A 72,089-nucleotide genomic window follows, 5' to 3' on the forward strand; every position below is an offset into this window, starting at 1 on the left:
GAGAGCAGAAATAAACAATATAGGAACAACAAAACAGTAGAATGGAAAAACAAAACTGAGAGCTGGTTCTTTAAAATAATTAATAAAATGGATCAAGCCCTAGCAAGCCGTATCAACGAGAAAAGAGAAAAGACCTAAATAAATAAAATCACAAATGAGAGAAGAGAGATCACAATCAACACCAGAAAAATAAGACAATTATAAGGTAATACTATGAAAGATTATACGCAAACAAACTGGGAGACCTGAAAGAAATGGACAAATCCCTAGAAATGAGCAAATGAGCAGAACTGAAATAGGAAGAAATAGAAAGTGTGAATAGACCCATAACTAGCAAAGGAACTGAATCAGCAAGGTACCTGGGTGCCTCAGTGGTTGAGCATGTGCTTTGGCTCAGGTCATGATTCCGGGGTCCTGGGGGATCAAGTCCCACATCAGGCTCCCCACATGGAGCCTCATTTTCCCTCTGCCTATAACTCTGCCTCTCTGTGTCTCACATGAATACATAAATAAAATCTTTAAAAAAAGAGAACAAATACAAAGATGTGAAAGGACCTAAATAAAATCACAAATGAGAAAAGAGAAATAACAACCAACACTAGAGAAATACAAACGATTATAAGAGAACATTATGAAAAATTATATGCCAGGAACCTAGAACCTGGAAGAAATAGATCAATTCCTGGAAATATATAACATAGCAAAAATGAAAAAGGAAGAAATAAGAAACTTGAACAGACAGATAACCAGCAAAGAAATTGAATCTGCAATCAAGAATCTCCCAACAGGAGATGCTTAGATCAATAGAACAGAATGGAAAGCCGAAACAAGATACAAACCTGTAACTCTATGATCCATTAATCGACAACAAGGCAGCAAGGAATATCCAATGGCACAAAGACAGTCTCTTCAACAAACCCTAATCCTGACCCCAGGATAAGAACAAATGGTGTTGGGAAAACCAGGCAGCCAAATGCAGAAGAATGAAACTGGACCACTTTCTTACTCCATATATATAAAAAATAAATTCAAAATGGATGAAAGACCTAACTGTGAGACCTGAAACTATACAAAGAAGAAAAGATAGGCAGCAAAGTCTTTGACATGGGCCATTGGATGTTCTTTCTAGATATGCCTCTGAGGTGAGGGAAACAAAAGCAAAAATCCTATTGGGACTTTAAGAAATTGAAAAGCTTCCGAAAAGTGAAGGAAACAACCAAAGCTAAAAGGCAACATACAAAATGAAAGGAGATATTGGTAAACAACACATCCACTAAAGAGTTAGTATGCAAAACACATAAAGCAAATATAAATCTCAAGATCCTAAAAACAAATTATGCAACTGGAGATGGGCAGAAAAATGAATGGACTTTCTCTCTGAAAGACTGCCAGATGGTGACCAGACACAAGGAAAGACACTAAGCATCACCCATCATCAAGGAAATGCAAATCAAAACCACAATGATAGTTCACCTGACAGCCGTCATAATGGCTAATATTAACAACACAAGAAAAAACAGGTTTTAGTGAGGCTATGGAGAAGGGGTCGCTCACTTACACTCCTGGTGGGCATGCGAACAGAAGTAGCCACTGTGGAAAACAGTGTGGAGGGTCCTCTAGTAGTTAAAAATAGGTGATCCCTGGGTGGTGCAGTGGTTTGGTGCCTGTCTTTGGCCCAGGGCATGATCCTGGAGACCGGGGATCGAATCCCACATTGGGCTCCCGGTGCATGGAGCCTGCTTCTCCCTCTGCCTGTGTCTCTACCTCTCTCTCTGTGACTATCATAAAAAAATTTTTTTAAAAAGTTAAAAATAGAGCTAACCTAAGATTCCAAATTTGCAGAGCTAGGTATTTACCCTGAGGACACAAAAGTACTTTAGTAGATTCGAGGGGGACACGCAGCCCAGTGTTTCTAGCAGCGTTATCAACAACAGCCAAACTGTGGATACAGCCCTACGTCCATCGGCAGATGAACGGGCAGAGACAGTGTGGTAAATATACACACTGCGACATCACTCGGTCATCACAAGGGATGAAATGAAGCCATTTACAATGATGTGGAAGGAGTGGAAAGGATTTATGCTAAATGAACTCAGAGAAAGACAGATACCAAATACAATACAATTGCATTCACAGGTGAATTTTAAGAAACCAAACAAACTGGCAAAGGGGCTCAGGGGGGATGAGAGAAGCAAGCCAAGATACCCACTCTTAACCACAGAGAATAAACTAATAAATACCAGAGGAAGGTGGGGGGATGGGGAAACAGGGGATGGGGACAGTGGAGGGCACCTGTGACCAGTACCAGACGTTGTATCCAAGTGTTGAATCACTAAGTGGTAAACCTGAAACTATATCACACCGTGTTCACAAACAGGAATTCAATAAAACTTAAAAATAATAATTGGTAGTATTGATGAAACATGTGCGCACTAGAGAAAAAATCAGAAAGGCAACTAAAAATCCAAATAAAGAGTATTTAGAGCCACAAATCCCCTCCTTAGCTCAGCTTGGAAGAAGTCTGTAATGTCTATTCTGACCCCATCAGAAGCCTGGATTTTGAGTCTCTGGGGAGGCCACTAATTTGGTGGAGTCAGGCTATCTTTGAACCCAAAACCTAAATAGAGTGCATAAAACTTAATGGCCCAAGATACTAGGAGTCCCAGTGCAGGCACATGCCAGGACCCAAACTCTAACCATACACAGACATAACCCTAACCCTACACTTAATCCTAATGTTTAAACTAAACTTTAAACAAGACCCATCACTAATCGACAACCAAACACAAACCCCAAGACCAAAACACATTCAGTGAACCTTCCTGCCAACCCTCACCCTAACTCCTAAACCTATTCGAAACCCTTATCCCTGACCCCTGTCTTAAATCTAACCCTAACCTCTAACCCTAACCTTAACTTAATGTACTCAAATCCTATTCCTAACCTTAACCTGTACCCTAACCCTAACCCTCTAATACTAATCCTATCTCATACCCCAAATGGTACTCTAACTTGTACCCTAAAACTAACTCCTAAACCACTCCCTAAACCTATCTCTTACCCTTTTAAAAAACCGTAACCTGACCCTGACCTGACCCTAATCCCTAACTAAACACTAACCCTAACCCTAGCCCTAACCCCTATCCTAAACCTAATCCTCGCCCTAACCCTAAACGTAGCCATAACTTTTACCCGAACCCCTAACACTTACCCCTAACCCTAACTCACACCCTAACCCCTAACCCTAAATGCAAACCTAAGCCCAACCCTAACTGTAACCATAACCCTAACCCCACCTCCAAGCCTCCTGTCCTAATCCCTAAAGCCTAAACCCTAAGCCTAACTCTAAATCCTGTCACTAACCCTAACCCCATTCCCTAATCCCTAACCCCCATCTTAACTCCTAACCACTGACCCTTAACCTTATCCCTCACCCTAACCTGTAATCCGTAACCATAAGGTTAATCACAAACACCTAACATCTAACCTAAGCCTAACCACCAACTGCCTCCTCTCCCGACCCTACCATTCATTCTACCCATTCACTTACCCTGTGGTTCTGAGTAGTCCCTTCTGATGTGGACGTGACCCCCAACAGCGCCTCCAGAGTCCTCCAGGGGGTCCTGAGGAAGCAGGGCTCCTGTGAGTATGGACGTGGCCCCAATTGTTCCTGAGTCATAGTCAGAGGGTCCTGAGGACGCTGGGTCTCCTGTCACTGTGGACTATGCCTCACATCATCTGGAAGCCTCACAGCAGGTCTTCAGGTGGCCCGGGGCTCCTGTCAGCCTGGACATGGCCACACGTCCCCCAGAAAACTCACCACACGTCCTGAGGAGCTGTGGGCTCCTGTCAGCATAGACGCAGCCCCATATTTCCCGAAGCCAAAGTGCATGTCCTGAGGAGGACGGGGGTCCTGTCAGTGTTGAGGTGGCCCAACATTTTCCTCAAGCCTCACCAGAAGACCTGAGGAGGCTGGGGGCTCCTGTCAGCATAGATGTGGCCCCAAATCTTCTCAAACCTTCACAGTGGGTCCTGAGGAGGCTGGAGACTCTTGTCAGTGTGGATGCGGCACCCACATTTTTCTTAGGCCTCACCAGAGGCCCTGACAAGCCTGGGGTCTTCTGTCCGCATGGATGCATCCCATATTTCCCCAAGTCAACACCAGGGGTCCTAAGGATTCAGCATCCTGTTGTGTCGATGTGACACAACGTCCTCCCGAAGCATCACCGAGGGTTCTGAGGAGGCCGGGGCTTCTGCCACCATTAATGTGGCCCGCAGCTTCCAGAAGCCTCAACTTATGTCCTGAGGTGGCCCAGGGGCTCCTGTCAGCGTGGATGCGGGCCCACATCTTCCTGAAGCTGCGGCTCATCAGCGTGGACGTGTCCCCACGTCCTCCTCAGGCCTCCCCAGCACAGGCTGGCTCCTGTTAGTGCAGGCAGAGGAGGCCTACTGCACATTCATGCCCGCTGGGTGGGGCCTGGGCTCGGGCGCCCCCTGCAGGACGCTCAGGCGCTGCAGGAGGCTGTGCAGAAGGCAGCGGGCGCTCCAGGGGCCGCACCTGCCTCCTTTCAGGCTCCTGCTGTGGCCTGTTAGCTTTGGAAACGTCTCACTGAAACGGAGCCCAACACCTGGCTTCCCCAGAAATACTTAAGGACAAGGAATTGGAGCCCACAGGACGCAAAATGAAATGTGGACCAGAGTTTTACCACGTCCCGCAAAACCCACTCAACCCTCTTCCACTGTGGGCGGGATTGCGGGCTGGTGCAGCCACCCTGGAAACAGTGTGGAGGCTCTGCAGGGCGACTCTATTTGTAACATCCTGTGAACAGCAGGTGAACGGCCCGATTTCACTCCGAAGATACAGATGCAGTGAGACTTGGGACACCTGCACCCCAATGTATACAGCAGCCGGGTCCACAGTAGCCACACTGTGGGAGGAGCCTCGGTGCTCTGTGGCAGATGATGGATAAAAAGGATGGGAGATAGATGATGGTCATAGAGAGAGGAATGGAACTCAGCTATCAAAGAGAAGGAAACATTGCCATTTGCAATGACGTGGATAGAACTAGAGGGATCATGTTAAATGAAATAAGTCAGTCAGGAAAGAGAATGACCGTGTGGTGTCATTCATAGGTGGAATTAAAAAGCAAAGCATATAACAACTGTGAAGGGAAGGAAAAACAAATAAGATGAAAACAGTTGCAGGAAATACAGACTCTTTTTTTTAATTTTTATTTATTTATGATAGTCACAGAGAGAAAGAGAGAGGCAGAGACATAGGCAGAGGGAGAAGCAGGCTCCATGCACCAGGAGCCCGATGTGGGATTCGATCCCGGGTTTCCAGGATCGCGCCCTGGGCCAAAGGCAGGCGCCAAACCGCAGCACCACCCAGGGATCCCCGAAATACAGACTCTTAATGATAGGAAACAAACTGATGGTCGTTGGAGGCAGGGAGGTTAACAGGGGACCTGCATGAAGGAGGTCACGTGATGTCACGAGCATTGCTGTTATCTCCAACTGGTGAATCCCTGATTCTTCCTCTGAAAGTATAATACACTATCCATTAATTAATTGGGTTTAAATTAAATTAAGTTAAAAAAATCCATTGTATCAGAGCACATTTCCTTCTGGACTCTCTGTTTTGCTCCTTCAGTTTATGCCCGAACCACCCCCCATGGGACTGGTTTGCCTAAGTAGGCTCCACGCACCGTCCATGGCCCAGCCCAGGGCTAGAACTCAAGACCCCTGAGATCAGTACCGAAGGTGAGGTCAGGAGTCAGATGCTTAACCAACGGAGCCAGCTGGGGGCCCGAGAACCACACTGCTTTATCCTTTGTGTCTGTGACATCGTTTGAAATAGGAAAGTGCTGCGTCCCACTCTCTCCTGCTCCTCCAGTACTGATTTGCTGTCCGGGGTCATTTGTGGGGGCAGATTGATGTTATGGTTTTTTTTCTTTTTTTCTTTTTTTTTTTTTTTGCTATTTCTAAGATATGCCACCATGATTTTGATAGGAATGACTTTGAAACTGAGGGTGGCTTCAGAAACTGTGGACATTTTCACAAGATGAGGCTCCCACCCCTCAAACCCAGGACGGCCTCCCAGAACAGAGCCATGTATGGCTCAGTGAACAAGTCTTGTGCTCCTATGGTTCAGTCTCATTATTTATTCTCCTTGATGCTCCTGAGAAGGGAGTCACGTCCTTCCTTTCCTTCCTGAGTGCTCATTGTCGGGACAGAGCAAGGCTAATCTGCTCTGTAGGGTCAGTTTGTGTCCCGTGACTTTACTGAACTCACTCCTTAGTTCTAACAGGTTTTGGTGGAGGCTCCCAGGTTTCCTGTTTCCAGTATCGCGTCTTCAGCATATAGGGACAGTGTGACGTCCCCCTTCCAGGTGTGGAACCTTTGCTGGTTACAGCTTAATGTCCTAGAAAGCCCGACAATAGAATCAAAACTGAGCCCAGGCCAAGGGCAGGAAGCCCCTATTAGAATGAGAACAGAGCTCAATGCCCTTGAAGGCCCCATATAAAAATGTACACAGAACTTGAGGAATTGCTATAGCCCTTCTGGAGGTCCCCGAGACAAGCCCTTAAACCTAAGCAAAAACTCACCTCGGGGTCGAAGTCCCTGCTCCGCACTGTCAGGTATACTTGGACACAAGCTCGAGCTTGTAAATAAACCCTCGTGTGTTTGCTTCGGTGTGGGCTTCTCCATGGTTTTTCGGATTCACAATCTTGGGCACAACAGTCTGAGATAAAAAAACAAAACCAAAAGCATTTCGGACGCGGGCAAAGTGAAAGCAGGGTTCTGAGAGATGCGCTTGGGGCTCTTCTGTGGAGGGCTTGCAGACTGGGGGGTGGGATGCTTAGCCCCAGAACCAGAGGACCCAGTGTCCCCTCCCAAATCACTCCAAACAGCTCCAATCTCAGGGAGCACCACTGCGTCACCTGCTGGAGGCCAGAGGCGCTGAAGACCACCCCAACCCTGACCCCGCAGGTGCATCTCCCAGGCAGATGTGCACCTGACAATCAGCACCATGGGCCATCCCCAGACCCCACACAGACCATTCGCTGCCACCAAGTTGTCAGACCCAAAAGGCTGCAGAGATTCAGCGCTGCCTGGAAAGAAGGGTCTAGCTTCCTTTGTATTTTGTGCTTTATTTTCATTTATTTTTTTTTATTCTATTTTATTAATTGCCTTATTTTATTTTTTATGTATGTACCTTATATATTTCTTATTTTTACTTTCATGGAACATTAATTGTGTTTGTTATTTTGGGATTTAGAATCTTTTTACAAGGAGGCCAAAATAATCTAGTGGTTTTTTTGGGGGAGGGCAGTTGTTATTGAGTTTCTTGGTTTTTCTTTTTTTCCTACTTTCTTTTCTGGAAAATATAATGAGATCGAGAAATTCACCTCCATAAAATAACATGAGGTAGTATTCACAGCCATAAAGTCCATCAAAACAAATATATGATGTCTAAATACAGTTTAAAACAATGATTATAAAGATAGCAGCTGGGCTGGAAAAAGAGCACAGAAGAAAACTAGAGAATCCCTTACTGTAGAAATAAAGGAACTAAAATTTAGTCAGGCGAATGTTAAAAATAGTATAACTGAGATGCAGTCCCAAGTGGAAGCCTTAAAAACAAAGAAAGTTATGGACCACAGAGGCAGATTTAGGGAACTCAGCCACTTATTAAAACAATAACATTCATATCATAGGAGACTCAGAAGATGAAGGGAGAGAAAAGGTGGGCCTTACTCATCCAATAGAAACCACAAATACCCACCATTGCTTCAATGTGGATGTAACTGGAAGGTATTATGCTGAGTGAAGTAAGTCAATCAGAGAAGGACAAACATTGTATGTTCTCATTCACTTGGAGAATATAAATAATAGTGAAAGGGAATATAGGGGAAGGGAGAAGAAATGTGTGGGAAATATCAGAAAGGGAGACAGAACATAAAGACTCCTAACTCTAGGAAGCTAACTAGGGGTGATGGAAGGGGAGGAGATCAGGATCTGTATGAATGGGTGACGGGCACTGAGGGGGGCACTTGACGGGATGAGCACTGAGTGTTATTCTGTATGTTGTCAAATTGAACACCAATAAAAAGTGAATATATTATTTTAAAAAAAAAGAAAGAGGGAAAGAAAGAAATAGTGGCACCTTGGTGGCTCAGTCAGTTAAGCTTCTGCCTTAAGTCAGATCATGATCCAGGTCCCAAGGAAGGCTCCCTGTTTAGCAGGGAACCTGCTTCTCCCTCTCCCTCTGCCCCTCTCACTCATGGTTTTTCTCTCCTCTCTCTCTCAAATAAATAAAAAAATCTTTGAAAAAGAAACTAAAAAAAACAAAGCCACAAGAAGAGAAATCTCCCATGTAGAAGAATTTCAAACAATTTGTGCAGACATTCCACCCTCAAGTTGATGAGCATAGCTTCCCACTCTTACGTGTGGAATACACATAGTAACTTCCTTCTACAAAATATATTATGAAAAACTTAAAATAATAATAATAAGAAGAAGAAGAAGAAGGAGGAGGAGGAGGAGGAGGAGGAGGAGGAGGAGGAGAAGAATCACTTAACTATGGAGAAAGATGACAAACACTACCTCAGCAAGATAATCAGATCGATACCAAGACTGATAAATCATGTTGAAAGTATCTATCCTTTATATGATATAATGAAAATGGCAGTATATCTCTGTATATAATCCACAAAAACAGTTCAATCATGAGATAAACGAAAGACATGTCTCAACTGAGGGAAATTTTCAAAATACTCTCCTTCTCAAAGTATTCCAGTGCAACAACAAGGAAAGGCTGAAAGACTGTCACAATCCAGAGGAGCCTAAGAAAACAGGAGGACAAATGGAATGTGATATGAGGGATGGTAACTTAGCAAAAACTAAGGAAATCTGAATAAAGTATGGTCATTGGTTAATGCAACTATTTTAATATTGATTCATTAGCTAATATTTGTACCATACTGATATAAGATATCAATAATTGGAGAAATTGAGTGCAAGTGCATGCGAATGCTCTGTACTATCTTCTCAATTTCCCTATAAATCTTTCTTTTTTTTCCTAATAAATAAGATTTATTTTGAAAATTGACTTAAATGAAACAGGCTCTCAGTGTGAAGACATTTTAAGAATAGTTAAATTAACTTTTGCCTTATTCTTAAAGACTTCCTTCGATGGGAACAAAGTAATAATTTTATATCAGAAGGAAAGAAAAACACTTATGAACACGTATAATGTCTCCTCAACCTGAAAAGCAGGAACGGATAATAAATAGCAAAAATCAGATAAAAAATACTTCTATTATAATAGACACCATATTGCAAGGGCATTTAAAATTAGCAATGCATAACATTTATTTCCTTGACATTTGTCTTCCAAAGAGTTCAAAGTGTTTCAGTGTCAGTTGAAACAGGGGAAGAATCTCAGGGAAGAATCCTTCACAGAATAATAGGACCACTGGTAATAATATATCTCAGTTCTTTCCAAATCCATAAAGATGCAATTCCTGAGGAGTGACTGAGCTGTGAAGAAAAAGATGAGAAACCCTCATCCCTCTGAATTACTTGTGTCAGAATATTTTAACCATAGTACTACGGATAGTAGTAAATTATCCTTATTAACAGGAAATACGTCTCAGATTGGAATCTGAGCAATCAGAAGGGCAGAGAAAAAACACTTTGAATCGCTCTTCTTCTTATAAAGAGAAAGGACAGCTTTTTTATGTACGAAGTCAGTTGTCAAGATAGCCTTAGGGAATAAGAGTCTGCAGCATGGAATCCCGCTGCACAGCTGGGACGCCCACGCCCCAGGTCTTCCTGATCCCAAATCCCTGGGCCTGTCCCCCACACAGGCTGCCAGGCTGAGGTCATTTGCAATTGCTCTCTTAGGAGCTCCGGGGAAGGGGGAAGGAGCTAGATAGGATGGGAAGGGATGCAAGGAGGCCAAGAAAATGAAGGCCTTTCCACTTTAAGTTCAGCGTTCGAACACGTCCAGCCATCCCAGGCCCCTGTGAAGAAGAGATGAAATTTACATTACTTCAGTTACAGGAAAAAAACAAAAGTTTACAGCTTAATGCCCTGGAAAGCCCCACAATAGAATAAGAACAGAGCCCACGCCAAGGGCTGGAAGCACCTATTAGAATGAGAACAGAGCTCAATGCCCTTGAAGGCCCCATATCAAAATGTAAACACAACTTGAGGAATTGCTCCAGCCCTTTTGGAGGTCCCCAAGACAAGCCCTTAAAAGCAAAACACCACCTTGGGGTCCAAGTCCCTGCTCTGCTGTGTCGGGTGTACTTGGATGCAAGCTCGAGTTTGGAAATCAACCCTTGTCTGCATCAGTGTCAGCTCCATAGTGGTTTCTTGGATTCACAATCTTGGGCACAACACCCCCATGTCCCCTCCCACCTGGGCTGAACCACTATCCCCTCCCATCCAGGCTGACACTCAGTCACCTCCCCGCCCACAACAGCTGGGCACAGGCCCTCACACAGGTGTCACGGGCACGGTGGACACTTTCATCATGCCTGGCTTCCCAGAGGAAGGAAAGAGGTTTTGGCAGGACACACTCCCATGGTGGCCCCAGGGCTCCCTGCCCAGCACAGCAGCTCGTGACAGGTGGGGTCTGTGTCCCTGACGCCTGCTCCTCCTCCCCGGGTTTCCCACAGGAAATGAAGGAGGAGGCCCTGGTCTCCTCCAGGGACATCTTGGAGGTAGACTTGGATGTCACCAGGATATTCGGCAGCCACACCATATTTTGGGATGGCTAGGGGGTCGGGTGAGGCTGCTGGGCCAGGGGTCTTCGGGACACCAAGGGAGGCCCGGGGCCTTCTGGGAAGGGAAAACGGGGCTACTGAGGCCGGGGGAGAAATAGCAGCCAACAACACACTGCTCCACGGTAGGATGCTGGGGCTGACACCCGTGCCCACACTCCCGGTGCCTCGGGGATGAGGAGGCCACTAGGATGGGGCCTCCAGGGGTAGCCATGGGAGATGAAGACCAAAGAGGAGAGGGACGGCTCCCTGAGAAGCAGGGGATGGGGTGGGGGATGTGGGGGGCAGGAACCGGACCAGGGGGCCAGGCTGCATAGCCGCGGCTGGAGCAGGACCACATCGATCCCATGAGGGTCGGACGGGTCAGAGTGACACCCACTCTCGGTGCTTTATATTATTCTAAATTTAATGCATTTAATTTGAGACAATTTGCAATTTGAAAGCATATATAATAAAATGACCCCCAGATAATGTCCCCGGTCCAGCCAGGGCCCTGCAATGACCACACGGAGCCCCAGGGGCAGGTGTCACTGCAAACCCCAGACTAGTCGCCTTTAACTGTAGATGTCTCCTTAGGATCATAGAGGAAGGAGATTTCCTGTGTCCACAGGCCCCCCACGACATCCCCCACATTCCCCACTCTCACACCATCCTCCTACATCATCATCCCCAATGGTATCCCACCTACACATCCCCCTCACACCCACACAGCCCCACACAATCCGCACTCACACTATACCCCAACACCATCACCCCTACACAATCCCCCACACTCCACCACCATCATACCCCTGTCCCCACACCATCCACCACCACACCATTGGCCCCCAGCAATGACCCGATGCAGGTTCCCCCTGTGGGACATGCTCAGCCTCCCCGGGGTTCTCTGGATACCCTAATCCCATCAGAAGCCCGGGTGTCCCATAGAGTACTCAGGGGTTGCAGGGAGGAGGGAAGACAGGAAGCCCCCGACAGGGTGGGTGCAGTTGAGTGAGGCAGAGGACCCACTGTGCCCTGATTCTGCCCACTGTCCCTCATTTAGGGTGGCAAACACTGCACAGGACACCAGCCCTTAACCCATGGGGATCTGGGCTGGCCTGGCCCTGGGCTCTGTGAGGGCTGGGGGTGATTTGAGCCCCCACCACAGGCCCAACACAAAGACTAATGGGATCCAGCACACACAGCCCTGGCTAGCCCTGGATTCTGGCCCCAGGCTGAGCCAGCCCTCTCACAGCTGGATGGTGGGCCCCACCTGAACCCACACCAGGAGGCTGGCTCCTACAGGTGCTGGGGACCCAGGGAGCCTGAGGCCGGGGTCCAGCTGCCCTGCGGAGACCCAGCGCAGAAGCCCATGAGCTGCAGGTCCAGGTCAGGTCAGCTCTGCTGTCCTCAGAACCGTCTCTCAGACTGAAACCTCAGGACACACGCCCCCACCCAGAGTCCACACATGCTTCCAGGTGGGGGACTCCGGCATCCATCCCCAACCCATGTCATTCTTGCCCTTCCCTAAGGGACAGAAAGTTCTCCATCCCCAGGGGAAGGCGTGCACCCTTGGCTCTGAGCCCGTTTACTGTAGAAAGTCAATAAAGTGTTGTGGTGTGAAAATGCACAGCCAGCCCGCTTCTGTGTCTCCCAGAACACTGTTTATGGGGCATGGAGAGACCCCCAGAGAGGAGGAGGGGGTACCACCTAGGCCCCATAAGCCCCTGCAGGGGCGCCGCCAGGAACACCCGGCTGACGTCCCCACGTGCCTTCCACAGGTGGCCAGATGCCGGGGTCAGGACCCAACAGACTTTACTGGGACTCAGGCTATGCCCCGCGGGCCAGGAGGGCCTGGGACAGAGTGACACTAGGAAGCCTCAGGTCACCAGGGTCTATGCAAAGCGACCCAGAGGTCTGTGCTCCCTCTTTCCAGGAGGCCGTGGCTGGCTGGGTACGGGGCACTTCCTCCCTTCCCCGCATCCCTGTGCCTGTGTGGCTGGGGCAGAGAGGGCCTGCCGGGCGGTCAGCATGGTCCTAGAAGGGATGTTAGGACAGTAGGCCTTTGAGTTGTGCCCAAGATTGTGAATCCAAGAAACCACTGAGGAGCCAACACCAATGCAAACTCCCAAGGGTTCCTTACAATCTGGAGCTTGTGTCCTAGTGCACCCGACACAGCAGAGCAGGGATTTGGACCCTGAGACTAAGAGGTGTAGCAGGTTTATAGGGGCCAGTGGCCCATGGGATACACAGAAAGTTGCACAGTCGTGTCGGTCCACATGCAGGTGGCCGATTGAATTACACCTTACCCTATAGGATCCACTTGACCTGGCCTATTTCTTTGGTCAGAATCGGCGTGCAGTTTTGGCGGGCACAAAGCAGGGTTACATTGTTATGAGCAGATTTACGATTACGGTGTGCCCAGTGGCTTGACTGGGTTGGGGCAACGCCTTAAGACATAAGCAGGTCATGTGGGGGTCATAGGGGAGGTGGCGGTTGTAGCACAAAATGGAATCAGTCCTGCTCTGCTTGTCCAGGGGTAGGCGATTTTTGATAAATTTCCTGGGCCCCACACTTGCAGATCATGCACCTGGGCCATCCTCACCAGGTGGACTCACTGTGCACACCTTGTGGTGCTGGATCTCTCACACCAGTGTGTAGAGGGCACCCTCCTCGCCCTAGTGAGTAGGGGCTGGGTGAGCATGGGGCTTGGCCTGAAGGCCAGGCAGCAGAGGACCGAGGAACACCAGCCCCATCACCACCTCTACTCCCACACACAGGCTGCCGCATGGCTCCCCGTAATGGGCACCCGGCACCTCTGGAGATCCACCTAGGGTGGCCCCGAGGTCCGGCTCCCTGCTGGAGAGGCATTGGGGAGAAGAGAAGCAGGCGGTGCTCGGGGAGACCCACTGCCGGACATTGGATTGTGGCCGAGTCAGACCTTCCACCTCAGCTGACCCTCTGGCTGAAATTCACCTCAGGAGCGAGCGCTGGGTCAGCCAGGAGAGCCCAGCTAGCCACCCAGCATCAGCACCAGAAATGAAGTTGTACCAACCATTTCGGCATTTGGGTGACACAGCCGGAAGATCTGATAGCTGCATGTGACAGCTTCATGTGATAGACACACACACACCCCACAACCAACAAAAGTCAGAATCCCCCCAATGTTGTCAAACAGCAGCTGGATGGTTACATACACGACGCCGTGGTCCCCAATAGGATACCTGGAAGATGCTATAAACCATGACTGCAGAGGTGCTGGAGGCACGGAGATGTGCCTGCTGTGTTCCAAAAAGGAGCGCAGAGGGGCAGAAAGCATCCTACAGAGGGGGGGGCCCTCCTAGGAAAGGACAACAGGACCCTGTGAAGCCCACGGATGGTGAAATCATTCCTCTTCTCTTTCAGCTTCTGCTTTTCCTACTAAATGCCATTTACCACAATCATAATAGCAAAAATTTATTTTATGTTTTCATATTTCTTTTTATTGGAGTCCAATTTGTATGAATTCTTGCTTCAGCAAGGGTGTCATTCAGGACAGAGAGAGAGAGAAAGATTTTCCCAGACAGGCAAAGTATAAAGGAGTTCATGACCACTAAACCAGTACAGTAAGGAATTTTCAGAGGGAGCATTCTAGTGAGGGAAAAAAGAGACCAAAAGCAACAAAGACTAGAAAGGACCAGAGAACGTCACCAGAAACACCAACTCTTCTGGTAACACAAAGGCACAAAGTTCATATTTTGAATAAGCACTCTGAATGCTGATACTAAATGCTCCAATCAAAAGATATAGGGTATCAGAGTGCCTTAAAAAACAGGATCCGGGATGCCTGGGTGGCTCAGGGTTTGAGCCTCTGCCTTTGAATCAGGATGTTATCCTAGAGTCTGGGATCGAGTCCCATATCGGGCTCCTGGTGGGAAGCCTGCTTCTCTCTGGGCCTAATTTTCTGCCTCTCTCTCTCTCTCTCTCTCTCTCATGCTCTCAAAAATAAAATCGTTATTAAAAAAACAAGGTCCATAGGTATGCTGCCTACTAGATGCTCACCTTAGACCTATAGACACCAGCAGATTGAAAGTCAGGGATGGAAAATCATCTATCACGCTAATGGTTATGAAAAGAAAGCTGGAGGACCAATGCTTATATTAGAAAAACTAGATTTGAAACCAAACCCTGGGGGACACCTGGTGGCTCAGTTGTTGAGCATCTGCCTTTGGCTCAGGGTGTGTTCCTGGGATCCCAGGATCGAGTCCCACATCGGCATCCCTTTGGGGAGCCTTTCTCTCCCTTTGCCTATGTTTCTGCCTCTGCTTCTCTGTGTATCTCTCATGAATAAATAAATTAAATATTCAATCTCAAAAAAGAAAGAACAAATACTATAAGAAGTGATGAAGAAGGGCATTATTTCATAGTTAAAAAGACTCTCTATCAGGATCAAACAACTAAATATTTATGCTGCCAACATGGGAGTACCTAAATATGGAAAACAATTACCAACAAATGTACAGGAACTCACTGATAATAATACAATGACGGGATTTTAACACCCAACCACTTATGGCAATGGACCGATTGTCTATGCAGGAAATCAACAGGGGAACAATAGCCTTGACACACTGGACCACAGGGACCCAACAGATATAGTCTGAACATTTCTTCCTAAAGCAGAATACACATTACTTTCTTTTTTTTTTTAAAGATTTTATTTATTTATTCATGATAGTCACACAGAGAGAGAGAGAGGCAGAGACATAGGCAGAGGGAGAAGCAGGCTCCAAGCAGGAAGCCTGATGTGGGATTTGATCCCGGGTCTCCAGGATTGCGCCCTGGGCCAAAGGCAGGCGCCAAACTGCTGCACCACCCAGTGATCCCAGAATACACATTCCTTTCAAGTGCACATGGGACATTCTCCAGAACAGATCATATCATAGGCCACAAATCAGCCCTCAACAGGTACAACAGGTTCAAGGAGTTTGATATCACACCCTGTATATTTTTTTTAATTTTTAATTATTTATGATAGTCACACAGGGAGAGATAGAGGCAGAGACATAGGCAGAGGGAGAAGCAGGCTCCATACACCAGGAGCCTGACGTGGGATTTGATCCTGGGTCTCCAGGATCGCGCCCTGGGCCAAAGGCAGGTGCCAAACCGCTGCGCCACCCAGGGATCCCCACCCTGTATATTTTTAACCACGATGCTATGAAACTTGAAGTCGGCAGTAAGAAAAAATTTGGACAGACCAAAAATACGTGGAGATTATGAACATCCTACTAGAGAATGAATGGAGCAACCAGGAAATTAAAGAGGAAATTTAAAACAAATGAAAATGAAAACATGTTTCCAAACCTCTGGGATGTAGCAAAGGCAGTCCAAAGAGGGAAGTACATAGCAATACAGGCTTACCTCAGGAAACAAGAAGTCTGGGATCCCTGGATGGTGCAGCGGTTTGGCGCCTGCCTTTGGCCCAGGGCGCGATCCTGGAGACCCGGGAACAAATCCCACATCGGGCTCTTGGTGCATGTAGCCTCCTTCTCCCTCTGCCGATGTCTCTGCCTCTCTCTCTCTCTGAGACTATCATAAATAAATAAAAATTAAATAAAATGTTTAAAAAAAAAGGAAACAAGAAGTCTCTAATACACAACCTAACCCTACACCTAAAGGAGCTGGAAAAGGCATAGCAAACAAAGCCTAAATCCTACAGAAGAAGGGAAAAAATTAAGATGAGAGCAGAAATAAACAATACAGAAATAAAAAAACAGTAGAATGGAATAACGAAACTAAGAACCGGTTCTTCAAAATAATTAATAAAATGGATCAAGCCCTATCCAGACTTATGAATGAGAAAAGACCTAAATAAATAAAATCACAAATGAGAGAAGAGTGATCACAATCAACACCAGAGAAATAAAACAATTATAAGGGTAATACTATGAAAGAATATAGGTTAACAAACTGGGAGACCTGGAAGAAATGGACAAATCCCTAGAAATGTGCAAATGAGCAAAACTGAAATAGGAGAAATAGAAAATGTGAACATACCCATAACTAGCAAAGGAATTGAATCAGCAAGGCACTTGGGTGCCTCAGTTGTTGAACATGTGCTTTGGCTCAGGTCATGATCTTGGGGTCCTGGGGAATCAAGTCCCACATCAGGCTCCCCGCATGGAGCCTCATGTTCCCTGTGCCTATACCTCTGCATCTCTGTGTCTTGCATGAATACATAAATAAAATCTTTAAAAAAGAAAAAAGATAAAAAGATTAGAAAGGACACAAATAAAATCAGAAATGAGAAAAGAGAAATAAAAACCAACACTAGAGAAATACAAAAGATTATAAGAGAATATGATGAAAAATTATATGCCAGCAACCTAGAACCTGGAAGAAATAGATCAATTCCTGGAAATATATAACATAGCAAAAATCAAAAATGAAGAAATAAGAAATTTGAACAGACAGTTGACCAGCAAAGAAATTGAATCAGCAATCAGGGTTCTACCAATAGGAGATGCTTAGATCAATAGAACAGAATGGAAAGCCAAAACAAGATACAAACATGTATCTATGACCCATAATGGACAACAAGGCAGGAAGGAATATCCAATGGCAGAAAGTCTCTTCAACAAACCCTAACCCTGACTGCAGGATAAGAACAAATGGTGTTGGGAAAACCAGGCAGCCACATGCAGAAGAATGAAACTGGACCACTTTCTTACTCCATATATATAAAAAATAAATTCAAAATGGATGAAAGACCTAAATGGGAGACCAAAAAACATATAAAGAAGAAAAGATAGGCAGCAATGACTTTGACATTGGCCATTGGATCTTCTTTCTAGATATGCCTCTGAGGTGAGGGAAACAAAAGCAAATATCCTATTGTGACTTCATCAAATTGAAAAGCTTCTGCAAAGTGAAGGAAAGAACCAAAGCTAAAAGGCAACATACAGGAGCAGGGGCAAGATGGCGGAAGAGTAGGGTCCCCAAGTCACCTGTACCCTCCAAATTACCTAGATAACCTTCAAATCATTCTGAAAATCTTCGAATTCTGCCTGAGATTTAAAGACAGACCAGCTGGAATGCTACAGTGAGAAAAGTTCGCGCTTCTATCAAGGTAGGATGACGGGGGAAAAAGAAATAAAGAAACAAAAGGCATCCAAGTGGAGGGGCACCACGAGGAGCTGGGCTAAGGCCAGGCGGTGTGCCCCCTGGTCAGGAGAGCTTTGTCCCAGAGAAGCAGGATCAGCACCAATCTTCCTGGGCAGAATGGCGCCCACAGGGATTCAGAGCAGGACCCCAGGAGGGCGGGGATACCCTCGTGCTCCCTGGGACACTAAGAGACACCTGCACTCCCAGGAGAGTGCACCAAGCTCCCTAAGTGCTGCAGGGCACGTGCACTGACTTGGGAGCAGCTCAGAGGGTTTCGGGCAGGGCTCTGCGTGGAGCGGGTTGCATACCCCGGGAGCAGCTTGGTGGCAGTGCCTCAAGCAGAGGAAGTGGCTCCGTGCAGAGGGGGCTGTGTGGCTCAGGAAGCAACTCGGAGGTGCTCAGGCGGTGGCTCCCTGAGGGGGCTGCCCGACCAGGAGCAGCTCAGAGGGGCTGGGCGGCAGCTGTGGGGAGAGGCGGCTGCACAGACAGGAGCGTGAATCCAACAGCGCAGGCCCCAGAGCACAAGGCGCCAGGACACAGCCCAGGATTTGGCCTCCCCTGGGACAGGCAGAGGCCCGGATGGCCCAGGACAACAAGGATTCTCCTGCCCAGAGCTGAGCAGATCAGCGGTCCCGGCCCAGACTCCAGGCCCTGCAGATGGACTGCTCTGGAGTTACTGTGGGTGCTGAATACAGGTATCCAGAGCTGGCCGCTGCCACTGGGGTTGTTCCTCCTGAGGCCTCACGGGGTAAACTACGCCCACTGAGCCCTGCACCAGGCAGTGGACAGAGGAGCTCCCCCAAGTGCTAACATCTGAAAATCAGCACAACAGGCCCTGCCCCAGAAGTCCAGCTAGACGGACAAGTTCCAGGGGAAGTCAAGGGACTTAAAGTATACAGAATCAGAAGATACTCCCCCACGTTTTTTTTTTATTTCTGATTGCTTCGCCCTCCCTTTTCCCCCTTCTTTCCTTTTCTTTCTCTTTTTATTCTCTTTTTTCTTCTATCTTCCTTTATTCTTTTTTCTTTTTCTCTTTTCTTTCCTTCTTTCTCTCCTCTCTTTTTCTCCTTTACCCAATAAAATTTGTTTTTGGCCACTGCACTGAGCAAAATGACTAGAAGGAGAAGCTCACCTCAAAAGAAAGAATCAGAAACAGTCCTCTCTCCCACAGAGTTACAAAATCTGGATTAGAATTCAATGTCAGAAAGCCAATTCAGAAGCACTATTATACAGCTACTGGTGGCTCTAGAAAAAAGCATAAAGGATCAAGAGACTTCATGACTGCAGAATTTAAATCCAATCAGGCAGAAAGTAAAAATAAATTGAATGAGATGCAATCCAAACTAGAAGTCCTAACGATGAGGGTTAACAAGGTAGAAGGACGAGGGAATGACATAGAAGACAAGTTGATGGCAAAGAGGGAAACTGAGGAAAAAAGAGACGGACAATTAAAAGACCAGAAAGACAGATTAAGGGAAATAAACGACAGTCTGACGAAGAAAACCTACGTGTAATTGGGGTTCCCGAGGGCACCAAAATGGACAGAGGGCCAGGATAAGTATTTAAACAAATCCTAGCTGAAAAATTTCCTAATCTGGGAAGGGAAACAGGCATTCAGATCCAGGAAATAGAGAGATTCCCCCCTAAAATCAATAAAAACCGTCCAACACCTTGACATTTAATAGTGAAGCTTCCAAATTCCAAAGATAAAGAGAAGATCCTTAAAGCAGCAAGAGACAAGAAATCCCTGACCTTTATGGGGAGGAGCATTAGGGTAACAGCAGATGTCTCCACAGCGACCTGGCAGCCCAGAAAGGGCTGGCAGGATATATTCAGGGTCCTCAATGAGAAGAACATGCAACCAAGAATACTTTATCCAGCAAGCTCTCATTCAAAATGGAAGGAGAGATAAAGAGTTTCCAAGACAGGCAGGAACTGAAAGAATATGTGACCTCCAAACCAGCTCTGCAAGAAATTTTAAGGGGGACTCTTAAAATTGCCCTTTAAGAAGAAGTTCAGTGGAACAATCCACAAAAACAAGGACTGAATAGATATCATGATGACACTAAACTCATATCTATCGATAGTAACTCTGAACATGAACAGGCTTAATGACCGCGTCAAAAGGCCCAGGGTTTCAGACTGGATAAAAAAGCAGGACCCATCTATTTGCTGTCTACGAGAGACTCATTTTAGACAGAAGGACACCTACAATCTGAAAATTAAATGTTGGAGAACCATTTACCATTCAAATGGTCCTCAAAAGAAAGCAGGGGTAGCCATCCTTATATCAGATAAACTAAAATTTACCCCGAGGACTGTAGTGAGAGATGAAGAGGAACACTAAATCATACTTAAGGGATCTATCCAACAAGAGGACTTAACAATCCTCAATATATGCCCCGAATATGGGAGCTGGCAAATACTTAAACCAATTAATAACCAAAGTAAAGAAATACTTAGATAATAATTATCTTATACTTGGTGACTTCAATCTAGTTCTTTCTACCCTCGATAGGTCTTCTAAGCACATCTCCAAAGAAACGAGAGCTTTAAATGATACACTGGACCAGATGGATTTCACAGAAATCTACAGAACTTTACATCCAAACTCAACTGAATGCACATTCTTCTCAAGTGCACATGGAGCTTTCTCCAGAATAGACCACATACTGGGTCACAAGTAGGGTCTGAACCGATACCAAACGATTGGGATCGTCCCCTGCATATTCTCAGACCATAATGCCTTGGAATTAGAACTAAATCATAACAAGAAGTTTGGAAGGAGCTGAAACACGTGGAGGTGAAGGATCATCCTGCTAAAAGATGAAAGGGCCAACCAGGAAATTAAGGAAATATTAAAAGATTCATGGAAACTAATGAGAATGAACATACAACCATTAAAATATTTGGCTTGCAGCAAAAGCAGTCCTAAGGGGGAAATACATCACAATATAAGCATCTATTCCAAAATGCGAAACTACTCAAATACAAAAGCTAACCTTACACATAAAGAGGCTAGAGCAAAAAAAAAGCAGATAGATCCTACACCCAACAGAAGAATAGAGTTAATTAACATTCAAGCAGAACTCAAGGAAATCGAGAGCAGAAGAAATGTGGAACAGATCAACGGAAGGAGGAGTTGGTTCATTGAATGAATTAATAAGATAGATAGACCATTAGCCAACCTTATTAAAAAGAAGAGAGAGAATATTCAAATTAATAAAATCATGAATGAGAAAGGAGAGGTCACTACCAACACCAAGGAAATAAAAAGGATTTTAAAAACATATTATGACCAGCCATACACCAATAAATTAGGCAATCTAGAAGAAATGGACGCATTCCTGGAAAGACAGAAACTGCCAGAACTGGAACAGGAAGAAATACAAAACCTGAACAGGCCAAAAACCAGGTAGGAAATTGAAGCAGTCTTTCAAAACCTCCCAGGACACAAACGTCCAGGGCCAGATGGCTTCCCAGGGGAATTCTATCAAACGTTTAAAGAAGAAACCATACCTATCCTACTAAAGATGTTTGGAAAGTTAGAAAGAGATAGAGTACTTCCAAATTCATTCCATGAGGCCAGCATCACCTTAATTCCAAAACCAGACAAAGACCCCACCAAAAAGGAGAATTACAGACCAATAGCCATGATGAACATGGATGCAAAAATTCTCAAAAGATACTAGCCAATAGGATCCAAAAGTACATTAAGAAAATTATTCACCATGACCAAGTAGGATTTATCCTCGGAACACAGGCTGGTTCAACACTCTTCAAACAATCAATGTGATTCATCATATCAGCAAGAGACAAACCAAGAACCATATGATCCTCTCATTAGATGCAGAGAAAGCATTTGACAAAATAGAGCATCCATTCCTGATCAAAACACTTCAGAGCATAGGGAGAGAAGGAACATTTCTCGTCATCTTAAAAGCAATCTAGGAAAAGCCCACAGCAAATATCATTCTCAGTGGGGCCGCACTGGAGGCCTTTCCCCAAAGATCAGGAACAAGACAGGGATGTCCACTCTCCCACTGCTATTCAACATAGTACTGGAAGTCCCAGCCTCAGCAGACAGCAAAAAGACATTAAAGGCATTCAAATTGGCAAAGAAGTAGTCAAACACTCCCTCTTTTCAGATGACATAATACTTTACCTAGAAAACCCAAAAGCCTCCACCCCAAGATTGCTAGAACACATACAGCAATTTGGTAGCTTGCAGGATACAAAATCAATGCCCAGAAATCAATGGCATTTCTATACACTGACAATGAGACTGAAGAAAGAGAAATTAAGGAGTCAATTTCATTTACAATTGCACCAAAAAGCTTAAGATACCTAGGAATAAACCTAACCAAGGAGGTAAAGGATATACCCTAAAAACAATAGAACACTTCTGAAAGAAATTGAGGAAGACACAAAGAGATGGAAAAATATTCCATGCTCATGGATTGGCAGAATTATCATTGTGAAAATGTCAATGGTACCCAGGCAATGAACACGTTTAATGCAAGCCCTATCAAAATACCATGGACTTTCTTCAGAGAGTTAGAGCAAATTATTTAAGATTTGTGTGGAATCAGAAAAGACCCCGAATAGCCAGGGGAATATAAAAAAGACAACCTTATATGGGGACATCACAATGCCAGATTTCAGGGTGTACTACAAAGCTGTGGTCATCAAGACAGTGTGGTACTGGCACAAAAACAGACAAATAGATCAATGGAACAGAATAGAGAACCCAGAAGTGGACCTTGAACTTTATGGTCAACTAATATTCGATAAAGGAGGAAAGACTATCCATTGGAAGAAAGACAGTCTCTTCAATAAATGGGGCTGGGAAAATGGACATCCACATGCACAAGAATGAAACTAGACCACTCTCTTTCACCATACACAAAGATAAACTCAAAATGGATGAAAGATCTAAATGTGAGACAAGATTCCATCAAAATCATAGAGGAGAACACAGGCAACACCCTTTTTGAACTTGGCCACAGTAACTTCTTGCAAGATACATACACGAAGGCAAAAGAAACAAAAGCAAAAATGAACTGTTGTGATTTCATCAAGATAAGAGGCTTTTGCACAGCAAAGGATACAGTCAACAAAACTAAAAGACAACCTACAGAATGGGAGAAGATATTTGCAAATGATGTATCAGATAAAGGGGTAGTTTCAAAGACCTATAAAGAACTTCTTAAAATCAACACTAAAGAGACAAAGAATCCAATCATGAAATGGGCAAAAGACATGAAGAGAAATCTCACAGAGGGAGACACTGACATGGCCAATATGCACATGAGAAAATGCTCTGCATCACTTGCCTCAGGGAAATAGAAATCAAAACTAAAATGAGATACCACCTCACACCAGTGAGAATGGGGAAAATTAACAAGGCCGGAAACCACAAATGTTGGAGAGGATGCGGAGAAAAGGGAACCCTCTTACACTGTTGGTGGGAATGTGAACTGGTGCAGCCACTCCGGAAAACTGTGTGGAGGTTCCTCAAAGAGTTAAAAATAGACCTGCCCTATGACCCAGAAATTGCACTCTTCCCTATTTACCCAAAATATTCAGATGCAATGAAACGCCAGGACACCTGCACCCCGATGTTTTTACCAGGAATGTCCACAATAGCGACACTGTGGACGGAGCCATGGTGTCCATTGAAAGATGAATGAATAAAGAAGATGTGGTTTATGTATACAATGGAACATTCCTCAGCCATTAGAAACGACAAATACCCACCATTTGCTTCAACGTGGATGGAACTGGAGGGTATTATGCTGAGTGAAGTAAGTCAATTGGAGAAGGACAAATGTATGTTGTCATTCAATGCGTTAATATAAATAATAGTGATAAGGAATATAAGGGAATGGAGAAGAAATGTGTGGGAAATATGAGAAATGGAGAAAGAACATAAAGACTCCTAACTCTGAGAAAGTAACTAGGGATGCTGGGAGGGGAGGAGGGCAGGGGGTGCGGGTGAATGGGTGACGGGCACTGAGGGGGGCACTTGCCGGGATGAGCATGGGTGTTATTCTGTTTGTTGGTAAACTGAACACCAATAAAAAATAAATTTACTAAAAAAAAAAGTTCAAACAACTAAACATTTATGCTGCCAACATAGGAGTACCTAAATATAGAAACCAATTAACAACAAACATACAGGAAATCACTGATAATAATACAATGACAGGGGATTTTAACACCCACTTATGGCAATGGACTGATCGTCTATGCAGAAAATCAACAGGGGAACAATAGCCTTGACACACTGGACGAAAGGGACTCAACAGATATAGTCTGAACATTTCTTCCTAAAGAAGAATACACATTCCTTTCAAGTGCACATGGGACATTCTCCAGAAAAGATCATATCATGGGCCACAAATCAGCCCTCAACAGGTACAACAGGTACAAGAAGGTTGATATCACCCCTTGTACATTTTCGGACCACAACGCTATGAAACTCGAAGTCGACAGTAAGAAAAAAAATTGGACAAACCAAAAATACGTGGAGATTATGAACATCCTACAGAGAATGAATGGAGCAACCAGGAAATTAAAGAGGAAATTTAAAACAAATGAAAATGAAAACATGTTTCTCCAAACCTCTGGGATGTAGCAAAGGCAGTCCTAAGAGGGAAGTACATAGCAATACAGCCCTAAAGAAACAAGAAGTCTCCAATACACAACCTAACCCTACACCTAAAGGAGCTGGTAAAGGAATAGGAAACAAAGCCTAAATCCTACAGAAGAAGGGAAAAAATAAAGATGAGAGAAGAAATAAACAATGCAGAAAAAACAAAACAGTAGAATGGAATAACGAAACTAAGAGCTGGTTCTTCAAAAATTAATTAATAAAATGGATCAAGCCCTAGCCAGCCTTATCAACGAGAAAAGAGAAAACCTAAATAAATAAAATCACAAATGAGAGAAGAGAGATCACAATCAACACCAGAAAAATAAGATGATTATAAGGGAATACTATGAAATATTATACACTAACAAACTGGGAGACCTGGAAGAAATGGACAAATCCCTAGAAATGTGCAAACGAGCAAAACTGAAATAGGAAGAAATAGAAAATATGAACAGACCCATAACTAACAAAGAAATTGAATCAGTAAGGCACCTGGGTGCCTCAGTGGTTGAGCATCTGCTTTGGCTCAGGTCATGTTCCCGGGGTCCTGGGGGATCACGTCCGACATCAGGCTCCCTGCATGAAGCCTCATTTTCCCTCTGCCTATAACTCTGCCTCTCTGTGTCTCTCATGAATACATAAATAAAGGTGAAGCCACTGTGGAAAACAGTCTGGAGGGTCCTCAAGAAATTAAAAATAGGGGATCCCTGGGTGGCACAGTGGTTTGGTGCCTGCCTTTGGCCCAGGGCGTGATCCCTGAGACCCGGGATCGAATCCCACTTCGGGCTCCCAGTGCATGTAGCCTGCTTCTTTCTCTCCCTGTGTCTCTGCCTCTGTCTCTGTGACTATCATAAAAAAAATTTAAAAAAGACTTTAAAAATAGAGCTACTCTACGATTCCAAAATTGCACAGCTAGGTATTTACCCCGAGGATACAAAAGTAGTTTAGTAGATTTTAAGAGGAACATGCAGCCCAGTGTTGGTAGCAGCATTATCAACAACAGCGAAAGTGTGTATAGAGCCGAGATGTCCATCGACAGATGAATGGGCAGAGACGATGTGTTAAATATACACACTGCAACATCACTGGGTCATCAGAAGGGATGAAATGAAGCCATTTACAATGACGTGGGAGAAGTGGAAGGGACTTATGCTAAATGAACTCAGTCAGTCAGAGAATACAGATTCCAAATACCATACAATTGCATTCACATGTGAATTTTAAGAAACCAAACAAACTGGCAAATGGGCAAAGGGTGGGATGAGAGATGCAAACCAAGAAACACACTCTTAACCACAGAGAATAAACTAATAAATACCAGAGGAAGGTGGGGGGTGGGAAATCAGGGGATGGGGATAGTGGAGGGCACCTGTGACCAGTACCAGGCGTTGTATTCAAGGGTTGAATCACTATGTGGTAAACCTGAAACTATATCATACTGTGTTTACAAAGAGGAATTTAAGTAAAACTTTAAAATAATAATTGGTAGTATAGAGAAAACAAGTGCACACAAGAGATAAAATCAGAAAGGCAACTGAAAATCCAAACAAAGTGTTTTTAGAGCCACAAATCCCCTCCTTCGCTCAGCTCACGAGAATCCTGCCATGCCTATTCTCACCCCAGAGAAGACTGGATTTTGATTCTCTGGGGAGGCCACTGACTTGGTGGAATCAGGCTATCTTTGAAACCAAAACCTAAATAGAGTGCATAAAACTAAACTGCCCAAGATGCTAGGAGTCCCAGTGCAGGCACATGCCAAGACAGAAACTCTAACCATACACAGACATAACCCTTACCCTACACTTAAGCCTAATGTTAACCTAACACTTAAACAAGAACTATCACTAATCAAAAACCAAACACAAACCCCAAGACCAAACCACATTCACTGAACCTACCTGCCAAGCCACACCCTAACTCCTAAACCTATTCTGAGGTTTCCTTAACCCTGACCCTTACCTTAAATCTAATCGTAACCCTAACCTCTAACCCTAACCTTAACTTAATGTACTCAAATCCTATTCCTAACCTTAATTTGTACCCTAACCCTAACCCTCTAATACTAACCCTATCTCATACCCCAAACTGTACACTACCCATACCCTAAAACTAATCCCTAACCCACTGCCTAACCCTATCTCTTACCCTTTTCCAAAACCATACCCTGACCCTACCCTGACCCTATCCCTAACCCCTAACCAAACACTAACCCTAACACTAGCACTAAACCCTATCCTAAGCCTAACCCTAAACCTAGGCCTAGCTTTAACTCTAACCCTTAACGCTAACCCCTAACCCTAACTCACACCCTAACCCCTAACCCTAACTGCAAACCTAATCACAACCCTAACACTAACCATAACCCTAACCCCAACTCCTAACATCCTGCCCTAATCCCTAAGCCTAAACCCTAACCCTAACTCTAAATCCTGTCCCTAACACTAACCCTAACCCCTTTCCCTAATCCCTAACCCCCAGCCTAACTCCTAACCACTGACCCTTACCCTTATCCCTCACGCTATCCTCTAATCTGTAACCATAAGCATAATCACTAAACCCTAACATCTAACCTAACTTAACCACCAACTGCCTCCCCTCCCCTGACCCTACCATTCATTCTACCCATTCACTTACCCTGTGGTTCTGAGTAGTCCCTTCTGATGTGGACGTGGCCCCCAACAGCACCTCCAGAGTCCTCCAGGGGGTCCTGAGGAAGCCAGGATCCTGTGAGTGTGGATGTGGCCCCACGTGTTCTTGGGTCATAGTCAGCAGGTCCTGAGGACACGGGTCTCCTGTCACTGTGGACTATGCCTCACATCCTCTGGAAGCCTCACAGCAGGTCCTCAGGAGGCCAAGGGCTCCTGTCAGCCTGGACATGGCCCCATGGCCCCCAGAAAACTCACTGCCGGTCCTGAGGGGGCTGTGGGCTCCTGTCAGCATAGACGCAGGCCCATATGTCCTGAAGCCAAAGTGCTGATCCTAAAGAGGCTGGAGACTCCTGTCAGTTTGGATTCGGCACCCACATTTTTCTTACGCCTCACCACAGGCCCTGACAAGGATGGGGTCTTCTGTCTGCATGGAAGCATCCCCATATTTCCCGAAGTCTACACCGGGGGTCCTGAGGACGTCAGCGTCCTGTTGTTTGGGCGTGGCCCCCAGTCCTCCCATAGCCTCACTGTGGATTCTGAGGAAGCCAGGGCTCCTGACACCATGGATGCGGCCCCCACCTTCCAGAAGACTCAAATTATGTCCTGAGTGGCCCGGGAGCTCCTGCCAGAGTGGACGCAGCACCACAGCTTCCTGAAGCCTCCCTGCAGGTCCTGAAGTGGCCCAGGTGTTCCTGTCAGGGTGGATGCGGGCCCACATCTATCCTGGGAATCTGAGCAATCAGATGGGCAGAGAAAAAAACACTTTGACTCTCTCTTTGTCTTATAAAGAGAAAGGACAGCTTTTCTATGTACAAAGTCAGTTGTCAAGATAGCCTTAGGGAATAAGAGTTGCAGCATCAAATCCCGCTGCACAGCTGGGACGCCCGAGCCCCAGGTCTTCCTGATCCCAAATCCCTGGGCCTGTCCCCCAACACAAGCTGCCAGGCTGAGATCATTAACAATTGCTCTCTTAGGAGCTCTGGGGAAGGGGGAAGGAGCTAGATAGGATGGGAAGGAACACAAGGAGGCCGAGAAAATGAAGGCCTTTCCACTTTAAGTTCAGCCTTCGAACACGTCCAGCCATCCCAGGCCCCTGTGAAGAAGAGCTGAAATTTACATTACTTCAGTTACAGGAAAATAACAAAAGTTTACAGCTTAATACCCTGGAAAGCCCCACAATAGAATAAAAACTGAGCCCAGGCCAAGTGCAGGAAGCCCCTATTAGAATGAGAATAGATCTCAATGCCTTTGAAGGCCCCATATCAAAATGTAAACAGATGGGATCCCTGGGTGGCGCAGCGGTTTGGCGCCTGCCTTTGGCCCAGGGCGCGATCCTGGAGACCCGGGATCGAATCCCACGTCTGGCTCCCGGTGCATGGAGCCTGCTTCTCCATCTGCCTGTGTCTCTGGCTCTGTCTCTCCTTCTCTCTCTCAAGAATAAATAAATAAAATCTTAAAAAAAAAACAAAACAAAACAAAATGTAAACAGAACTTTAGGGGGATCCCTGGGTGGCACAGCGGTTTGGCGCCTGCCTTTGGCCCAGGGCGCGATCCTGGAGACCCAGGATCGAATCCCACATCGGTATCCAGGTGCATGGAGCCTGCTTCTCCCTCTGCCTGTGTCTCTGCCTCTCTCTCTCTCTGTGACTATCATAAAAAAAATAAAATCTTTAAAAAAAAAAGTAGTTTAAAAAAAAAAAGAACTTGAGGAATTGCTCCAGCCCTTCGGGAGTACCCAGAGACCAACTCTTAAAACTAAGCTAAAACCCACCTCAGGGTCCAAGTCCCTGCTCTGCTCTGTCGGGTATACTTGGACACAAGCTCAAGCTTGTAAATAAACTCTCATGTGTTTGCCTTGGTGTCAGCTTCTCGGTGGTTTCTCGGATTAGCAATCTTGGGCATAACAGTCTGAGATAAAAAAACAAAACCAAAAGAAGCTCGGACACAGGTAGAGTGAACTCAGGGTTCTGAGAGAAGCCGCGGAGACCTGGGGGCTTGGCAGCTCTTCTGTGGAGGCCCCAGCAGACTGGGGTGGGGGATGCTCTGCCCCAGAGCCAGAGGACCCAGAGACCCCACCCGCATCCCGCCTATCAGGGCCAGGTCTCAGGAACAGGGCAGCGCAGCCCGCTGAGCCCAGAGGCGCTGACGCCCACCCCGCCTCTGACCCCCGCAGGTGCATCTCCCAGGCAGATGTGCACCTGACAATCAGCGCCATGGCCCATCCCCAGACCCCACACAGAGCATTCGTTGCCACCAAGTTGTTGGACCACAGTGGCTGCAGAGCTTAAGCTCTGCCTGGAAAGTAGGGTCTAGATTCCTTTGTACTTTGTGCTCTTTTTTCATTTATTTTCTTTGATTCTTTTTTATTAATTGCCTTATTTTAATTTCTATGTATGTACCTTATATATTTCTTATTTTTGCTTTCATAGTACTTTAATTGTGATTCTTTTTTTAAATTTTTTTCAATTTATTTATGATAGTCACAAACAGAGAGAAAGAGAGAGAGAGAGAGAGGCAGAGACACAGGCAGAGGGAGAAGCAGGCTCCATGCACTGGGACCCCGACGTGGGATTTGATCCAGAGTCTACAGGATCATGCCCTGGGCCAAAGGCAGGCACTAAACCGCTGCATCACCCAGGGATCACTTTAATTGTTTCTATTTTGGGATTTAGAATCTTTTAACAAGCAGGCCAAAATAATCTGGGTTTTATTTTGTTTTGTTTTGTTTTGTTTTTTGGGGGGGAGGGCAGTTGTTATTGTTTTTCTTGTTTTTTCTTTTTCTTCCTTCTTTCTTTTCTGGAAAATATAATGAGATGGAAAAAATCACCTCCATAAAATAACATGAGGTCTACTCACAGCCAGGAAGTTCATCAATACACATATATGATGTCTAAATACAGTTTAAAACAATGATTATAAAGACAACAGCTGGGCTAGAAAAAGAGCACAGAAGAAAACTAGAGAAACCTTTACTGTAGAAATAAAAGAACTAAAATCTAGTCAGGCCAATGTTAAAAATGGTATAACTGAGATGCAGTCCCAAGTGGAAGCCTTCAAAACAAGAATGGTTATGGACCACAGAGACAGACGTAGGGAAGTCATCCACTTATTAAAACAATAACATTCATACCATAGGAGACTCAGAAGATGAAGAGAGAGAATAGGTGGGCCTTTCTCAGACATTAGAAACAGCAAATACCCACCATTTGCTTCAAAGTGGATGGAACTGGAAGGTATTTCGCTGAGTGAAGTAAGTCAATCGGAGAAGGAGAAACATTGTATGTTCTCATTCATTTGGGGAATATAGATGATAGTGAAGGGAATATAAGGGAAGTGAGAAGAAATGTGTGGGAAATATCAGAAAGGGAGACAGAACATAAAGACTCCTAACTCTGGGAAATGAACTAGGGGTGATGGAAGGGGAGGAGGGTAGGGGTGGGGGTGAATGTGTGACGTATACTGGGCTGAGCACTGGGTGTTATTCTGTATGTGGGCAAATTGAATACCAATAAAAGTAAATTTATTACTAAAAAAAGAAAAAGAAAGAAAAAGTGGCATCTGGGTGGCTCAGTCACATAAGCTATTGTCTTAGGCTCAGATCATGATCCAATTCCCAAGGCAGGCTCCCTGTTTGCAGGGAACCTGCTTCTCCCTCTACATCTGCCCCTCTCGCTCTTGGTTTTTCTCTCCTCTCTCTTTCAAATAAATAAATGACATCTTTAAAAAGAAACAAACAAACCCAGAAGGAAGAGAAATCTCCCATGTAGAAGAATTTCAAAGAAGTTGTACAGACATTCCACTCTCAAGTTGATTAGCATAGCCTCCCACTCATATGTATGGAATACACATAGTAACTTCCTTCTACAAAATAGAATATGAAAATGTGTATATAAAAATGATAATATAATAATAATAATAATAATAATCACTTTACTACGGAGAAAGCTGACAAACACTACCTCAGCAAGATGATCAGATTGATACCAAGACTGATAAATCATGTTGATAATATCTATCCTTTATATGATATAATTAAAATGGCAGTATATCTCTTTATATAACCCACAAAAAGAGTTTAATCATGAGATAACAGACATTTCCCAACTGAGGTAAATTTTACAAAATACTCTACTTCTCAAAGTGTTCCAGTTCAACGACAATAAGGAAAGGCAGAAAGACTGTCACAATCCAGAGGAGCCTAAGAAAACATGAGGACAAATGGAATGGGATATGAGGGATGGTAACTTAGCAAAAACTAAGGAAATCTGAATAAAGTATGGTCTTTGGTTAATGAGAATATTTTAATATTGATTCAAGGCTAATATTTATACCTTCCTAATATACCACCAACATCATATCCCTACCCCACAACATCCACCCCCACACCATCGGCCCCCAGCAAGGACCCAGTGCAGCTGCCCCCTGTGGGACATGCTCAGCCTCCCTGGGGTTTTCTGGATACCCTGCTCCCATCAGAAGCCTGATTGTCCCATAGAGAACCCAGAGGTTGCAGGGAGGAGGGAAGGCAGAGATCCCCGAAAGGCTGGGTGTAGGTGAGTGGTGCAGAGGATACATTGGGCCCTGCCTCCGCCCACTGTCTGTCCTGGAGGGCGGCACACCCTGCACAGGACACCAGCCCCTAACCCAGAGGGACCTGGTCTGACCTGGCTCTGTGCTCTGTGGGGACAAGATTGAATTGAGCCCCGCCCAGGCCCAACACAAAGACTAATGGGATCCAGGCCTCCATGATCCTGGCCAGCCCTGGATTCTGGCCCCAGGCTGAGCGAGCCCTCTCACAAGTGGATGTGGCCTCCTGGGCCCTGGGCGTGCCCCACAGATCCAGGTCAATAACCTAGGGCAGACTGGGGGATCCCGGGACACCCCAGGGTAGGGAAAGGATGGATAGGCCGGTTGGCCCCACCCAACCCCACACCAGGAGGCAGGCTCTTCCAGGTATTGGGGCCCCAGAGGGCCCAAGGCAGGTGTCCAGCTGCCCTGCGGGGCCCCAGTACAGGAGCCCATGAGCTGCAGGTCCAGGTCATCTCTGCTGTCCTCAGAACAGTCACTCAGGATGAAATCTCAGGACACACGCCCCCACCCGGAGTCCACACATGTTCCCACAATGTGGACTCTAGCACCCGCCTCTCCACACCGTGTGATTATTGCCCTCCCCTAAAGGACAGAAAGGTCTCCCTCCCCAGGGGAAGGCACGCATTAGGCTCTGAGCCGCTTAGCTGTAAAAAGTCAATAAAGTGTTGTGAAAAAATGCACAGCCAGCCCGTTTCTGTGTATCCCAGAACTCTATTCATGGGGCGTGAAGAGACACCCAGAGAGGAGGAGGGGGCACCATCCAGGCCCCAAACAGCCCCTGCAGGGGCACCACCAGGTACACACAGCTGACGTCCCCACGTGCCTTCCAGGGGCAGCCAGACGTCAGGACCCCACAGACTTTACTTAGACTCAGGCTGTGTCCCCCGGGCCAGGTGGGGCTGGGACAGAGTGACAGCCAGGGAGCTTCAGGTCACCAGGGTCTGTGCACAGCAACCTGGGAGGTCTGTGCCCCCTCTGTCCTGAGGGCCAAGGATGGCCGAGTTCCAGGGCACTTCCTCCCATCCTCGCATCCCCGTGCCTGTGTGCCTGGGGCACAAAGGGCCTGTGGGGCGGTCAGCGTGGCCCCGGAAGGGATGTCAGGACACCAGGCCCTGGTGTTGTGCCCAAGATTGTAAATCAGGGAAACCACCAAGGAGCCCATACCGATGGAAACTCCCGAGGGTTTCTTTACAAGCTGGAGCTTGGGTGTAATTTCACCAAACACAGCGGAGCAGGGACGTGGATCCCGAGACTAAGAGGCATAGCAGCTTTATAGGGGCCAGTGGCCCATGGGATATTCAGAAAGTTGGACAGTCATGATGGTCCACACGCAGGTGGCCGTTTGAATTACACCTTACCCTATAGTATCCACTTGAGCTGGCCTATTACTTTGGTCAGAATTGTCGCACAGTTTTGGGGGGTACAAAGCAGGGTTACATTGTTATGAGCCGATTTCCGATTAGGGTGTGCCTAGAGGCCTGACTAGGGTGGGGCAGCACCTTAAGCAATAAGCAGCTCATGTGGGGGTCATAGGGGAGGAGGTGGGTGTAGCACAAAATGGAATCAGTCCTGCTCTGCTTGTCCAGGGGTAGGGGATTTTTGTTAACTTTTCTGGGTCCCACACTTGCAGCTCACAAACCTGGGCCACCCTCACCAGGTGGACTCACTGTGCACAGCTTGTGGTGCTGGATCTCTCACACCAGTGTGTAGAGGGCACCCTCCTCACCCTAGTGAGTAGGGGCTGGGTGAGCATGGGGCTCGCCAGAAGGCCAGGCAGCACAGGGGACTGAGAACCCCAGACCAGACCCCAACTCGACTCCCATACACAGGCAGCAACAGGGCTCCCCGCCATGGGCAGCCAGCTCCTCAGGATCTCCCCCCAGGGCGGTGCTGAGGTCTGGCTCCCTGCTGGAGAGGCATCTGGGAGAAGAGAAACAGCAGGTGCTCAGCGGGACCCCCTGAGGACATGGGAATTTGGCCGAGTTGGACCTTCCAGCTCAGCTGACCCTCCAGTGGGAAGTCACTGCAGGAGCGAGCCCCGAGTCGGCAAGGAGAGCCCAGCTATCTGCCCAGCGCCAGCACCAGAAATGATGTTGTGCCAACCATTTCGGCATTTGGGTGACCCAGCCAGAGGATCAGATACCTGCACGTGATAGCTACATGTGATAGACACACACACACCCCAAAACCAACAGAAGTCGGAATCCCCCCCAATGTTGTCTAACAGGAGCCAGATGGTTACATACACGACGCTGTTGTCACCAGTAGGATACATGGAAGATGCAATAAACCATGACTGCAGAGGTGCTAGAGATACAGAGATGTGCTTGCTGGTTTCCAACAAGGAGCACAGAGGTGCAGGAAGAATCCTACGGAGGGGAGGCCCCTTCATGGAAAGGACACCATGTCCCTGTGATGGCTACGGATGGTGAAATCTGTCCTCCTCTCTCTTAGCTTCTGGTTTTCCTCCTAAATGCCATTTTCCTCAATCATAAGACCAAAAATTTATTTTATGTTTTTAAATTCCTTTTTATTGGAGTCCAATTTGTATGAATTCTTGCTTCAGCAAGGGTGTCATTCAGGAGAGAAGGAGAGAGAAAGATTTTCTGGACAGTCAACATATCAAGGAATTCATGACCACTTAACCAGTCCAGTAAGGGATTAAGAGGGACTCTTCTAGTGGGGGAAAAAAAGAGACCAAAAGCAATAAAGACTAGAAAGGACAAGAGAACGTCACCAGAAACACCAACTCTTCTGGTAACACAAAGGAACAAAGTTCATATCTGTGAATAATCACTCTTAATGCTGATAGACTAAATTTTCCAATCAAAAGATATAGGGTATCAGAGTGGCTTAAAACACAGGATCCGGGATACCTGGGTGGTTCAAGGGGTTGAGCATCTGCCTTTGCTCAGGCTGTGATCCTGGAGTCTGGGATTATGTCCCATATTGGGCTCCTGGTGGGGAGTCTGCTTCTCTCTCTCCCTAATTTTCGGCCTCTCTCTCTCTCTGTGATAAATAAAATCATTATTAAAAAAACAAGATCCATCTGTATGCTGCCTACAAGATGCTCACCTTAGACCTATAGACCCCAGCAGATTGATAGTCAGGGGAGGGAAAATCATCTACCACGTTAATGGATATCAAAAGAAAGCTGGAGGACCCATACTTATATCAGACAAACGAGTTTTGAAACCAAACCCTGGGGGACACCTGGTGGCTCAGTTGTTGAGCATCTGCCTTCGGCTCAGGGTGTGATCCTGGGATCCCAGGATCGAGTCCCACATCACCCTCCCTTTGGGGAGCCTGCCTCTCCCTCTGCCTATGTTTCTGCCTCTGCTTCTCTGTGTATCTCTCAAAAATAAATAAATAATCTATTTAAATCTCAAAAAGAAACAACAAATATTGTAAGAAGAGATGAAGAAGAGCATTATTTCATAATTAAAAAGACTATCAAGATCAAACAACTATTTATGCTGCCAACATGAGTACCTAAATATAGAAACTGATTAACAACCAACGTACAGGAAATCACTGGTAATAATACACTGACAGAGGATTCCAACACCCACTTATGGCAATGGACTGATCGTCTATGCAGAAAATCAACAAGGGAACAATAGCCTTGACACACTGGGCAACAGGGACCTAACAGATATAGATAGAATATTAGTTCCAAAAGGAGAATAAACATTCTGTTCAATTGCATATGGGACATTCTCCAGAACAGATCCTATCAGGGCCCACAAATCAGCCCTCAACAGGTACAACAGGTACAAGAATGTTGATTTCACACCCTGTTCATTTTCAGACCAAGGCGCTATGAAACTGGAAGTCGACAGTAAGAAAAAAATTGGACAGACCAAAAATACGTGGAGTTTATGATCATCCTACTAAAGAATGAATGGAGCAACCAGAAAATTAAAGAGGAAATTTAAAACAACTGAAAATGAAAACATGTTTCTCCAAACCTCTGGGATGTAGCAAAGGCAGTCCTAAGAGGGAAGTACATAGCAATACAATCCTACCTCAAGAAACAAGAAGTCTCCAATACACAACCTAACCCTACACCTGAAGGAGCTGAAAAAGGAATAGCAAACAAAGACTAAAGCCTACAAAAGAAGGGAAAAAATTAAGATCAGAGCAGAAATAAACAATACAGAAACAACAAAACAGTAGAATGGAATAACAGAACTAAGAGCTAGTTCTTTAAAATAAGTAATAAAATGGATCAAGCCCTAGCCAGCCTTATGACGAGAAAAGAGAAAAGACCTAAATAAATAAAATCACAAATGAGAGAAGAGAGATCAGAATCAACACCAGAAAAATAAGACAATTATAAGGGGATACTATGAAAGATTATACGCTAACAAACTGGGAGACCTGGAAGAAATGGACAAATCCCTAGAAATGTGCAAATGAACAAAACTGAAATAGGAAGATATAGAAAATGTGAACAGACCCATTACTAGCAAAGGAATTGAATCAGCAAGGCACCTGGGTGCCTCAGTGGTTGAGCATGTGTTTGGCTCAGGTCATGATCCCGGGGTCCTAGGTGTTCAAGTCCCACATCAGGCTCCCCGCATGGAGCCTCATTTTCCCTCTGCCTATACCTTTGCATTTTGTGTCTCTCATGAATACATAAATAAAATATTAAAAAAAAAAGATAAAAAGTTGAGAAAGGACCCAAATAAAATCAGATGAGAAAAGAGAAATAAAAAACAACACTAGAGAAATACAAACGATTATAAGAGAATATGATGAAAAATTATATGCCAGCAACCTAGAACCTGGAAGAAATAGATCAATTCCTAGAAATATATAACATAGCAAAAATTAAAAATGAAGAAATAAGAAATTTGAACAGACAGATAACCAGCAAAGAAATTGAATCAGCAATCAGGGTTCTCCCAACAGGAGACGCTTAGATCAATAGAACAGAATGGAAAGCCAAAACAAGATACAAACCTGTATCTATGACCCATAAAGAATAACAAGGCAGGAAGGAATACCAATGGCAGAAAGACAGTCTCTTCAACAAACCCTAACCCTGACCCCAGGATACGAATAAATGGTGTTGGGAAAACCAGGCAGCCACATGCAGAAGAATGAAACTGGATCACATTCTTACACCATATATATAAAAAATAAATTCAAAATGGATGAAAGATCTAAATGTGAGACCTGATACCAATCAAAGAAGAAAAGATAGGCAGCAACGTCTTTGACATTGGCCACTGATTTTTCTTTCTAGATATGCCACTGAGGTGAGGGAACAAAAGCAAAAATGCTACTGGGACTTCATCAAAATGAAAAGCTTCTGCAAAGTGAAGGAAACAACCAAAGCTAAAAGGCAACATACAAAATGAAAGGAGATATTGGTAAACAACACATCTAATAAAGAGTTAGTATGCAAAACACATAAAGGAAATATTAATCTCAAGATCCTAAAAACAAATTATGCAACTAGAGATGGGCAGAAAAATGAATGGACTTTGTCTCTGACAAGACAGCCAGATGGCCACCAGACTCACGGAAAGACACAAAGCGTCACCCATCATCAGGGAAATGCAAACCAAAACCACAATGATATGTCAGCTGAGAGCCGTCATAATGGCTAAAATTAACAACACAAGAAACAACAGGTGTTGGTGAGGCTTTGGAGAAAGGGTAGCCTCCTTACATTCCTGGTGGGCATGCGAACACATTTAGCCACTGTGGAAAACAGTGTGGAGGGTCCTAGAGAAGTTAAAAAAAATTGGATCCCTGGGTGTTGCAGTGGTTTGGTACCTGTCTTTGGCCCAGAGTGTGAACCTGGAGACCCGGGATTGAATCCCACTTTGGGCTCCAGGGCATGGAGCCTGCTTCTCCCTCTGCCTGTGTCTCTGTCTCTCTCTGTGTGACTATCATAAAAAAATTTTAAAAAAGAAGTTAAAAATAGAGCTACCCTACGATTCCAAAATTTCACAGCTAGGTATTTATCCCGAGGATAGAGAAATACTTTAGTAGATTCGAGGAAGGACACGCAGCCCACTGTTTGTAGCAGCGTTATCAACAACAGCCAGACTGTGGATACAGCCCAGATGTCCATCGACTGATGAATGGGCAGAAAGGTGTGGTAAATATACACACTGCGACATCACTCGGTCATCAGAAGGGATGAAATGAATCCATTTACGGTGACGTAGAAGGAGTGGAAAGGATTTATGCTAAATGAACTCAGTCAGAGAAAGACAGATACCAAATACCATACAATTGCATTCACTTGTGAATTTTGAGAAACCAAACAAACTGGCAAAGGGGTGGAGGAGGCATGAGAGAAGCAAACCAAGATACACACTCTTAACCACAGAGAATAAACTAATAAATACCAGGGGAAGGTGGGGAGGATGGTGAATCAGGGGATGGGGATAGTGGAGGGCACCCCTGACCAGAACCAGGCGTTGTATCCAGGGGTCTAACCACTATGTGGTAAACCTGAAACTATATCATACTGTGTTTACAAAGAGGACTTCAAGTAAAACTTTAAAATAATAATTGGTAGTATAGAGAAAACATGTGCACACAAGAGATAAAATCAGAAAGGCAACTGAAAATCCAAATAAAGAGTCTTTAGAGCCACAAATCCCCTCCTTAGCTCAGCTCGGGAGAAACCTGCCATGTCTATTCTCACCCCAGCAGAAGCCAGGATTTTGATTCTCTGGGGAGGCCACTGACTTGGTGGAGTCAGGCTATCTTTGAACCCAAAACCTAAATAGAGTGCATAAAACTAAACTGCCCAAGATGCTAGGAGTCCCAGTGCAGACACATTCCAAGACCCAAACTCTAACCATACACAGACATAAGTCTAATCCTACACTTAATCTTAATGTTAACCTGACCCTTAAACAAGAACCATCACTAATCGAAAACCAAACACAAACACCAAGACCAAAACACATTCACGGAACCTTCATGCCAACCCTCACCCTATATCCTAAACCTATTCTAAACCCTTAACCCTGACCCCTACCTTAAATCTAACCCTAACCTCTAACCCTAACCTTAACTTAATGTACTCAAATCCTATTCCTAACCTTAACCTGTACCCTAACCCTAACCCTCTAATACTAATCCTATCTCATACCCCAAACTTTACTCTAACCTGTACCCTAAAACTAACTCCTAAACCACTCCCTATACCTATCTCTTACCCTTTTCCAAAACCGTACCCTGACCCTGACCCTGACCTGACCCTAAACCCTAAATAAATACTAATCCTATCCCTAGCCCTAACCCCTATCCTATACCTAACCCTCGCCCTAACCCTAAACCTAGCCCTAAATTTTACCCTAACCCCTAACCCTTACCCCTAACCCTAACTCACACCCTAACACCTCACCCTAACTGCAAACCTAAGCCCAACCCTAACTGTAACCATAACCCTAAACCCACCTCCTAACCTCCTGCCCTAAACCCTAAAGCATAACCCTAACCCTAACTCTAAATACTGTCACTAACCCTAACCTCATTCCCTAATCCCTAACCCCCATCCTAACTCCTAACCACTGACCCTTACACTTATCCCTCACCCTAACCTCTAATCCGTAACCATAAGGTTAATCACAAACACCTAACATCTAACCTAAGCCTAACCACCAACTGCCTCACCTCCCCTGACCCTACAATCCATTCTAACCATTCACTTACCCTGTGGTTCTGAGGAGTCCCTTCTAATATGGACGAAGTCCCCAATGTCTTGTGCTCTTTTTGTTCAGTCTCCTTATTTATTCTCTGTGATGCACCTGAGAAGGGAGTCACATCCATCATTTCCTTCCTGAATGCTCACTGTCAGGACACAGCAAGCCCCACAGTAGAATAAAAACTGAGCCCAGTCCAAGGGCAGGAATCCCCTATTAGAACAGATCTCAATGCCCTTGAAGGCCCCATATCAAAATGTAAACAGAACTTGAGGAATTACTCCACCCTTCAGGAGTTCCCCGAGACCAACTCTTAAAAATAAGCTAAAACCCACCTCGGGGTCCAAGTCCCCGCTCCACTGTGTTGGGTATACTTGGACACAAGCTCGAGCTTGTAAATAAACCCTCATGTGTTTGCATTGGTGTTGGCTTCTCGGTGATTTGTGATTTCTCAGATTCACAGATTCACAATCTTGGGCACAACAGTCTGAGATAAAAAAAGAAAACCAAAAGAAGCTTGGGTGCAGGTAGAGTGAATGCAGGGTTCTGAGAGAAGCCACGGAGACCCGGGGGCTTTGGGGTTCTTCTGTGGTGGCCCCAGCAGACTGGGGGGTGGGATGCTCAGCCCCAGAGCCAGAGGACCCAGCGTCCCCACCGGCATCCCACCATCAGGGCCAGGAATCAGGGAGCAGCACAGTGCCGCCCGCTGGAGCCCAGAGGCGCTGACGCTCACCCCGACTCTGACCCCCACAGGTGCAACTCCCAGGCAGATGTGCACCTGATAATCAGCGCCAAGGCCCATCCCCAGACCCCACACAGACCATTCGCTGCCACCAAGTTGCCAGACCACAGAGGCTGCAAAACTTCAGCTCTGCCTGGAAAGTAGGGTCTAGATTCCCTTGTACTTTGTGCTCTATTTTTAATTATTTTCTTTGATTCTTTTTTATTAATTGCCTTATTTTAATTTAATGTATGTACCTTATATATTTCTTATTTTTACTTTTATGGTAGTTTAATTGTGTTTCATATTTTGGGATTTAGAATCTTTTAACAAGCAGGCCAAAATAATCTGGTGGGTTTTTTTGGAGGGCAGTTGTTATTGTTTTTCGTGGTTTTTCTTTTTCTTCCTTCTTTTTTTCTGGAAAAAATAATGAGATGGAGAAATTCTCCTCCATAAAATAACATGAGGTAGTACTCACAGCCAGGAAGTTCATCAATAAACATATATTATGTCTAACTACGGTTTAAAACAATGATTATAAAGATAGCAGCTGGGCTGGAAAATGAGCACAGAAGCAAACTAGAGAATCTCTTACTGTAGAAATAAAAGAGCTAAAATCAAGTCAGTCCAACGTTAAAAATGCTGTAACTGAGATGCAGTCCCAACTGGAAGCCTTCAAAACAAGAAAGGTTATGGACCACAGAGGCAGACGTAGGGAAGTCAGCCACTTATTAAAACAATAACATTCATATCATAGGAGACTCAGAAGATGAAGAGAGAGAAAAGGTGGGCCTTACTCAGCCATTAGAAACAACAAATACCCACCATTTGCTTCAAGGTGGATGGAACTGGAAGGTATTATGCTGAGTGAAGTAGGACAATCGGAGAAGGACAAACATTGTATGTTCTCATTCATTTGGGGAATATAGGTAATACTTAAAGGGAATATAAGGGAAGGGAGTAGAAATGTGTGGGAAATATCAGAAAGGGAGGCAGAACATAAAGACTCCTAACTCTTGGAAATGAACTAGGGGTGATTGAGGGGAGGAGGGCAGGGTTGAGGGTGAATGGGTGACGGGCACTGAGGGGTCACTAGATGGGATGAGCACTGGGTGTTATTCTGATTTGGCAAACTGAACACCAATAAAAAATAAATTTATTATTTAAAAAAAAAGAAAGAAAGAAAGAGTGGCACCGGGGTGGCTCAGTCAGTTAAGCTTCTACCTTAAGTCAGATCATGATCCAGGTTGCAAGGAAGGCTCCGTTTTCAGCAGGGAACCTGCTTCTCCCTCTCCCTCTGCTTCTCTCAGTCATGCTTTTTCTCTCTTCTCTCTCTCAAATAAATAAATAACACCTTTGAAAAAGAAACAAAAAAAAAGAAACCCACAAGGATGAGAAATCTCCCTTGTAGAAGAATTTCAAACAATTTGTGCAGATATTCCACTCTCATGTTGATGAGCATAGCTTCCCACTCTTACGTGTGGAATACACATAGTAACTTCCTTCTACAAAATATATTATGAAAAACAAAATAACATGATGATGATAATAACAATAATTAATAATAATGAAAAGAATCACTTAACTATGGAGAAAGATGACAAACACTACCTCAGCAAGATGATCAGATCGATACCAAAACTGATAAATCATGTTGATAGTATCTATCCTTTATATGATATAATAAAAATGGCAGTATATCTCTGCATAAAATCTACAAAAACAATTCAATCATGAGATAAACAACAGACATGTCCCAACTGAGGGAAATGTTACAAAATACTCTACTTCTCAAAGTGTTCCAGTGCAACAAAAAGGAAAGGCTGAAAGACTGTCACAATCCAGAGGAGCCTAAGAAAACAGGAGGACAAATGGAATGTGATATGAGGGATGGTAACTTAGCAAAAACTAAGGAAATCTGAATAAAGTATGGTCTTTGGTTAATGCGACTATTTTAATATTGATTCATTAGCTAACATTTGTACTGTACTAATATAAGATATCAATAATTGGAGAAATTGAGTGCAAGTGCATGCGAATGCTCTGTACTATCTTCTCAATTTCCCTATATATCTTTGTTTTTTTCCTAATAAATAAGATTTATTTTGAAAATTGACTTAAATGAATCAGGCTCCAAGTGTGAAGACATTTTAAGAATAGTTTAATTAACTGTTGCCTTATTCTTAAAGAGTTCCTTTGATGGAAACAAAGTAAAAATTTTAGGTCAGAAAGAAATAAAAACACTTATGAACACGTATAATGGCTCCCTAACCTCAAAAGCAGGAACGGATAATAAATAGCAAAAATCAGATAAAAATACTTTTAGTATAATAGACACCATATTGCAAGTGCAATTAAAATTAGCAATGCATAACATTTATTTCCTTGACATTTGTCTTCAAAAGAGTTCAGTGTTTCAGTGTCAGTTGAAACAGGGGAAGAATCTCAGGGAAGAATCCTTCACAGAATAATAGGACCATTGGTAATAATGTCTCTCAGTTCTTTCCAAATCCATAAAGATGCATTTCCTGAGGAGTGACTGAGCCAGAAAGAAAGAGACGAGAAACCCTCATCCCTCTGAATTACTTGTGTCAGAATATTTTAACCATAGTACTATGGATAGTAAATTATCCTTATTAACAGGAAATACATCTCAGATTGGAATCTGAGCAATCAGATGGGCAGAGAAAAAAGGCTTTGACTCGCTCCTCATCTTTTAAACATAAAGGACAGCTTTTCTATGTAAAAGTCAGTTTTCAAGATAGCCTTAGGGAATAAGAGTCTGCAGCATCGAATCCCGCTGCACAGCCGGGTTGCACGCAACCCAGGTCTTCCTGATCCAAAATCCCTGGTCCTGTCCAACACACGCTGCCACGCTGAGGTCATTTGCAACTGCTCTCTCAGGAGGTCCGGGGAAGGGGAAAGGAGCTAGATAGGATGGGATGGGACGCAAGGAGGCTGAGAAAATGAAGGCCTTTCCGCTTTAAGTTCAGCGTTCGAACACGTCCAGCCATCCCAGGCCCCTGTGAAGAAGAGATGAAATTTACATTACTTCAGTTACAGGAAAAACACAAAAGTTTACAGCTTCATGTCCTAGAAACCCCCACAATAGAATAAGAACTGAGCCCACGCCAAGGGATGGAGGCGCCTATTATAATGGGAACAGAGGTCAATGCCCTTGAAGGCCCCATATCAAAATGTAAACAGAACTTGAGGAATTACTCCAGCCCTTCTGGAGGTTCCCGATACAAGCCCTTAAAACTAAGCAAAAACCCACCTCGTGGTCCAAGTCCCTGCTCCGCTGTGTCGGGTGTACTTGGACGCAGGCTCGAGTTTGGAAATCAACCCTTGTGGGTTTGCATCAGTGTCAGCTCCGTAGTGGTTTCTCGGATTTGCAATCTTGGGCACAACATCCCCATGTCCCCTCCCACCTGGGCTGAAACCTTATCCCCTCCCACCCAGGCTGACCCTCAGTCACCTCCTCGCCCACAACAGCTGGGCACAGGCCTTCACACAGGTCCTACGGGCATGGTGGGAACTCTCACCATGCCGCTCCCAGGGGAAGGAAGGAGGTTTCGGCAGGACACACTCCCATGGTGGCCCCAGTGCTCCCTGGCCAGCATGGCAGCTCGTGACAGGTGGGGGTCTGTGTCCTTTACGCCTGCTCCTCCTCCGCAGTTTTCCCACAGGAAATGAAGGAGGAGGTCCTGGTCTCCACCAGGGACATCACCCAGGTAGACTTAGACAGCAACAGGACATTCGGCAGCCACACCGTATTTTGGGATGGCTAGGGGGTCGGGTGAGGCTGCTGGGCCAGGGGGCTTCGGGGCCCCGAGGGAGGCCCGGGGCCTTCTGGGTAGGGAAAACGGGTTTCTGAGGCCGGGGGGAGCAATAGCAGCCAACAACACACTGTTCCATGGTAGGATGCTGGGGATGACTCCAGTGCCCACAATCCCGGTGCCTCGGGGATGAGGAGGCCAGTAGGATGGGGCCTCCAGGGGTTGCCATGCGAGCTGAATGTCAAAGGGGAGAGGGACGGCCCCCTGAGAAGCAGGGGATGGGGTGGGAGACGTGGGGGGCAGGAGGGCCTGGGACAGAGTGACAGCCAAGAAGCCTCAGGTCACCAGGGTCTGTGCAAAGCGACCCGGATGTCTGTGCTCTCTCTGTCCAGGGGGTCGTGGCTGGCCAGGTACGGGGCACTTCCTCCCCTCCCCACATCCCCTTGCCTGTGAGCCTGGGGCAGAGAGGGCCTGCAGGGCCGTCAGCATGGCCCTAGAAGGGATGTCAGGACAGTAGTCCCTTGTGTTGTGCCCAAGATTGTGAAACCGAGAAACCACTGAGGAGCCAACACCGATGCAAACTCCCAAGGCTTTCTTTACAAACTGGAGCTTGTGTCCAAGTGCACCCGACACAGTGGAGTAGGGACTTGGACCCTGAGACTAAGAGGCATATCAGCTTTTTAGGGGCCAGTGGACCATGGGATATGCAGAAATTTGCACAGTCATGTCAGTTCACATGCAGGTGGCCGATTGAATTGCACGCTACCGTATAGTATCCACTTGAGCTGGTCTATTACTTTGGTCAGAATCGGCGCACAGATTTGGTGGGCACAAAGCGGGGTTCACTGTTATGAGCTGATTTCTGATTAGGGTGTGCCCAGCAATCTGACTAGGGTGGGGCAGTGCCTTAAGCCATAATCAGGTGATGAGGGGGTCATAGGGGAGTTGGAGGGTGTAGCACAAAATGGAATCAGTCCTGCTCTGCTTGCTCAGGGGTAGGAGATTTTTGTTAAATTTCCTGGGTCCCACACTTGCAGCTCATGCACCTGGGCCACCTGCACCAGGTGGACTCAGCGTGCACACCTTACGGTGCTGGATCTCTCACACCACCGTGTGGAGGGCACCCTCCTTGCCCGAGTGATTAGGAGCTCGGTGAGGATGGGACTCAGCCTGAAGGCCAGGCAGCACAGGTTCTGAGGAACCCCATCCCCGTCCCCACCCCGACTCCCACACACAGGCAGCCCCAGGGCTCCCCTCCATGTGCACCCGTCTCCTCAGGAGCACCCCCCAGAGCGGCCCTGAGGTCTGCTCCCTGCTGGAGAGACATCAGGGAGAAGAGAAGCACATGGTGCTTGGCAGGACCCACTGCAGGACCTAGGAATGTAGTCAAGCCGGAACTTCCATCTCAGCAGACACTCCAGCGGAAAGTCATTGCATGAGCCAGCACAGGGTCGGTAGGAGACCCCAGTAGCTGCCCAGCTCCAGCACCAGAAATGATGTTATGCCCACCATTTTGGCATTTGGGTAACCCAGCCAGAGGATCCGATAGCTGCACGTGATAGCTGCATGTGATAGACACACACACACCCCAAAACCAACAAAAATCAGAATCCCCCCAATGTCAAACAGCAGCCAGATGATTCCATACATGACGCTGTGGTCCCCAAAAGGATACATGGAAGATGTTATAAACCACGACGACAGAGGTGTCAGAGGTACAGAGATGTGCCTGCTGGGTTCCAACAAGGAGCGCAGAGGAGCAGGAAGCATCCTATGGAGGGGGGGGCCCTCCTAGGAAAGGACACCAGGTCCCTGTGAAGGCTACGGAGGGTGAAATCTGTCCTCCTCCCTTTCAGCTTCTGGTTTTCCTCCTAAATGCCATTTTCTTCAATCATAACACCAAAAATTTATTTTATGTTTTTAAATTTCTTTTTATAAGAGTCTAATTTTTATAAATTCTTTCTTCAGCAAGGGTGTCATTCAGGATAGAAGGAGATATAAAGATTTCCCATACAGGCAAAATATAAAGGAGTTCATGACCACTTAACCAATCCAATAAGGAATTTTAAGAGGGACTCTTCTAGTGGGGGAAAAAAAGAGACCAAAAGCAACAAAGACTAGAAAGGACCAGAGAACGTCACTGGAATCGCCAACTCTACCGGTAACACAAAGGCAGTAAGTTCATATCTTTCAATAATCACTCTGAATGCTGATAGACTAAATGCTCCAATCAAAAGATAGAGGGTATCAGAGTGGCTTAAAAAACAGGATCTGGGATGCCTGGATGGCTCAGGTGTTGAGCCTCTGCCTTTGACTCCGGGTGTGATCCTGGAGTCTGGGATTGAGTCCCATAGTGTGCTAGTAGTGGGGAGCATGCTTCTCTCTCTGCCTAATTTTCTGCCTCTCTCTCTCTCTCTCTCTCTCTCTCATGCTCTCAAATATAAAATCGTTATTAAAACAACAAGATCCATCAGTATGCTGCCTACTAGATGCTCACGTTAGACCTATAGAAACCGGGAGATTGAAAGTCAGGGGATGGAAAATCATCTATCACGCTAATGGTTATGAAAAGAAAGCTGGAGAACCCATACTTATATCAGACTAACTAGATTTGAAACCAAACACTGGGGGACACCTTGTGGCTCAGTGCTTGAGCATCTGCCTTCGGCTCAGGGTGTGATCCTGGGATCCCAGGATCGAGTCCCATATTGGCATCCCTTTGGGGAGCCTGTCTCTCCCCCGCCTATGTTTCTGCCTCTGCTTCTCTGTGTATCTCTCAAAAATAAATAAATAAAATATTTAAATCTCAAAAAAGAAAGAATAACTACTGTAAGAAGAGATGAAGAAGGACATTATTTCATAATTAAAAAGACTCTCTATCAGGATCAAACAACTAAACATTTATGCTGCCAACATGGCAGTACCTAAATATGGAAACCAATTAACAACAAACATACAGGAACACACTGATAATAATACACTGACAGGGGATTTCAACACCCACTTATGGAAATGGACTGATTGTCTATGCAGAAAATCAACAGGGGAAAAATAGCCTTGACACACTGGACCACAGGGACTCAACAGATATAGTCTGGACATTTCTTCCTAAAGCAGAATACACATTCCTTTCGAGTGCACATGGGACATTCTCCAGAACAGATCATATCATGGGCCACAAATCAGCCCTCAACAGGTACAACAGGAACAAGAAGGTTGATATCACACCCTGTACCTTTTTGGACCATGACTCTATGAAACTCGAAGTCAAAGGTAAGAAAAAATTTGGACAATCCAAAAATACGTGGAGATTATGAACATCCTACTAGACAATGAATGGAGCAAACAGGAAATTAAAGAGGAAATTTAAAACAAATGAAAATGAAAACATGTTTCTTCAAACCACTGGGATGTAGAAAGGGCAGTCCAAAGAGGGAAGTACATAGCAATACAGGCCTACCTCAAGAAACAAGAAGTCTCTAATACACAACCTATCCCTACACCTAAAGGAGCTGGAAAAGGAATAGCAAACAAAGCCTAAAGCCTACAGAAGAGGGAAAAATAAAGATGAGAGCAGAAATAAACAATACAGAAATTAAAAAAACAGTAGAATGGAATAACGAAACTAAGAGCTGGTTCTTCAAAATAATTAATAAATGGAATCAAGCCTTATCCAGCCTTACGAATGAGAAAAGAGAAAAGACCTAAATAAATAAAATCACAAATGAGAGAAGAGTGATCACAATCAACACCAGAAAAATAAGACAATTATAAGGGAATACTATGAAAGAATATATGTTAACAAACTGGGAGACCTGGAATAAATGGACAAATCCCTAGAAATGTGCAAAAGAGAAAAACTGAAGTAGGAAAAAATAGAAAATGTGAACAGACCCATAACTAGCAGAGGAGTTGAATCAGCAAGGCACCTGGGTGCCTCAGTGGTTGAGCATCTGCTTTGGCACAGGTCATGATCCCGGGGTCCTGGGGAATCAAGTCCCACATCAGGCTCCCCGCATGGAGCCTCATTTTCCCTCTGCCTATACCTCTGCCTCTCTGAGTCTCTCATGAATACATAAATAAAATATTTTAAAAAGAGAAAAGATAAAAAGATGAGAAATTACTGAAATAAAATCACAAATGAGAAAAGAGAAATAACAACCAACACTAGAGAAATACAAACGATAATAAGAGAATATAATGAAAAATTATATGCCAGCAACCTAGAACCTGGAAGAAATAGATCAATTCCTAGAAATATATAACATAGCAAAAATGAAAAATAAATAAATAAGAAACTTGAAAAGACCGATAACCAGCAAAGAAATTGAATCAGCAATCAGGGATCTCCCAACAGGAGATGCTTAGATCAATAGAACAGAATGGAAAGCCAAAACAAGATACAAACATGTATCTATGATCCATTAATGGACAACAAGGCAGGAAGGAATATCCAATGGCACAAAGACAGTCTCTTCAACAAACCCTAAACCTGACCCCAGGATAAGAACAAATGGTGTTGGGAAAACCAGGCAGCCACATGCAGAAGAATGAAACTAGACCACTTTCTTACACCATCTATATTAAAAATAAATTCAAAATGGATGAAAGACCTAAATGTGAGACCTGAAACCATACAAAGAAGAAAAGATAGGCAACAACATCTATGACATAGGCCATTGGATCTTGTTTCTAGATATGCCTCTGAGGTGAGGGAAACAAAAGCAAAAATGCTATTGGGACTTCATCAAATTGAAAAGCTTCTGCACAGTGAAGGAAACTACCAAACCTAAAAGGCAACATACAGGAAGAAGGGCAAGATGGCGGAAGAGAAGGGTCCCCAAGTCACCTGTCCCCACCAAATTACCTAGATAACCTTCAAATCATCCTGAAAATCTAGGAATTCGACCTGAGATTTAAACATATATCAGCTGGAATGCTACAGAGAGAAAAGTTCGCGCTTCTATCAAGGTAGGAAGACCAAAAAAGGAGTAAAGAAACAAAAGGCATCCAAGGGGGAGAGGCCCCCGAGGAGCCGGGCTAAGGCCAGGGCGAGTGCCCCCCGGTCAGGAGAGCTCTGTCCCAGAGATGCAGGAGCTGCACCAATCTTCCAGGGTGGAATGGCGCCCGCAGGGATTCAGAGCAGGACCCCAGGAGGGTGGGGATACCCTCGGGGTCCATGGGAAACTAACAGACACCTGCACTCCCAAGAGAGTGAACCGAGCTCCCTAAGGGCTGCAGGGCACATGCATTGACCCAGGAGCAGCTCTGAGGGGCTCAGGTGGTGGCTGTGTGTGGAGGGGGCTGCGGGTTCCTGGGAGCAGCTAGGTGGCGGCACCTAGGGCAGAGGAAGAGTCTCCATGTGGAGGGGGCTGCGCAGCTCCTACAGCAGCTCAGAGGGGCTAGGGCGGCGGCTCCGTGGAGAGGTGGCTGCACGGCTGGGAGTGAGAATCCAACAGCACAGGCCCCGGAGCACAGGGCGCCATGACACAGCCCAGGATTCGGCCTCCCCCAGGACAGGCAAGGCCCGGAGGGCCCAGGACAGCAATGACGTTCCTGCCAAGAGCTCAGCAGATCAGCAGCCTCACCCTGGAGCCTCCAGGCCCTGCAGATGGACTGTTCTGGAGTTGCTGTGGGGGCTGAATACCGGTTTTCAGACCTGGCCACTGCCACTGGGGTTGTTTCTCCTTGGGCTTCATGGGGTAAACTACCCCCATTGAGGGCTTCACCTGGCAGGGGGAGAGGAGCTCCCCCAAAGGCTAACACCTGAAGATCAGCACAACAGACCCCTCCCCCAGAAGACCATCTGGACGGACAAGTTCCAGGGGAAGTCAAGGGACTTAAAGTATACAGAATCAGAAGATACTCCCCCATGTTTTATTTATTTCTGATTGCTTCCCCCACCCTTTTTCTCCCCCTTTCTTTCTTTTTCTTTCTCCTTTTATTCTCTTTTTTGCTTTTTTTAGTCCTTTTTCCTTTTTTCTTTTTCTCTTCTCTTTCCTTTTTTCTATCCTCTCTTTTTCTCTTATTCCCAATACACTTGTTTCTGGCCACTCTGCTTTGAGCAAAATGACTACAAAGAAAAGCTCACCCCAAAAGACAGAAACAGTCCTCTCTCCAACAGAGTTACAAATCAGGATTACAATTCAATGTCAGAAAACGAATTCAGAAGCACTATTATACAGCTACTGGTGGCTCTAGAAAAAAACATAAAGGACTCAAGAGACTTCATGACTGCAGAATTTAGATCCAATCAGGCCGAAATTTAAAAGTCAATTGAATGAGATGCAATCGAAACTAGAAGTCCTAAAGATGAGGGTTAACGAGGTGGAAGAACGAGTGAGTGACATAGAAGATGAGTTGATGGCAAAGAGGGAAACTGAGGAAAAAAGAGACAGACAATTAAAAGACCAGGAAGACATAAAGGAAATAAACGACAGTCTGAGGAAGAAAAACCTATGTGTAAATGCGGTTCCCGATGGCACAAAAAGGGATAGAGGGCCAGAATATGTATTTGAACTACTCCTAGCTGAAAACTTCCCTAATCTGGGAAGGGAAACAGGCATTCAGATCCAGGAAATAGAGAGATCCCCCCCCTAAAATCAATAAAAACTGTCCAACACCTCGACATTTAATAGTGAAGCTTGCAAATTCCAAAGATAAAGAGAAGATCCTTAAAGCAGCAAGAGACAAGAAAATCCTGACCTTTATGGGGAGGAGCATTAGGGTAACAGCAGACATCTCCACAGCAACCTGGCAGGCCAGAAAGGGCTGACCGGATATATTCAGGGTCCTCCATGAGAAGAACATGCAACCAAGAATACTTTATCCAGCAAGGCTCTCATTCAAAATGGAAGGAGAGATAAAGAGCTTCCAACAGGCAGGAACTGAAAGAATATATGAACTCCAAACCAGCTCTGCAAGAAATTTTAAGGGGGACTTTTAAAATTTCCCTTTAAAAAGAAGTTCAGTGGAACAATCCACAAAACAAGGACTGACTAGATATCATGATGACACTAAACTCATATCTGTTGATAGTAACTCTGAACGTGAACGGCCTTAATAACCCCCTCAAAGGCGCAGGGTTTCAGACTGGATAAAAAAGCAGGAGCCAACTATTTCCTCCCTCAAGAGACTCATATTAGACAGAAGGACACCTACAATCTGAAAATAATGGGTTGGAGAACCATTTAGCATTCAAATGGTCCTCAAAAGAAAGCAGGGGTAGCCATCCTTATATCAGAAAAACTAAAATTTACCCCGAAGACTATAGTGAGAGATGAAGATGGACACTAAATCATACTTAAAGGATCTATCCAACAAGAGGACTTAACAATCCTCAATATATACTCCCCGAATATCGGAGCTAACAAATATTTAAAACAATTAATAACGAAAGTGAAGAAATACTGGTGACATCAATCTAGGTCTTTCTACCCTCGATAGGTCTTCTAAGTACAACATCTCCAAAGAAACGAGAGCTTTAAATGATACACTGGAGCAGATAGATTTCACAGATATCTACAGAACTTTATATCTAAACTGAACTGAATAAACATTCTTCTCAAGTGCACATGGAACTTTCTCCAGAATAGACCACATACTGGGTCACAAATAGGGTCTGAACCGATACCAAAAGATTCAGATCGTCCCCTGCATATTCTCAGACCATAATGCCTTGAAAGTAGAACTAAATCACAACAAGAAATTTGGAAGGACTTCAAACACATGGAGGTTAAGGACCATCCTGCTAAAAGATGAAAGGGTCAACCAGGAAATTGAGGAAGAATTAAAAAGATTCATGGAAACTAATTGGAATGAAGATACAAATGTTCAAAATCTTTTGCATGCAGCAAAAGCAGTCCTAAGGGGGAAATACATCACAATACAAGCATCCATTCAAAAACTGGAAAGAACTCAAATACAAAAGCTAACCTTACTCATAAAGGAGCTAGAGAAAAAAACAGCAGCTAGATCCTACGCTCAAGAGAATAAGAGATTTAATTAAAATTTGAGCAGACCTCAAGGAAATTGAGACCACAAGAAATGTGGAATAGATAAACAAAACCAGGAGTTGGTTCTTTGAAAGAATAACATATATAAACCATTAGCCTGTTTTACTAAAAGAGAGAGAAAACTCAAATTAATAAAATCATGAATGAAAAAAATAAAATAAAATCATGAATGAGATAGGAGAGATCACTACCAACACCAAGGAAATACAAACGATTTTAAAAACATATTATGAACAGCTATATGGAAATAAATTAGGCAATCTAGAAGAAATGGAGGCATTCCTGGAAAGCCACAAACTACCAAAACTGGAACAAGAAGAAATAGAAAACCTAAACAGGCCAATACCCAGGGAGGAAATTGAAGCAGTCATCAAAAAACTCCCAAGTCACAAAAGGCCAGGGCCAGATGGCTTCCCAGGGGAAATCTATCAAACGTTTAAAGAAGAAACCATACCTACTAAAGCTGTTTGGAAATATAGAAAGAGATGGAGTACTTCCAAAAAGCTGTTTGGAAAGATAGAAAGAGATGGAGTACTTCCAAATTCGTTCTATGAAGCCAGCATCGCCTTAATTCCAAAACCAGACAAAGACTCCACCACAAAGGAGAATACAGACCAATATCCCTGATGAACATGGATGCAAAAATTCTCAACAAGATAAAGCCAATAGGATCCAACAATACATTAAGAATATTATTCACCATGACCAAGTAGGATTTATCCCCGGGACACAAGGCTGGTTCAACACTCGTAAAACAATCAATGTGATTCATCATATCAGCAAGAGAAAAACCAAGAACCATATGATCCTCTCATTAGATGCAGAGAAAGCATTTGACAAAATAGAGCATCCATTGCTGATCAAAACACTTCAGAGGGTAGGGATAGAGGGAACAATCCTCGACATCTTAAAAGCCATGTAGGAAAAGCCCACAGCAAATATCATTCTCAATTGGGCAGCACTGGGAGCCTTTCCCCTAAGATCAGGAACAAGACAGGGATGTCCACTCTCACCAGTGCTATTCAACATAGTATTGGAAGTCCTAGCCTCAGCAATCAGACAACAAAAAGACATTAAAGGCATTCAAATTGGCAAAGAAGTAGTCAAACTCTCCCTCTTCGACAATGACATGATACTCCTAGAAAACCCAAAACCCTCCCCGTGAAGATTGCTATAACTCATACAGCAATTTGGTAGCGTGGCAGGATACAAAATCAATGCCCAGAAATCAATGGCATTTCTATATACTAACAATGAGACTGAAGAAAGAGAAATTAAGGAGTCAATTTCATTTACAATTGCACCCAAAAGCATAAGATACCTAGGATTTAACCTAACCAAGGAGATAAATGATCTATACCTAAAAACTATAGAAAACTTCTGAAAGAAATTGAGGAAGACACAAGAGATGGAAAATATTACATGCTCATGGATTGGCAGAATTAATATTGTGAAAATGTCAATGTTACCCAGGCAATGTACACGTTTAATGCAATCCCTATCAAAGTACCATGGACTTTCTTCAGAGAGTTAGAACAAATTATTTTAAGATTTGTGTGGAATCAGAAAAGACCCCGAAAAGCCAGGGGAAGTTTATTTTATTTTATTTTTAATTTTTATTTATTTATGATAGTCACACACGGAGAGAGACAGAAGCAAAGACACAGGCAAAGAGAGAAGCAGGCTCCATGCACCGGGAGCCGTATGTGGGACTTGAAACCGGGTCTCCAGGATCGCGCCCTGGGCCAAAGGCAGGCGCCAAACTGCTGCGCCACCCAGGGATCCCAATCCAGGGGAATTTTTAAAAAGAAAACCATATCTGGGGGCATCACATGCCAGATTTCAGGTTGTACTACAAAGCTGTGGTCATCAAGACAGTGTGGTACTGGCACAAAAACACACATAGATCAATGGAACAGAATAGAGATCCCAGAAGTGGACCTTGAACTTTATGGTCAAGAAATATTCAATAAAGGAGGAAAGACTATCCATTGGAAGAAAGACAGTCTCTTCAATAGATGGTGCTGGAAAATTGGACATCCACCTTCAGAAGAATGAAACTAGACCACTCTCTTTCACCATAAACAAAGATAAACTCAAAATGGATGAAAGATCTAAATGTGAGACAAGAGTCCATCAAAATCATAGAGGAGAACACAGGCAACACCCGTTTTAAACTTGGCCACAGCAACTTCTTGCAAGGTACATCCATGACGGCAAAAGAAACAAAAGCAAAAATGAACTATTGTGACTACATCAAGATAAGAAGCTTTTGCACAGCAAAGGATACAGTCAACAAAACTAAAAGACAACCTACAGCATGGGAGAAGATATATGCAAAAGACGTTTTAGATAAAGGGCTAGTTTCCAAGATCTATAAAGAAATTCTTAAAATCAACACCAAAGAGACAAACAATCCAATCACGAAATGGGCAAAAGACATGAAGAGAAATCTCACAGAGGAAGACATTGACATGGCCAACATGCACATGAAAACATGGTCTGCATCACTTGCCCTTAGGGATATACAAATCAAAACCACAATGAGATACCACCTCACACCAGTGAGAATGGGGAAAATTAACAAGGCAGGAAACCACAAATGTTGGAGAGGATGCGGAGAAAAGGGAAGACTCTTACACTGCTGGTGGGAATGTGAACTGGTGCAGTCACTCTGGAAAACTGTGTGGAGATTCCTCAAAGAGTTAAAAATAGACCTGCCTGACGACTCAGCAATTGCACTGTTGGGGATTTACCCCAAAGATTCAGATGCAATGAAACGCCGGGACACCTGCACGACGATGTTTATAGCAGAATGTCCACAATAGCCAACTGTGGCAGGAGCCTCGGTGTCCGTCAAAAAATGAATGGATAAAGAAGATGTGACTTATGTATACAATGGAATATTACTGAGACATTAGAAACGACAAATACCCAACATTTGCTTCAACGTGAATGGAACTGGAGGGTATTATGCTGAGTGAAGTAAGTCAGTCGGTGAAGGACAAACAGTGTATGTTCTCATTCCTTTGGAGAATATAAATAATACTGAAAGGAATATAAGGGAATGGAGAAGAAACGTTTGGGAAATATCAGAAAAGGAGAGAGATCATAAAGACTCCTAACTCTGGGAAAAGAACTAGGGTTGCTGGAAGGGGAGGAGAGAGGGGGGTGGGGGTGAATGGGTGACGGGCACTGAGGGGGACACTTGACAGGATGAGCACTGCGTGTTATTTTGTATGTTGGTCAATTGAACACAAATAAAAAATAAATTTATTTTTTAAAAAAGATCAAACAACTACATATTTATGCTGCCAACATGGGAGTACCGAAATATAGAAACCAATTAACAACAAACATACAGGAACTCACTGATAATAATACAATGACAGGGGATTTTAACACCCACTTATGGCAATGGACCGATCGTCTATGCAGATAATCAACAGGGGAACAATAGCCTTGACACACTGGACCACAGGGACTCAACAGATATAGTCTGAACATTTCTTCCGAAAGCAGAATACACATTCCTTTCAAGTGCACATGGGAAACTCTCCAGAATAGATTATATCATGGACCACAAATCAGCCCTCAACAGGTACAACAGGTACAAGAAGGATGGTATCACACCAGTACATTTTCGGACCATAAGGCTATGAAACTCGAAGTCGACAGTAAGAAAAAATTTGGACAATCCAAAAATTCATGGAGATTATGATCATCCTACTAGAAAAGGAATAAAGCAACCAGGAAATTAAAGAGGAAATTTAAAACAAATGAAAATGAAAACATGTTTCTTCAAACCTCTAGGATGTAGCAAAGGCAGTCCTTAGAGGGAAGTAGATAGCAATACAGACCTACCTCAAGAAACAAGAAGACTCCAATACACAACCCAACACTACACCTAAAGGAGCTGGAAGAGGAATAGGAAACAAAGCCTAAAGCCTACAGAAGAAGGGAAAAATAAAGATGAGAGCAGAAATAAACAATACAGAAACAACAAAACAGTAGAATGGAATAATGAAACTAAGAACTGGTTCTTCAAAATAACTAAGAAAATGGATTAAGCCCTAACCAGCCTTATCAACAAGAAAACAGAAAAGAACTAAATAAATAAAATCTCAAAAGAGAGAAGAGTGATCACAATCAACACCAGAAAATAAGACAATTATAAGGGATACTATGAAAGATTATACGCAAACAAACTGGGAGACCAGGAAGAATTGGAAAGATCCCTAGAAATGTGCAAACGAGCAAAACTGAAACAGGAAGAAATAGAAAATATGAGTAGACCCATTACAAGCAGAGGAATTCAATCAGAAAGGCACCTGGGTGCCTCAGTGGTTGAGCATCTGCTTTGGCTCAGGTCATGATCCCGGGGTCCTGGGAAATCATGTCCCATATCAGGCTCCCTGCATGGAGCCTCATTTTACCCCTGCCTATACCCCTGCCTCTCTGTGTCTCGCATGAATACATAAATAAAATCTTTAAAAAAGAAAAAAGATAAAAAGATGAGAAAGGGGATCCCTGGGTGGCGCAGTAGTTTGGCGCCTGCCTTTGGCCCAGGGCGCGATCCTGGAGACCCGGGATTGAATCCCACGTCGGGCTCCCAGTGCATGGAGCCTGCTTCTCCCTCTGCCTGTGTCTCTGCCCCTCTCTCTCTCTCTCTCTCTCTCTGTGACTACAATAAAAAAAAGAAATCTTAAAAAAAAAAAAGATGAGAAAGGACCCAAATAAAATCACAAATGAGATAAGAGAAATAACAACCAAAACTGGAGAAATACAAACGTTTATAAGAGAACATTATGAAAAATTATATGCCAGCAACCTAGAACCTGTAAGAAATAGATCAATTCCTGGAAATATATAACATAGCAAAAATGAAAAAGGAAGAAGTAAGAAACTTGAACAGACAGATAACCAGCAACGAAATTGAATCAGGAATCAAGAATCTCCCAACAAGAGATGCTTAGATCAATAGAATAGAATGGAATGCCGAAGCAAGATACAAACCTGTAACTCTATGATCCATTAATCGACAACAAGGCAGCAAGGAACATCCAATGGCACAAAGACAGTCTCTTCAACAAACCCTAACCCTGACCCCAGGATAAGAACAAATGGTGTTGGGAAAATCAGGAAGCCACATGCAGAAGAATGAAACTGGACCACTTTCTTACACAATATATATAAAAAATAAATTCAAAGTGCATGAAAGACCTAAATGTGAGGCCTGAAACCATACAAAGAAGAAAAGATAGGCAACAACGTCTTTGACATTGGCCATTGGATCTTCTTTCTAGATATGCCTCTGAGTTGAGGGAAACAAAAGCAAAAATACTATTGGGACTTCGTCAAATTCAAAAGCTTCTGCAAAGTGAAAGAAACAACCAACGCTAAAAGGCAACATACAAAATGAAAGGAGATATTTGTAAACAACACATCCAATAAACAGTTAGTATGCAAAATACGTAAAGCAAATATAAATCTCAGCATCCTAAACACAAATTATCCAACTGCAGATGGGCATAAGACATGAATGGACTTTGTCTCTGACAAGACAGCCAGATGGCCACCAGACATCGAAAGACACTCAGTGTCACCCATCATCAGGGAAATGGAAATGAAAACCACAATAAGATGTCACCTGAAAGCCATCAGAATGGCTAAAATTAACAACAGAAGAAACAACAGGTGTTGTTGAGGCTATAGAGAAGAGGAAGCCCCCTTACACTCCTGGTGGGCATGCGAACAGGTGCAGCCACTGTGGAAAACACTGTGGGGGGTCCTCGAGAAGTTAAAAATAGGGGATCCCTGGGTGGTACAGGGGTTTGGCACCTGCCTTTGGCCCATGTCACGATCCTGGAGACCCAGGATCGAATCCCATGTCGGACTAACAGTGCACGGAGTCTGCTTCTCCCTCTGCCTGTGTCTCTGCCTCTCTCTGTGTGACTATCATAAAAAAATTTTTAAAAAGAAGTTAAAAATAGAGCTACCCTACGATTCCAAAATTGCAGAGCTATGTATTTACCCCGAGGATACAAAAGTCGTTTAGTAGATTCCAAGTGGGACAAACAGCCCATTGTTTGTAGCAGCGTTATCAACAACAGCCAAACTGTGGATACAGCCCAGATGTCCATCGACAGATGAATAGGCAGAGACGATGTGGTAAATATACCCACTGCGACATCACTGGGTCATCAGAAGGGATGAAATGAAGCCATTTACAATGACGTGGGAGAAGTGGAAAGGACTTATGCTTAATGAACTCAGTCAGTCAGAGAAAGATACCAAATACCATACAATTGCATTCACATGTAAATTTTAAGAAACCAGACAAACTGGCAAAGGGGCAGAGGGGGGATGAGAGAAGCAAACAAAAAAACACACTCTTAACCACAGAGAATAAACTAATAAATACCAGAGGAAGGTGATGGGGATGGGGAATCAGGGGATGGGGATAGTGGAGGGCACCTGTGGCCAGTACCAGGCGTTGTATAAAAGGGTTGAATCACTATGTGGTAAACCTGAAACTATATCATTCTGTGTATACAAACAGGAATTCAAGTAAAACTAAAATAATAATAGGTAGTATTGATGAAACATGTATGCACTAGAGATAAAATCAGAAAGGCAACTGAAAAATCCAAATAAAGTCTTTAGAGCCACAAATCCCCTCCTTAGCTCAATTCCGGAGAAGCCTGCCATGTCTTTTCTGACCCCAGCAGAAGCCTGGATTTTGATTCTCTGGGGAGGCCACTGACTTGGTGGAGTCAAGCTATCTTTGAACCCAAAACCTAAATAGAGTGCATAAAACTAAACTGCCCAAGATACTAGGAGTCCCAGTGCAGGCACATGTCAAGACCCAAACTCTAACCATTCACAGACATAACCCTAACCCTACACTTAATCCTAATGTTAACCTAACCCTTAAATAAGACCCATCACTAATAGAAACCAAACACAAACCCCAAGACCAAAACACATTCACTGAACCTACCTGCCAAACCTCAACCTAACTCCTAAACCTATTCTAAACCCTTAACCCTGACCCCTACCTTAAATCTAACCCTAACCCTAACCTCTAAACCTAAACTTAACTTAATGTACTCAAATCCTATTCCTGACCTTAACCTGTACCCTAACTCTAACCCTCTAATACTAATCCTATCTCATACCCCAAACTTTACCCTAACCCATACCCTAAAACTAACCCCTAGCCCACTCCCAAAACGTATCTCTTACCCTGTTCCAAAACCGTACCCTGACCCTGACCCGGACCTGTCCTTAACCCTAACCAAGCAATAACCCTAACCCTAGTCCTAACCCCTATCCCAACCCTAACCCTCGCCCTAATTCTAAACCTAGCCCTAACTATAACCCTAACCCCTCACACTAAACCCTGGCCCTAACTCACTCCCTAACCCCTAACCCTAACTGCAAACCTAAGCCCAACCCTAACTCTAACCATCACCCTAACCCCAACTCCTAACCTCCTGCCCTAAACCCTAGAGCCTAAACCCTAACCCTAACAGTAAATCCTGTCCCTTACCCTAACCCCCATCCTAACTGTTAAATACTGACCATTACCCTTATGCCTCAGTTAACTTCTAATCTGTAACCATAAGCATAATCACTAACACCTAACATATAACCTAAGGCTAACCACCAACTGCCTCCCCTCCCCTAACCCTACCACTCATTCTATCCTTTCACTTACACTGTGGTTCTGAGGAGTCCCTTCTGATGTAGACGTGGCCCCCAATGGCTCCTCCAAAGTCCTCCAGGGGGTCCAAGCGAGCCGGGCTCCTGTGAGTGTGGACATGGCCCAACGTGTTCCTGAGTCATAGTCAGCAGGTCCTGAGGACGCCGGGTCTCCTGTCACTGTGGACTATGTCTCACATCCTCTGGAAGTCTCACAGCAGGTCCTCAGGACGCCGGGGGCTCCTGTCAGCCTGGACATGGCCCCATGTCCCCTAGAAAACTCACCGCGGGTCCTGAGGGGGCTGTGGGCTCCTGTCAGCATAGACGCAGCCCCATATGTCCTGAAGCCAAAGTGCTGATCCTGAGGAGGATGGGGTTCCTGTCAGGGTTGACGTGGCCCCACATTTTCCTCAAGCCTCACCATAAGACCTGAGGAGGCTCGGGGCTCCTGTCAGCATGGATGTGGCACATAATCTTCCCAAACCTTCACAGTGGGCTCTGAGAAGGCTGGAGAATCCTGTCAGTGTAGATGCAGCACCCACATTTTTCTTAGGCCTCAACACAGGCCCTGACAAGGCTGGGGTCTTCTGTCCCCATGGACGCATCCCCATATTTCCCCAAGTCTACACCGGGGGTCCTGAGGAAGTCACCGTCCTGTTGTGTCGATGTGGCCCCAAGTCCTCCTGAAGTGTCACCAAGGGTTCTGAGGAGGCCGGGGCTCCTGTAACCATGAATGCAGCCCCCAGCTTCCAGAAGCCTCAACTTAGGTCCTGAGGGGCCTGGGAGCTCCTGCCAGAGTGGATGTCGCACCACATCTTCCTGAAGCCTCCCCGCAGGTCCCGAGGTGGCTCAGGGGCTCCTGTCAGCGTGGATGCGGGCCCATATCTTCCTGAAGCCTCCCCGTGGGTCTTGAGGCTGCTGAGGGGCTCCTGTCAGCGTGGATGCGGGCCCACAATTTTCTGAAACCTCCCCGCGGGTCCTGAGGTGGCTCAGGGCTCCTGTCAGTGTGGACGTGGACCCACATCTTCTTGAAGACTCCCCGCTGGTCCTGAGGCAGCCCAGGGGCTCCTGTCAGGGTGGATACGGGCCCACATCTTCCTAAAGCCTCACCGCGGGTTTTGAGGAGACTGGGGCTCCTGTCAGCATGAACGAGACCCAATTTCCCCCTGAAGACTTCCTGAGGGTCCTGTGGAGGCTGCAGCTCATCAGCGTAGATGCGTCCCCACGTCCCCCTCAGGCCTCCCCAGCACAGGCTGGCTCCTGTTAGTGCAGGCAGAGGAGGCCTACTGCACATGCCTGCCCCATGGGAGGGGCCTGGCTCGGGCGCACCCTGTGGGACACTCAGGCGCTGCAGGAGGCTGTTCAGGAGGCAGTGCAGGAGGCAGCGGGTGCTACTTGGGCCCCACCTGCCTCCTTTCAGGCTCCAGCTGGGGCCTGTTAATTTCGGAAACATCTCACTGAAAAGGAGCCCAACACCCTGCTTCCCCAGAAATACTTAAGGACAAGGAATTGGAGCCCACGGGTTGCAAAATGAAATGTGGACCAGACTTTTACCACGTCCTGCAAAACTCGCTCAACCCTCTTCCACTGTGGGCGGGACCGTGGGTTCGTGGAGCTGCCCTGGAAACAATGTGGAGGCCCCTCAGGAAGTTACAAATAGAGCCGTCCTGTGACCAGCAGGTGAACGGCCTGGAGATCTCTCCGAAGATACAGATGCAGTGAGACTGGGACACCTGCACCCCAATGTCCACTGCAGCTGGGTCTACAGTAGCCACACTGTGGGAGGAGACTCGGTGCCCTGTTGCAGATGATGGATAAAGAGGATGGGAGGTAGATGATGGTCATAGAGAGAGGAATGGTACTCAGCTATCAAAGAGAAGGAAATCTTGCCATTTGCAATGTTGTGGATAGAACTAAAGGGAAAATGTTAAGTGAAGTAAGTCACTCGGGATAGAGAATGACCGTGTGGTGTCATTCATAGGTAGAATTAAAGAAGCAAAGCAGATGAACATCAGTGAAGGGAAGGAGAAACAAATAAGATCAAAACAGATGCAGGAAATACAGACTCTTAATGATATGAAATGAACTGAGGGTCGCTGGAGGGGTGGGGGCATAACAGGGGAAATAGGAAAGTGCTGCGTCTCACTCTGTCCTGCTTCTCTAATACTGGTTTGTTGTCAGGGGTTATTTGTTGAGGAAGATGGATGTTATGGGTTTTTTTTTTTCCTATTTCTAAGGTCTGCCACCATGATTTTGATAGGAATGACATTGAAACTGAGGGTGGCTTCAGGAACTGCGGACATTTTCATAAGATGAGGCTCCCACCCCACGAGCCCAGGACGGCCTCCCAGAGCCTGGTATGGCTCAGTGCACAAGTCTTGTGCTCCTTTGGTTCAGTCTCATTATTTATTCTCCTTGATGCTCCTGAGAAGGGAGTCACATCCGTCATTTCCTTCCTGAGTGCTCATTGTCGGTACACAAAAGGCTACTCTGCTCTGTAGGGTCAGTTTGTGTCCCATGACTTTACTGAACTCACTCCTAGTTCTAACAGGTTTATGTGGAGGCTCTGGGGTTGCCTGTTTCTAGTTCTGCATCTTCAGCATATAGGGACAGTGTGACGTCCCCCTTCCAGGTGTGGAACCTTTGCTGTTTACAGCTTAATGTCCTAGAAAGCCCCACAATTGAATCAAAACTTAGCCCAGGCCAAGGGCAAGAAGCCCCTATTAGAATGAAAACAGAGCTCAATGCCCTTGAAGGCCCCATATCAAAATGTAAACAGAACTTGAGGAATTGCTCCAGCCCTTCTGGAGGTTCCCGAGACCAGCCCTTAAAACTAAGCTAAAACCCACCTCAGGGTCCAAGTCCATGCTCCGCTTGTTGGGTACACTTGGACACAAGCTCGAGGTGGTAAATAAACCCTCGTGTGTTTGCATCATTGTTGGCTTCTCGGAGGGTTCTCGGATTCGCAATCTTGGGCACGACAGTCTGAGATAAAAAAAGAAAACCAAAAGAAGCTCGGACGCCTGTAGAGTGAACGCAGGATTCTGAGAGAAGTGGCGGAGACCCGGGGACTTGAGGGATCTTCTGTGGAGGCCCCTGCAAACTGGGGGGCAGTATGCTAAGCCCCAGAGCCAGAGGACCCAGAGACCCCACCCGCATCCCGCCCATCTGGACCGGGTCTCTGGGAGGAGCACAGCGCCACCCGCTGGAGGCCAGACGCGCTGACGCCCACACCGCCTCAGACCCCGCAGATACATCTCACAGGCAGATGTGCACCTGACAATCAGCGCCATGGCCAATCCCCAGACCCTGCACAGACCACTCGCTGCCACCAAGGTGTCAGACCACAGAGGTTGCAGAGCTTCAGCTCTGCTTGGAAAGTAGGGTCTAGCTTCCTTTGTACTTTGTGCTTTATTTTCATTTATTTTCTTTGATTCTTTTTTATAAATTGCCCTATTTTAATTTTTATGTATGTACCTTATATATTTCTTATTTTTATTTTCATGGTACTTTAATTGTGTTTCTTATTTTGGGACTTAGACTCTTTTAACAACCAGACAAAAATAATCTGGTAGTTTTTTTGGGGAGGGCAGTTGTTATTGTTTTTCTTGGTTTTCTTTTTCTTCCGTCTTTCTTTTCTGGAAAAAATAATGAGATGGAGAAATTCACCTCCATAAAATAATATGAGGTAATACTCACAACCAGGAAGTCCATCAATACAAATATATGATGTCTAACTACAGTTTCGAACAATGATTATAAAGATAGCATCTGGGCTGGAAAAAGAGCACAGAAGAAAACTAGAGAATCCCTTACTGTAAATAAAAGAATTTAAATCTAGTCAGGCCAACGTTAAAAATGCTATAACTGAGATGCAGTACCAAGTGGAAGCATTAAAAACAAGGAAGGTTATGGACCAGAGAGGCAGATTTCGGAACTCAGCCACTTATTAAAACAATAACATTCATATCATGGGAGACTCCCAAGATGAAGACAGAGGAAAGGTGGGCTTGCTCAGCCATTAGAAACGACAAATAACCACCTTTTCCTTCAACATGGTTGGAACTGGAAGGTATTATGCTGAGTGAAGTAAGTGAATCAGAGAAAGACAAATATTGTATGTTCTCATTCACTTGGGGAATATAGGTAATAGTGAAAGGGAATATAGGGGAAGGGAGAAGAAATGTGTGGGAAATATCAGAAAGGGAGACAGAATATAAAGACTCCTAACTCTGGGAAACGAACTAAGGGTGATATAAGGGGAGGAGGGCGGGGGTGGGGGTGAATGTGTGACGGGCACTGAGGGGGGCACTTGACGCGATGAGCACTACTGGGTGTTATTCTGTATGTTGTCAAATTGAACACCAATAAAAAGTAAATTTATTTTTAAGGAAAGAAGAAAGAAAGAAAGAAAGAAAGAAAGAAAGAAAGAAAGAAAGAAAGAAAGAAAGAAAGAAAGAAAGAAAGAGTGGCACCTGTGTGGCTCAGTTAGTTAAGCTTCTGCCTTAGGGTCAGATCATGATCCAGGTCCCAAGGAAGGCTCCCTCTTCAGCAGGGAACCTGCTTCTCCCTCGCCCTCTGCCCCTCTAGCACATGTTTTTCACTCCTCTCTCTCTGAAATGAATAAAGATCATCTTTCAAAAAGAAACAAACAAACCCAGAGGGAAAAGAAATCTCCCATGTAGAAGATTTTCAAACAATTTGTGCAGACATTCCACCCTCAAGTTCCTGAGCATAGCTTCCCACTCTTAGGTGTGCAATACACATAGTAACTTCTTCTAAAAAATATATTATGAAAAACTTAAAATAATAATAATAAGAAGAAGAATAATAAGAATAATAAGAATAATAATAAAGAATCATATTACTACGGAGAAACCTGACAAACACTACCTCAGCAAGATGATCAGATCAATACCAGGACTGATAAATCATGTTGATAGTATCTATCCTTTATATGATATAATAAAAATGGCATTATATCTCTGTATATAATCCACAAAAACAGTTCAATCATGAGATAAACAACAGATATGTCCCAACTGAGGGAAATTTTACAAAATACTCTACTTCTCAACGTGTTCCAGTTCAACAACAACAAGGAAAGGCTGAGAGACTGTCACAATCCAGAGGAGCCTAAGAAAACATGAGGACAAATGGAGTGTGGTATGAGGGATGGTGATTTAGCAAAAACTAAGGAAATCTGAATAAAGTATGGTCTCTTGTTATTGCGAAAATTTTAATATTGATTCATTAGCTAATATTTGTACCGTACTGATATAAGATATCGATTATTGGGGAAATTGAGTGCAAGTGCATGAGAATTCTCTGTACTATCTTCCCAATTTCCTTATAAATCTTTGTTTTCTTTCTAAAAAATAGGATTTAATTTGAAAATTGAACACGTATAATGCCTCCTCAACCTGAAAAGCAGTAAAGGATAATAAATAGCAAAAATCAGATAAAAATACTTCTAGTACAATAGACACCATATTGCAAGTGCATTTAAAATTAGCAAGGTATAACATTTATTTCCTTGACCTTTGACTTCCAAAGAGTTCAAAGTGTTTCGTGTCAGTTGAAATAGGGGAAGAATCTCAGGGAAGAATCCTTCACATAATAATAGGAACATTGGTACTAATGTCTCTCAATTATTTCCAAATCCATAAAGATGCATTTCCTGATGAGTGACTGAGCTGTGAAGAAAAAGATGAGAAACACTCATCCCTTTGAATTACTTGTGTCAGAATATTTTAACCATAGTATTATGGATAGTAAATTATCCTTATTAACAGGAAATACGTCTGAGTGGAATCTGAGCAATCAGATGGGCAGAGGAAAAATGCTTTATCTCGCTCCTGCACTTTTAAAGACAAGGGAGAACTTTTCTATGTACAAAGTCAGTTGTCAAGATAGCCTTAGGGAATAAGAGTCTGCAGCATGGAATCCTGTTGCACTGCCGGGATGCCTGTGCCCCAGGTCTTCCTGATCTCAAATCTCTGGGCCTGTCCCACAAAACAGGCTGCCATGCTGAGGTCATTTGCAATTTCTCTCTTAGGAGCTCCAGGGAGGGGGGCATGAGCTAGATAGGACGGGACGGGATGCTTGGAGGCCGAGAACATTACGGCCATTCTACTTTAAGTTCAGTATTAGCACACATCCAGCAATCCCAGGCCCCTGTGAAGAAAGCTGAAATTTACATTACTTCAGTTACTGGAAAAAAACAAGTTTACAGCTTAATTTCTTAGAAAGCCCCACAATAGAATAAAAACTGAGCCTAAGCAAAGGGCTGGACACCCCAATTAGAATGAGAGGAGAGCTCAATGCCCTTGAAGGCCCCATATCAAAATGTAAACAGAACTTGAGGAATTGCTCCAGCTCTTCTGGACATCCCCGAGACCAGCCCTTAAAACTAAGCTATCACCTTCCTCGGGGTCCAAATACCTGTTCCACTGTGTGGCCTATACTTGAACACATGCTCGAGTTTGTAAAACAACCCTTGGGTGTTTGCATCAGTGTTGGCTCCTTAGTGGTTTCTCAGATTCGACATCTTGGGCACAACACCCCCATGACCCCTCCCCACCTGGACTGGCCTCCTGTCCCCTCCCACCCAGGCTGACCCTCAGTCACTTCCCCGCCCACTACAGCTGGGCACAGGCCCTCACACAGTTCCACAGGCACGGTGGGCATTCCTGCCGTCCCCAGCCTCCCAGGGGAAGGAAGGAGATTTCGGCAGGACACACTCCCATGGTGGCCCCAGGGCTCCCTGCCCAGGAGAGCACAAGGTGACAGGTCGGGGTCTGTGTCCCTGATGCCAGCTCCTCCTCCCCGTTTTTCCCACAGGAAATGAAGGAGGAGGCACTGGTCTCCTCCAGGGACATCACGCAGGTGGACCTGGACGTCAACAGGACGTTCAGCAGTCACATCATACTTTGGGACTACTACGGGATAGAGTGAGGTTGAGGGGTCAGGGGGGATCAAGACCCAGGAGAGTACCGGGGGATTCTGGGTAGGGAAAACGGGGCTTCCGAGTCGGGGGGCAGAACAGCAACCAACAACACACCGCTCCATGGTAGGGTGTTGGGGATTACCTCTGTGCCCCCACCCCCGGGGCCTCAGACATGAGGAGGCCACTAGGATGGGGTCTCCAGGGCTTGCCATGGGAGCTAAACCCCAAAGGGGAGAGGGACGACCCCCTGAGAAGCAGGGGATGGGTTGATGGCATGGGGGACAGGAACCGAACCTGGGTGCCAGGCGGAATGGCCGCAGCGGAGCAGGACACACTTCGATCCCATGAGGGTCAGATGGGTCAGAGTAACACCCACTCTCGGTGCTTTACAGGTTTCTAAATTCTATGCATTTAATTTGAGACAATTTGCAATTTGAAAACACACATAGTATGATGAACCCCAGATAATGCCCCCGGTCCAGCCAGGGTCCTGCACTGACCACACCATGCCCCAGGGGCAGATGTCACAGCAAACCCCAGACTGGAGTCTCCTTTAAGTGTAGACGTCTCCTTGTGCATCTTAGAGGAAGGGGATGCCCTGTGTCAGCAGGCCCACCACGACATCCCCCTCATTCCCCACTCCCACTCCATCTGTCTACATCATCATTCCCCATGGCATCCCACCTACACCATCCCCCTCAAACCCACACAGCTCCACACAATCCCCACCCACACTATACCCCAACACCATCCCCCCTACACCATCCCCCATAATCCACCACCATCATAACCCTGCCCCCACACAATCCACCCCCACACCAATGGCTCCCAGCAAGGACGCGGTGCAGGTGCCCCCTGTGGGACATACTCAGCCTCCCCGGGGTTCTCTGGAAACCCTGCTCCCATCAGAAGCCTGGGTGTCCCATAGAGTACCCAGGGGTTGCAGGGAGGAGGGAAGACAGGGAGCCCCTGAAAGGGTGTGTGCAGGTGAGTGGTGCTGAGTATGCACTGTGCCCTGTCTCCGCCCACTGTCCCTCCCAGAGGGTGGCTTACACTGCACAGAACACCAGCCCCTAACCAGGGGTATCTGGACTGGCCTGGCCCCGGGCTCTGTGAGGGTGGGTGTGATTTGAGCCCCCGCCCCAGTCCCAACAAAAAGACTAATGGGATCCAGCCCCCCATGGCCCTGTCCAGCGCTGGATTCTGGCCCCACGCTGAGCGAGCCCTCTCACAACTGGATGTGGCCTGCTGGGCCCTGGATTCTGGCCCCACGCTGAGCGAGCCCTCTCACAACTGGATGTGGCCTGCTGGGCCCTGGGGGTGCCCCACAGATCTAGGTCGCTGACCTGGGGCAGCCCTGGGGATCCCGGGACACCCAAGGTTGGAGAGAGCAGAGGTGGGCCGGTGGGGCCCACCCAAACCCACACCAGGAGGCAGGCTCCTCCAGGTGCTGGGGCCCCAGGGGCCAAGTGGCTGGGGTCCAGCTGCCCTGCAGGGACCCAGCTAGGAACCCATGAGCTGCAGGTCAAGGTCAGCTCTGCTGTCCTCAGAACCGTCTCTCAGGCTGAAACCTCAGGACACATGCCCCCACCCGAGGTCCACACGTGCTCCCAGGTGGGGGACTCCAGCACTCACACCTCACCCATGTGATTCTTGCCCTCCCCTAAAGGACAGACATTCCCTCCACAGGGAAGGTGCACACCCTCCACTCTAAGCCCGTTTGCTGTAGAATGTCAATAAAGTGTTGTGGTGCGAAAATGCACAGCCAGCCCGTTTCTGTGTCTCCCAGAAGTCTATGAACGGGGCGTGGACAGACCCACAGAGAGGAGGAGGGGGCACCACCCAGTCCCCAAACAGCCCCTGCATGGGCACTGCAAGGCACACAAGCTGACGTCCCCACGTGCCTTCCAGGGGCGGCCAGATGCCAGGGTCAGGACCCCACAAACTATACTGGGACTCAGCCTGTGTCCCCGGGCCAGGAGGGCCTGGGACAGAGTGATGACCAGGGAGCCTCAGGTCACCAGTGTCTCTGTAAAGGGACCTGGGATGTCTGTGCTCCCTCTGTCAAGGGGGCGGAGGCTGGCTGGTTTCTGGGGTACTTCCTTCTCTCCCCGCATCTCTGTGCCTGTGTGCCTGGGGAACAGAGGGCCTGTGGGGCCATCAGCTTGACCCTGGAAGGGATGTCAGGACAGTAGGCCCTTGTGTTGTGCCCAGGATTGCAAATCCAAGAAACCACCGATGAGCTGACATCGATGCAAACTTCCGAGGATTTCTTTACAAGCTGGAGCTTGAGTCCAAGTGCACCCAACACAGCGGAGCAGGGATTTGGACCCTGAGACTAAGAGGCGTAGCAGCTTTATACAGGCCAGTGGCCCATGGGATACACAGAAAGTTGCACAGTCGTGTCGGTCCACGTGCAGGTGGCCGAATGAATTATACCTTAACCTATAGTATCCACTTGACCTGGCCTATTACTTTGGTCAGAATCGGCGTGCAGTTTTGGCGGGCACAAAGCAGAGTTACATTTTTATGAGCCTATTTCTGATTAGGGTGTGCCCAGCGGCTTGACTGGGTTGGGGCAGCGCCTTAAGACATAAGCAGGACATGAGGGGGTCATAGGGGAGGTGGCGGGTGTAGCACAAAATGGAATCAGTCCTGCTCTACTTGTCCAGGGGTAGGGGATTTTTGTTATATTTCCTGGGTCCCACACTTGCAGATCACGCACCTGGGCCACCCTCACCAAATGGACTCAGTGTGCACACCTTGTGGTGCTGGATATCTCACACCAGTGTGTAGAGGGCACCCCTCCTCACCCTAGTGAGTAGGGACTGGGTGAACATGGTGCTCGGCCTGAAGGCCAGGCAGCACAGGGCACTGAGGAACCCCAGCCCCATCACCACCCCTACTCCCACACACAGGCTCCCCAAGGCTCCCCATAATGGACACCCAGCGCCTCTGGAGATCCCCCCAGGGCAGCCCCGAGGTCTGGCTCCCTGCTGAGAGGCATCGGGGAGAAGAGAAGCAGGCGGCGCTTGGGGAGACCCACTGCTGGACATGGGAATGTGGCCCAGCCAGACCTTCCACCTCAGCTGACCCTCCAGCTGAAATTCATGACAGGAGCGAGCCCCGGGTCGGCCAGGAGAGCCCAGCTAGCCACCCAGCATCAGCACCAGAAATGATGTTGTACCAACCATTTCGGCGTTTGGGTGACCCAGCCAGATGATCCGATAACTGCACGTGATAGCTTCATGTGATAGACACACAAACACCCCAAAACCAACAAAAGTCAGAATCCCCCCAATGTTGTCAAACAGCAGCTGGATGGTTACATACACAATGCTGTGGTCCCCAATAGGATACCTGGAAGACGCTATAAACCATGACTGCAGAGGTGCTGGAGGCACGGAGATGTGCCTCTTGTGTTCCACAAAGGAGCGCAGAGGGGCAGGAAGCATCCTCTGGAGTGGGGGGCCCTCCTAGGAAAGGACACCAGGTCCCTGTGAAGGCCACGGATGGTGAAATTTTCCTCCTCTCTTTCAGCTTCTGCTTTTCCTACTAAATGCCATTTTCCTCAATCATAATAGCAAAAATTTGTTTTAAGTTTTTAAATTTCTTTTTATTGGAGTCCAATTTGTATGAATTCTTTCTTCAGCAAGGGTATCATTCAGGATAGAGAGAAAGATTTTCCCAGACAGGCAAAGTATAAAGGAGTTCATGACCACTAAACCAGTCCAGTAAGGAATTTTCAGAAGAACTATTCTAGTGGGGGAAAAAAGAGACCAAAAGCAACAAAGACTAGAAAGGACCAGAGTATGTCACCAGAAACACCAACTCTACCGGTAACACAAAGGCACAAAGTTCATATCTTTGAATAAGCACTCTGAATGCTGATGCTAAATGCTCCAATCAAAAGATATAGGGTATCAGAGTGCCTTAAAAAACAGGATCCGGGATGCCTGGGTGGCTCTGGGTTTGAGCCTCTGCCTTTGACTCAGGGTGTGATCCTAGAGTCTGGGATCGAGTCCCATATTGGGCTCCTGGTGGGGAGCCTGCTTCACTCTTGGCCTAATTTTCTGCCTGTCTCTCTCTCTCTCTCTCTCTCTCTCTCTCTCTCTCTCTCATGCTCTCAAAAATAAAATCGTTATTAAAAAAACAAGTCCGTCGGTATGCTGCCTACTAGATGCTCACCTTAGACCTATAGAAAAGAGCAGATTGAAAGTCAGGGGATGGAAAATCATCTATCACGCTAATGGTTATGAAAAGAAAGCTGGAGGACCAATACTTATATTAGAAAAACTAGATTTGAAACCAAACCCTAGGGGACACCTGGTGGCTCAGTGGTTGAGCATCTGCCTTTGGCTCAGGGTGTATTCCTGGGATCCCAGGATCGAGTCCCACATCGGCATCCCTTTGGGGAGCCTGTCTCTCCATCTGCCTATGTTTCTGCCTCTGCTTCTCTGTGTATCTCTCATGAATAAATAAATAAAATATTTAATCTCAAAAAAGAAAGAACAAATAATGTAAGAAGTGATGAAGAAGGGCATTATTTCATAGTTAAAAAGACTCTCTATATCAATCAAAGAACTAAATATTTATGCTGCCAACATGGGAGTACCTGAATATGGAAACCAAATACCAACAAACGTACAGGAACTGACTGTATTGAAAATAATACAATGACAGGGGATTTTAAAACCCACCCACTTATGGCAATGGACTGATCGTCTATGCAAAAAATCAACATGGGAACAATAGCCTTGACACACTGGACGACAGGGACTCAACAGATATAGTCTGAACATTTCTTCCTAAAGCAGAATACACATTCCTTTCAAGTGCACATGGGACATTCTCCAGCACAGATCATATCATGGGCCACAAATCAGCCCTCAACAGGTACAACAGGTACAAGAAGTTGATATCACACCCTGTATATTTTTGACTACGACGCTATGAAACTCGAAGTTGACAGTAAGAAAAAATTTGGACAGACCAAAAATATGTGGAGATTATGAACATCCTACTAGAGAATGAATGGAGCAACCAGGAAATTAAAGAGGAAATTTAAAACAAATGAAAATGAAAACATGTTTCTCCAAACCTCTGGGATGTAGCAAAGGCAGTCCAAAGGGAGAAATACATAGCAATACAGGCTTACCTCAGGAAACAAGAAGTCTGGGATCGCTGGGTGATGCAGCAGTTTAGCGCCTGCCTTTGGCTCAGGGCGCGATCCTGGAGACCCGGGATTGAATCCCACGTCGGGCTCTCGGTGCATGGAGCCTGCTTCTCCCTCTGCCTATGTCTCTGCCTCTCTCTCTGTGTGACTATGATAAATAAATAAAAAGTAAATAAAATGTTTTTTAAAAAAAGGAAACAAGAAGTCTCTAATACACAATCTAACCCTACAGCTAAAGGAGATGGAAAA

The 72,089-nt window shown here is 45.5% G+C and overlaps 1 long non-coding RNA gene across 1 annotated transcript; it reads right to left on the reverse strand.

The window, feature by feature from the left end:
* Positions 1–5,385: 5,385 nt before the first annotated feature.
* Positions 5,386–39,621, reverse strand: LOC140615621 (uncharacterized). Its single transcript, XR_012016116.1, has 4 exons — positions 39,504–39,621; positions 27,211–27,955; positions 6,609–6,745; positions 5,386–5,540 (listed from the first exon to the last, which is right to left on the reverse strand). It is a non-coding gene; the product is annotated as an uncharacterized lncRNA (long non-coding RNA).
* Positions 39,622–72,089: the final 32,468 nt, after the last annotated feature.

This window comes from Canis lupus, chromosome 23 (assembly GCF_048164855.1).
Source record: "Canis lupus baileyi chromosome 23, mCanLup2.hap1, whole genome shotgun sequence".
In the NCBI taxonomy this organism is placed as follows: Eukaryota; Metazoa; Chordata; class Mammalia; order Carnivora; family Canidae; genus Canis; species Canis lupus.